Genomic DNA, 51,025 nt, shown 5'->3' with positions numbered 1-51,025 from the left:
AACTGCTGACCTGAAGGTTGGCGGTTCAAATCCGTGAGACAGGGTGAGCTCCTGTCTGTTAGCCCCAGCTTCCCATAAGGGGACATGAGAGAAGCCTCCCACAGGATGGTAACACATCCAGGTGTCCTCTGGGCAACGTCTCTGCAGACAGCCAATCCTCTCACACCAGAAGCAACTTGCAGTTATCTCAAGTTGCTTCTGATCTGATTTAAAAATAGCCCCATAGAGTTTTCATGACTGAACATGGATTTGAACCTGGTCTTTAGAGTCATTGCCTAATGTTCAAATCACTGTCCTATGCCAACTCTAGTGGAAAGCTATGTCTGTTTATGTGCATATTTAATTAAGTAAATTAAAACCTTAGCAGGTTTGAGGTGAAAAGGCCTGATATTTCCAACAGAGTGGATTTTAAAATGCAAAATTGACTGTCTTATTCCTGAAATTTGTCCTCAAAACTCAGACAGGAGCAGGATCATATTAATCCCACTTTTATTAGGACTAGTCAATCATTGAAAACTATTCACCAGCTTTCAAACTTTGCAAAACTTACCATCTTGGGTGTGAATGATCTGAGGCCTCATCTACAATGCCATAAAATCCAGTTCCTAAATCCAGATTATCTGCTTTGAACTCAATTATATGGCAGTATAGACTCATATAATCCAGTTCCAAGAAGATAATCTGGACTCAGAAACTGGATGATATGGCAGTGTATATCCAAGTCCTCACCATTTGACAGATTGACTTGTGCTAATGGAACCTGGGAAGTCAATCATCTCCTAGGCCTGCTCTGTTTTAATCTGTAGGAGCTATATGTAACCTCTATATTTATAGTTAACTCATGTCTGGTTAACATGTGTGCATGCACAGATAGGATTCAAATGGGAAAAGTCATCTAAAATGATATGGAGGGATGAGATTTTTGTTATAATACTATGCTGACTCAACTAAACCATGCTACGTATAGGTTACAATGCTATGTTATCCAGTAGGGGGCAGTATCATTCACTATGTTGTCAAAGGTTTTCATGGCCAGAATCACTGGGTTGCTGTGAGTTTTCCAGGCTGTATGGTCATGTTCCCGAATAGGCCTGGGTAACAACGGAAAAATTTGTTTCTAAAATCGATTTGTATTTGGGGGGTTTTTTTTGTTTCGATATTTAAAATAATTACAAAATTTTCCTTTTAAAAAGTTCGACATTTACGAAATTTCGTAAATGGTAAAAAATTAACGAATCGATTTCCGAAACAATAACGAATCGATTCGTTAATGGCGGACGTGACCGCGAAATACGCTAAAAAACCTCCAAAACCTTCTGAAGCTTCCCTCTCCCTCTGTTGTTGACTGTTGGTGTGATATTATAATTTTTTTTCACTAATTAAACCATAAAACTGGCCCAGACATGCGGAAATAATAATGAAACGACCTCAAAACAATAACGAAACGAATACAATATCGAAATACGAAGCATTTACAAAACGTTTTTGAAAATTCGTTTTTTTTTAATAATTGCTCCAGAATGGTTCGTTATCGTTTTGTAATTGAAAAAATTAACGAATTATTAACGAATTACGAATTAACGAAACGAAACCGCCCAGCCCTATTCCCGAAGCATTCTTTCCTGACATTTCACCCACATCTATGGCAGGCATCCTCAGAGGTTGGGAGGTCTGTTGGAAAACTAGGCATGGGAGAAAGAACTCTTGTTTGCTTGAGACAAGCGTGAATGTTGCAATTGGCCAGCTTGATTAGCATTTAATTACTTTGAAGTGGCAAGGTCTCAAGGTGGCCAAATCAAGGTGTCCAAATGCAACATTCACACTTGCCTCAAGTAAACAAGAGTTCTTTCTCTCACCCTGGACATCCCACAGATATATAAACCCCACTTGCCTAGTTTTCCAATAGACCTCACAACCTCTGAGGATGCCTGCCATAGATGTGGGCGAAACATCAGGATAGAATGCTTCTGGAACGTGGCCATACAGCCCGGAAAACTCACAGCAACTCAATATCATCCACATTTTATGTGTTTTATAAATGGGCATATATTCTAAAATTTGTGTTGGGACTCTGGAGAAAATGAAACAAAACAAAGGGATTGAGCGAGTGATGCAACAACCTACCAGCTTAAGTTTATTAATTAGTACTTAGAGTCCGCTTCCTACTAGCCAGATGTTTCTCCAGACTGAAATGTCACAGCCATGGATTGCCAGAAGAACCAAAGGGATCCGGAAGAAATGAATTAAAGCAAGGAATGACAAATTGGTTGCATTTACTTTCCAAAGCCTTTACTGTGTACTGACATATGTTGCTATACAGAAATTATCTCAAGTATAGTTTGAAAGAAAAACATCCAAACATACTAGAGCAAAATATGGAACAGATTATATTATATCTTAGGCCAGTGTTTCTCAACCTGGGAATCGGGACCCCGGGGGGGGGGGGTTGAGAGGGGGTTTCAGAGGGGTCATGAAAGACCATCAGGTACATATATTTCTGATGGTCTTAGGAAAACCTTTGGTAGAGATGGCTTGAGATCTCTCCACTTGTCCTTCTCTTCCTTTTTGGAAACATATGACAAATCCTCCCACCAAAAGCCCACCTCCACTGTGATTGGCCAGCCTCTCAGCTGGCCTCTCAGGCAAGGGGAAGGCTGTTTCTGTCTGAGACTCCAAGCAGGGAGGGGAGAGCAGGCGTGCTTGGCGCATGGCAGCGTGGTGCACATGTGCAGGTGAGGGAAAATGTGCGAGGCTGGAGGGAGGTTCGCACTAGCAGGGCATGAGGGTTCTCTGTGAGAAGTTTGGCCCAATTCCATCAATGGTGGGGTTCAGAATGCTCTTTGATTGTGGGTGAACTATAAATCCCAGCAACTACAACTCCCAAATGTCAAGGTCTATTTTTCCCAAACTCCACCAGTGTTCACATTTGGCCATATTGAGTTTGGTCCAGATATATCATTGTCGGAGTCCACAGTGCTCTCTGGATGTAAGTGAACTACAGCTCCAAAACTCAAGGTCAGTGAGCACCAAACCCTTCCAGTATTTTCTGTTGGTCATGGGAGTTCTGTGTGCCAAGTTTGGTTCAAATCCATTGTTGGTGGAGTTCAGAATGCTCCTTGGTTGTAGGTGACCTACAAATCCCAGCAACTGCAACTCCCAAATGACAAAATCCATTCCTCCCCCCTCCCCCCAAACCCCACCAGTATTTAAATTTGGGCATATTGGGTATTTGTGCCAAATTTGGTCCAGTGAATGAAAATACATCCTGCATATCAAATGCTTACATTATGATTCATAACAGTAGCAAAATTACAGTTATGAAGTAGCAACGAAAATAATTTTATGATTGGGTATTAAGGGGTCGTCGCATTAGGAAGGTTGAGAAACACTGCTTTACCATACAACGACATACATTGTTATACAGGTATAGTTTGAAAATAAACTTCCATACATACTACAGCAGGATATGGAACAGATTATATTATATCATAGATCTAAATCCTACTGTTAGTCCAAACTATAGTAAACCCACTGAATCTGTGGGATTTTTAATTCAAAGGGTGTTCTTGTTGTGAAACAATATATATATAGGTTTCTGGCCCCACTTTCTGTAATTCAAAGCTATGTTGCATTACAGCTGTATAGGCATGCAGTGCTAACTGGGAGTGTTACTTTCATACCGACAGTGGAGTGAGTCTCTCTCCTATCAGCTGGAGGCCAAGACAGGATTGTCAGCTCTTCTCTTGATGTGCCGGTTCTTATCACCGTCATCAGAAGCTGGCCACAGACACGAAAAATGCTGGAGGCAGACAAGATGACCCCATGACTTCCTCAACGGACCACAAATAACCAGTGTGCATTACTACTTGTTCCTTTCATCTAAACAAGTTGTTTTCTGGCTTAAGAACTTGTGGAGCCGCTATAGACATTTATAGTTCTGATTTTTGATGTCGCAGATCACTAGCCAGCCATTCATTGTAAGGCAAGAGATGGGTTGAGAGGAGAAAAGAGAGATTTAAAGAAGATGAGTGCTTCTTTAAATGGGCCCAAGGCCAAACAACTACATAACTGCTGGGGATTATAGCCCTAGAGAGCTTTGAACTTAGGCTGGATCTACACACCCCTATATCCCAGGATCTGATCCCAGATTATCTGCTTATCCCAGATTGTCTGGCAGCGTAGATTCATGTAATCCACTTGAAAACAGGTAATCTAGGATCAAATCCTGGGATATATGGCAATGAGGATCCAGCCTTGTGGTTCTGAGAAATAGCAACCTTCTACAAGCCTTTTATACTAGTTACTATATTGTTATGTATATTTTGATATGCAGTTTCCCCTTAACTCTATGTTGTTTGAGGTTGTGGGAGGGACTGCAGACCATGTGACCAGATCTGGGACTATTCAGACTGAGACTCTAGTTTAGATATCGGAGTTTGCATCAGAAACAGTACAGTACAGTTTAGAAATTGGTAATGTCGGTATACTGCAGTGTGTATTCAGTCTTCATTCAGCCAGTGTTCAGTAATTAGATGAAAGAGAATGTTAGTCTGTATGCAACAAAGAAGAAACTGCAACAGAATGTTTTAGAGAACGTACTATTTAAACTCTCAGCCAATAAGAAATGTACCTGTACACTTAATACATGAAGTTTGTAAGTAGAACAACAATGTTACTTTTAACAAAGATTACCCATTTTTGGTCTTTTGAGATCATGATTTAAAAGCAATATATTTTATGGGAGAGTGGATGTTTTTGGGAAACTAAAATAACACTTCTGAAGATCTGCTATATATTTTGTGCATTGGCATACTTTTGTTCCTAACAGTTCAGAGAGAAAACCAGGTGTATCAGTCTAACAACTGAGAAATCTAATTTGCCTTGCATGAATACTAGTGAATATTTACCGCTAAGGAGAAGATTAACTCAAATGAGTATTTAACTCTTCTCAGGAAAATCAGATAAGAGCAATAATAATAATAATAATAATAATAATAATAATACACTTTATTTATATTCTGCCCTTCTTCCCTTGGGGACTCAAGAGTAGATTATAGCATTTACAAACTTAGGCAAACATTCAATGCCTTTACAATCATATGCAACGACACACAAATACAAACAGAGGCAGAGGCTTCTCCTTTCATTTTCGGCTTCTGGGGGTGGTCCTCCTCTCTGGCTCTGGGGAAGTGCTTTTCCTGTTTTCAAGCTGAGGAGCCTGCATTGTCACCTCCTGGTTGTGTGGCCAGCAAGATTGCTTGTAGCATCTCTTTGCCTTTTTCCACTGAAGCAGTACCTATTTATCTATTCATATTTGCATGTTTTCGAACTGCTAGATTGACAGGAACTGAAGCTTACAGACGGGAGCTCATCCTGTCTCATGGATTCAAACTGCCAACCTTCAGTTCAGCAGCCTAAGACCCATTGCGCCACCACTGTTCGTATAAAGAAACGTGACTATTCACGTGGCATATACACAACCAAAGTTTTACTTTCTTGATATCACGAAGTGTGGCTGGTCAGTTTGTGACTTGTGGAAATTGCAATTGAGCACTGTCTGTGGGGCAGAGATTGTCCACTGTTGCGTTAGGTAGGAGAATCCTCTCTACGCAGATGACACTCAACTCCACTACTCATTTCCACCAGATTCCAAGGAAGCCCCTCAGATACTGGACCAGTGCTTGGCCGCTGTGACGATCTGGATGAGGATGAACAAGCTGAGGATTAATCCTAACAAGACAGAAGTCCTCCAGGTTGGTCGCTCGTCTGACCAGGGTATTGGGTGGCAACCTGTACTGGACAGGGTTGCACTCCCCCTGAAGTCACAGGTCTGCAGTTTGGGAGTCCTCCTGGACTCAGTACTGATGCTTGATGCGCAGGTGTCAGTGGTGGCCGGGAGGGTCTTCGCACAATTACAACTCGTGCTCCAACTGCGACCATACCTCATGAAGTCTGACTTGACCATGGTGGTCCATGCCTTAGTTACCTCTTAACGGGACTACTGCAATGCACTCTACATAGGGCTACCCTTGAAGACGGTCTGGAAATTACAACTCGTCCAACGCTTGGCAGCCAGATTAATAACCAGGGTGAGTTACAGGGAGATGTCAACCCCCCTGTTTCAGGAGCTTCACCAGCTTCCATTTATTTTTCGGTCCCAATTCAAGGTGCAAGTTATCGCCTATAAAGCCCTAAACAGTTAGGGACCCACCTATCTTCGTGACAGTATTTCTCTCCATGAACCAGCCCGAGCTCTTCGATCTTCAGGGGCGGCCCTCCTTTCGGCCCTGCCAGTATCACAGGCCCATCTTGTGGGCACAAGGGAGAGAGCCTTCTCCTCTGTGGGCCCCCGACTCTGGAACCCATTGCCTGGAGAGATTAGGAAAGCCCTCACCTTAGAAACCTTCAAGAAGGATCTCAAAACCTGGCTTTTCCATTGCGCCTTCGGAGAGTAGCCACACAACCATACACTATTGCTCCCCTCAATGTTTTTGTTCCTGGAGTACACCTCCCCCACTTGTATGAAAGCCTGTATTATTATTTTTTTTACAACCCCGTTTCTTTATTAGCTCTCCCTCACAAATATTCTGCTCCTCTTTGATCTCACCCTGAGTTTTAGCATTTTATCGTGCACATGCGGCCCGCTCATTGTCATTGTGATTGCAGATATTGTATTTTTTATATTGATTATTGTATTCATATGTTTTGTGTTTTTCACTGTGTTGTCGTTTGTGTCTTTTATTTTATTGTAATTTGTAGTTTGGGCTTGGCCTTATGTAAGCCACCCTGAGTCCCCATTGGGGGAGATGGTGGCGGGATATAAATAAAGATTATTATTATTATTATTATTATTATTATTATTATTTTATAGATATACTTTGTCAGTATTATTGTGGTTTTCATTTACAGTTGATACATTTTACATTGACTATAGAATATAGAATAACAGAGTTGGAAGAGACTGCATGGGGCATGTAGTCCAATCTCTTTCTGCCATGTAGGAAAGGCACAATCAAAGCACCCCTGACAGATGGCCATCCAGCCTCTGTTTAAAAGCCTCCAAAGAAGAAGCTTCTATCAGATTCCGAAGCAGACAGCTCCACTGTTATACAGCTCTCATAGTCAGGAATGTCTTCCAAATATGGTTTGAATGGAGAGATGATTCAGAAATATTTTAAATTAAATATTTTCCTTAGAGGTAGTTCCGCAAGGATTTATATAAATGTGTGAAATTAGTTTTTATATTTGCTCTAATCGCTGTCCTAGTATATTTTGGTCACAGTTATGCAATAAAGTATTCCCCCCCCCCCCCCCCACTAATGTTCTAATCGGAATACAAGCTGTTGTGGATTTTCCTTGTTAAAACAAACTTCCAAAATGTCTGGTTAAACAAAATGCTGACTGGTGACTCCTGGTTAATCTCTGCCAATATCTCAAGGGAATGAAGAAATTGAGATAATGTTGACGCTAGGCTCCAAGATCCCTTCAGGCTATCAGAATCTCTTAGCAGACAACTAACTGCCTTTTGGAGACACAAATCATAAAATAGGCAACGGACTAATCAATGGTGGAGAATCAACTTTATTCTTCCAATATCTCAATGGAAAGACAGCTTGAAACAAGGCCTTGAATGTTTCTAAAAGACATCATTTGCTTTTGACTGCACTGTAAGGAGAATTGGTAGCTGTGTGGGGAAAGATTTGGATACATAAGACAGCTTACAAGGTGAGAGCATTATATACACATACACACCAATTTTGCAACAGCATTTTTCCAGCTGAGCATATCTTCTGAAATTCAGCAGGGACAAATGCAAGATACTCCACTTAGGGAGAAAAATTGCAAAGATACAGAATGAGGGACACCTGGCTTGAGAGCAGTATGTGTGAAAAAGATCTTGGAGTCCTTGTGGACAACAAGTTAAACATGAACCAACAATGGGACACAGCAGCTTAAAAAGCCAATGGGATTTTGACCTGCATAAATATGTCTAGATCCAGAGAAGTCATTCTACCTCTCTATTCTGCTTTGGTCAGACCACACCTGGAAGACTGTGTCTAATTCTGGGCACTGCAAATGAAGGGCGATGCTGACAAGCTGGAAGCTGTCCAGAGGAGGGCAACTAAAATGATCAAGTGTCTGGAGAACAAGCCCTATGACGGGCGGCTTAAAGAGCTGGGCATGTTTAGTCTGTAGAAGAGAAGGCTGAGAGGAGACATGATGAGGGCCATGTATAAATATGTGCGGGGAGGTCATAGGGCGGAAGGAGCAGGCTTGTTTTCTGCTTCCCTGGAGACTAGAACGAGGAACAATGGCTTCAAACTATAGGAAATGAGATTCTACCTGAACATGAGGAAGAACTTCCTAACTGTGAGAGCTGTTCAGCAGTGGAACTCTCTGCATTGGAGTGTGGTGGAGGCTCCTTCTATGAGGGTTTTAAACAGTGGCTGGATGGCCATCTGTTGGCGGTTCTTTGAATGCAATTTTCCTACTTCTTGGCAGGGGGTTGGACTGGATAGCCCACAAGGCCTTTTCCAACTCTATGATTCAAGGGAGCAGAAGTTTTGCAAAATAAATTGCTATAATGTTAGGTTGATTTATGTATTACTCATAGAGTCAAAGATATGGGTCTTTGTACAGCTTCTAAAGGAGGCTAGATTTGCTCTTCCGGGCTGTCCTCCTGCTGGCATGTAAAGACTTTTATTTTATTTCATTTTGTTCTCAGGCAGGGCACCAAATAACCAAGTGTGCACCTTGTCTCTTTTTTAAATGGATCTCTGCTTCTAGTGCTGCTCTTTTTGACATTTCAGTTCCTGCACATATCATCGCAGTGAAGGGTTTTGCAATAGCAGCTTGTCATACATGGGTGACACCTGGGGCAGTCCCCTTCTAGACAGCGACAAAAGGCCTCCTTTTCATCTGCTGTCTGACAGCCTCCCCGTAATGAGATGGCGGGCCCCAGGCCTCCTGAGATAATTCCATTTTTCATGCAGTTACATCTGCCCTGTCATGCATTGAAAAGGATAGCTGAATACCTTGCCTCGGCCGACCTAACTGAATCTAGGTATCATTAAACATAAAACAAGACTTTTAACGCGTGGCTATCATCATTATCATCACATGTATTTATTTATATCACACATGGGCATATTGATTATAATTGTGTGCCTTCAAGTGATTCTAAGGACTTTATCATACAGGGAGCTGCAAATGTCAGAGGATGCTTGTGCCCCAGTTGATCAATGGAGCCCCACACCACCCATCACACAACGCACACTGACTTCTGGAGAGACTCCGTCAATCAGCGTGGGGTTGCCTTTGAAGACTGTTCGGAAGCTCCAATTGGTGCATCGGGCTTCAGCCAAATTGCTCACTGGAGTGGGGTACAGGGAGCACACAACTCCCGTTACACCAGCTCTATTGGCTGCCAGTCCGCTACTGAGCATAATTCAAAGTGCAGGCTTTAGCCTGTTGTTGTTGTTCATTCGTTCAGTCGTCTCCGACTCTTCGTGACCTCATGGACCAGCCTACGCCAGAGCTCCCTGTCAGCCGTTACCACCCCCAGCTCCCTCAAGGTCAGTCCAGTCACTTCAAGGATGCCATCCATCCATCTTGCCTTTGGTCGGCCCCTCTTCCTTTTGCCTTCCACTTCCTTTTGCCTTCCACTATAGGCTTTAGCCTATAAAGTCCTAAATGGTTCTGGCCCAGTTTACCTTTCCAAACGTATCTCCCTCTATGAACCATCTAGGAGGTTAAGATCGTCCGAGAAGGCCCTGCTCTCAGTCCCATCTCCTTCACAAGTGCGGTTGGTGAGGACGAGAGATGGGGCCTTCTCAGTGGTGGCCCCTTGCCTATGGAACTCCCTCCCTACCAACATTAGATCAGCACCCCCTCTTATACTAGGTTTTTATATATGTTGTAAGGCATTGAATTTTTGCCGTGACTTTGTTGGAAACCGCTTTGAGTTTCCCTGGTAGTTTCTAATCCAGAGAGTGGGGTGAGCTCCTGCTGTTAGCCCCAACTTCTGCCAATCTAGCAGTTCGAAAACATGCACATGTGAATAGATCAATAGGTACCGCTTTGGCAGGAAGGTAACAGCGCTCCATGCAGTCATGCCAGCCACATGACCTTGGGGGTGTCTATGGACGATGTCAGCTTCCACTTAGAAATGGAGATGAACCACCACCAGAGTCAACGGTCTCCCTGTAATGAGATGGTGGGCACCATTTACCTTTTAAAATGAAGTAAATAAAATAAAATAAAATAAAATAAATAAATAAATAAATAAACTGAGGATCCCTACAATGCTGCATCCAGAACATGGGAGGAGTCCCTTGTTCTATAGGGAACAACGGGGCCAGCACAGGGGGAAGCAGAGTGGCAATACTTCTCCATGTGTGATAAGGAAGCATTGCTGCAGGAAAGGCAGGGCACCCAGATTGCCCTAATGCCCCACCGATTCACCTTGGAAGCTGATGAATCGCCCCATACCATCTCATCAATGTAATGAGTTTATATGGCAAACCTATAGCAGGGAATTCTTGGTAAGATTTCTTCAGGGGGTGCTTGCCTTTCTTCTGGGGCTGAGAGAGAGTGACTTGCCTAATGACACCCATTGAGTTCACTTGGCTGAGCAGGGTTTCAAATGCTGATCACCAGAGGCATAGCCCAACACTGAACCTACTCCATCATACTGCCTGTCAGACAGATTGACCAGTTATAAACACATAACATCAATAAGAATTATATAATAATAATTAATAACAACAACAACAACAATGCAAAGGCTCTGGCACAAGCCAGTAAAGGTGGTTCCAGTGGTGATCAGCACACTGGATGGAGCCCCCGGTGGCGCAGTGGGTTAAACCCCTGTGCCAACAGGACTGAAGACCGAAAGGTCACAGGTTCGAATCCGGGGAGAGGCAGATGAGCACCCTCTATCAACTCCAGCTCCTCATGCAGGGACATGAGAGAAGCCTCCCACAAGGATGATAAAAACATCAAATCATCTGGGCGTCCCCTGGACAACATCCTTGCAGATGGCCAATTCTCTCACACCAGAAGCAACTTGCAGTTTCTCAAGTCACTCCTGACACGACAAAAAAAAGCACACTGGGTGCAGTGCCTAAAGACCTTGGCCTGCACTTAAACACAATCGGTGCTGATAAAATTACCACCTGTCAGCTGCAAAAGGTCACCCTACTGGGATTGGCACGCATTATTCGCCGATACATCACACAGTCCTAGACACTGTGTCTGAAATGTGATCCAATACAACAGCCAGCAGCGTGACCTTATTTGCTGTGTACTAATCTTTTTGTGTTTCAAATAATAACATCAACAACTTTATTCTTGCATCCCACCACCATCTCCCTGAAGGGACTCAGGGCGGCTTACACACAACATATCAGTTCCAGTCATCTCTTTGTACACACCAAGTTACCAATGCCTTTGTTAAAAGACATCTTACAAATACTAGTCTCTTTATGGTAGATGCAATCTCCATTCTAGCCCTTGAACCCATCAGGAAACATTCTCCCAGTCTTTCTAAGTCAAGCAAGAGACATGGGTCAATTAGTGAAGCATTTCCTCTTGATAATCCACCTTGTCTGTACTGTCAGCCAAACCAGTCAGGCCTGAAATCAAGGAGACAACCCTAAACACCAGAAGATTGTCTGCCTTCATGCCCCCTCCCCAAAAAAGGCCTGTTTCTGCTAAGTTTTCTCAGCCATTTAGCCAAAGAGTTTTCAAATGAATGCAGGATTCTGAAGTTTCACATATAGCAACCACAATGATGATGACTTAATGATTACAACAAACCACCTCCAAACTTTTCAAAAATAAATATGCATCCCCCACAGGGATTACCACACCAGTCTCCGAAACTGGTAGTAAGACCATCTTGCTTGTGTGTTTTGATAAGCAGCTGATAACAATCAGAGTTCTGCCAGTACATAAAGCACAATCTGCCACAGTCTGGCAGCCCTGCAAGGAACTCTTTGCATCTTCTCTCTAAATTCTGGAAATACCTCAAGATGCTTCCTGCAGCATTCATCCTCATCTTTGCTCTCCACCCAGCAGCGGGTTTTGACATAAGCTTGTCCACCAAGTGTGTAGCTATCCCCAAGGAACTCTCCCAGTGCTACGACGTCAGCTCCTCAGAAATGAGGTTGCCCAATTTAATGGGACACACCAGTTTGGAAGAAGTTGTGGTGAAATTTACTGGATGGGAGACTCTTGTGCGAACTGGCTGCCATCCTCACGCAAGGACATTTTTCTGCTCCCTCTTTGCTCCTATCTGTATGGACATGTAAGTACTAGCTGTAGCTTAGCTATACAAGTAATTTCTGTTTAACCCTTGTGTCTTGAGAAGAGAGGAAGAAGAGCAACGGGTAGCAAGGTGAAAACATTATTGGCAGGGGTTTTTTTGTCATGTCAGGATCGACTTGAGAAACTGCAAGTCGCTTCTGGTGTGAGAGAATTGGCCGTCTGCAAGGACATTGCCCAGGGGACGCCCGAATGATTTGATATTTTTATCATCCTTGGGAGGCTTCTCTCGTGTCCCCGCATGAGGAGCTGGAGCTGATAGAGGGAGCTCATCCGCCTCTCCCTGGATTCGAATCTGCGATCTGTCGGTCTTCAGTCCTGTCGGCACAGGGGTTTAACCCACTGCGCCACCAGGGGCTCCAGATTATTGGAGTTAAAATGCCACTAATGCCAAGTAAAGCTGAATAGGGAAGGGGCTATGATCACAATTATAGTATCATAATCATGACTGAGTAGGAATTAGGAATATGAAACAAAGAATTTTAACTTCAATAATGTTTCCACATTGCTACCCATCTAAATATATTTCACAAAGTGACATGACCTAGAACTATATCACACTAGAGAATGAATCCATTTTAAATCCGGTTTCTGCCTCCTGCAGAATTCTGGGGTTTGTAGTTTAGTGAGGTTGTTAAAGACTCCTCTCTAAACTACAAAGCCCAGAATTCTGCAGGAGGCAGAAACCGGATTTAAAGTGGATTCATTTTCTAATGTGATGAGGTCTTAAGTCTTTCTCCCAAAACCTGATGAAAACATTATAATTGGAGATAAAATTCTTTGTTTGTCAATCAGATAATATGTATGTCTATAATTATGTATATCATTTCAAAAGTTGATGGTTGGTATTCTGTATCAGCTACTTAGTGTATACTGAACAGTTACCTGTATTTCTTCACCTGTTTCATATTCATGATCCCTATTCAGTCATTACTATGATACTATAGTTGTGATCATAACCCTTTCCCTATTCAAATTTACTTAGTGGCATGGTGGAAAGGATCAATTCTGCCAGCAATAGGACATAAGTAAATAATGTTTTCATCAAGTTTTGGGAGACCAGATGATGTCACTTTGTGAAATATACTTAGAAAAGTAAATAAAAGGATGTCATAGAGACTAACTGAAATAATGAAGTTGGCAGCATAAGCTTTCATAGATTAAATACTTCCTCAGATGCTTCCTAATACAGGAATACTGGCACCCTCTGAAGAATTTAGATCTGGCTAGAAATGCAATAGATGAGCATCTTTGGAAAGGTTTTCTTTTTCATTTTTTGGATTATAGCTCCCTGACTCTGCTAGCCAACATGACATCCAAAGAATAAGGAAACTTTCTCCAAGTTTTATAGTCTAAGCCAGTGTTTCTCAACCTGGTGATCGGGACCCCTGGGGGGGGGGGTCGTAAGGGGGTCGTTTCTATCATAAGGGGGTCGTTGGCTATCTCTCTGAAAACATGTATTTCTGATGGTCTTAGGAGCCTCTTTAGCAGAGAAGGCTAAAGATCTCTTCTCTTTCTTTTTGGAGTTGGTGAACTACAACTCCCAGAATTCAAAAACAGTCATCCGCCAACCCCACCAGTATTCAGTGTTGGCCATGTAGGTAGTCTGACAAGTTTGGTTAAGATCCATTGTGGGCTGGGTTCAGAGTGCTATTTGATTGTAGGTGAACTATACATCCCAGCAACTACAACCTCCAAATATCAAGGTCAATTTTCCCCAAACTTAGCCAGTGTTCATATTTTGGCATATTGAGTATTTGTGCCAAGTTTGGTCCAGATCCATCATTGTTTGAGTCCACAGTGCTCTCTAGAGGTAGGTGAACTACAACTCCAAAACTCAAGGTCAATGTCCACCAAACCCTTCCAGTATTTTCTGTTGGTCGTAGGAGTTCTGGTTTGGTGGAGTTCAGAATGCTCTTTGATTGTAGGTTAACTATAAATCCCAGTAACTACAACTCCCAAATGACAAAATCAATCTCTCCCAACCTCACCAGTATTCAAATTTGGGTGTATTGGGTATTTGTGCCAAATTTGGTCCAGTGAATGAAAGTCCATCCTACATATCAAATATTTACATTACGATTCATAACAGTACCAAAATTACAGTTATGAAGTGCAACAAAAATAATTTTATGTTTGGAGATCACCACAACTTGAGGAAATGTATTAAGAGGTCGCGACATTCGGAAGGTTGAGAACCACTGGTTTAAGCTCTACTGTTAAGCATCCCAATTCAACAAAGACGGAATGCAGAGTCAATCCCAGTTCAATTTTCAGCTAAAATAATGTTGTTTATTACGCAAACAATATTAAAAACGAGATCTGGCATATTTTGAACCAATCTAATTGATAGTTTATTTTATATTAGGAAACGAGGAAATATGAGGTGTGGATTTACTGTATGACATAAAGTCCAGATAATGGTTGTATAAAAATTTCAATGGCCTTCCAGACTAGCTCTGCAAACAACATTATGTGTGTGTTTTTTCCCCACCAGATTCATCCTCCCTTGCCGAAGCATGTGCCTTGCCATTCGGGAAAGCTGTACTCCTGTCTTGAACTGCCAAGGGCACTTCTGGCCCAGCAATTTGAATTGTGACCGGTTTCCAACAGATGAGGACAGTTGCCTTCCATCCCTCACCAAAGAAGCTAAACCTTTTCCCAGAGGTACATTAAGCAGTGTTTATAGATGGTAGATATGAAATCATTTATTTAAAACATACATAAACAGAGAACTCAGATGAATCATTGTTTTTGGTCCACAGTTCACAGAATTCCCCAGCTAAAAGCCACTGGGAAATTCTGAGAAAACATAAACAAGTTTCCACTGTACTTCCACACATATGTAAAACACTTCGATTTGTTCTGATCTTGTCCTCTCTGTTCTGGGTAGCGATCTATATGCAGATTGAATAGCCACTCTGTTGGGACAGTGAGCTTATTCTAATAAGTAAAAAAGTAATATAAATACATTATTTTCCATCTTCCCTTTCACTGGGTACAATACAGGAAAGAGGCTACCATATCACTTTACTGAATGTGTTGCTTAGTTCTCCGAAGTTAACAATGTGATATATGCAAGCATGCTTTTTAATGTCTGACAGCTCTCATTTTTCCAGTAGAAAAGCAGCTCTGGGGAAATGTGATTGAGAACTGGAGGGGACACACAGGACATATTTTGTCATTTATCTGTTCCAAAAGCTCCTGAAGCAGCTTCCTGCCCACATATGGGCTGGCAAGCTGTTCGGTATTTACGATGCCATCAGCCAGACTTACAACATCATAAAAATTGCAATTCACATTTACGGTTGTTGAACCATTGCGATGACTGCAAATGTCCACCTTAGAAGCCAGGCTGCCATACCAACAAGTGGGTCTTTCTTGCACTTTCCACACTATAATCCTACTGGACTCTTCAGCACTCCACTTTCGAGCACCTCAGATGCTCTTCAGTTGAAGCTGCCTGGCTTCTAATGTAGTTTTAGAAGGCCAAATCAGGAGGCATAGCTACAATGATGGATTTACAATGGCATGCCTAAATCTGACAATGCAGGATCTCTGCTACGGGTTAATTACATGCTACTAGTCAGGTTGCTATATATATAGTCAGAATAGGCCACAGTGGTTCATGCTCTCATTACATCTAGGATAGACTACTGGAACGCACTCTACATGGGGCTGTCTTTGAAGACTGTTTGGAAGCTTCAAACAGTCCAACAAGAGGCAGACAGGTTAATAAATGGGGCGGCATACAGGGAGCATGCAACTCCCATGTTGCATCAGCTCCACTGGCTGCTAGTTTGCTACCAGGCACAATTCAAAGTACTGGCTTTGGCCTATAAAACCCTATATGGCCCCAGCCCAATTTACCTGTCCAAACATATCTCCTTCTATGAACCACCACAGAGACTGAGATCTTCTGGGGAGGCCCTGCTCTCGGTCCCACCACCGTCACAGGCGCAATTGGCAGGGACAAGAGAGAGGGCCTTCTCAGTGATTGCCCCTTGGCTATGGCACTCCTTCCCTGGTGAAATTAGATCAGCCCCCCTCCCTCTTGTCCTTCAGAAAGATGGTAAAAACTTGGCTGTGTGATCAAGCCATTGGGAAAGTACAATAAGGTAACAATAAGAATTTTACTCTGCTGATCTGAGATGACTTAACCAATTGATTTTAATTTATTGTCAAAGCCTTTCGTGGGCAGAATCACAGGGTTGTTGTAGGTTTCTCGGGCTGTATGGCCATGTTCTAGAAGCATTCCCTCCTGACAAGAGTTCTTTCTCCCACCCTGGACATCCCACAGATATATAAACCCCACTTGCCTAGTTTTCCAATAGACCTCACAACCTCTGAGGATGCCCACCATAGATGCAGGAGAAAGGTCAGGAGAGAATGTTTTTAGAACATGGCCATACAGCCTGAAAACCCCAATAGATTTTAAAAGCGGAGATGACTAGTTTTAATGTTTATATATGTTTATAGTTTATTGTATGTTCCACCGTTGAATATATGTTGTGCTCCACCCTGAGTCCCATTCGGGACTAATAATAATAATAATAATAATAATAATAATAATAAAGCATTTTAACATTTTAACATGCCTACTGATAGTATCCCTTTTTGTGTTGGCTGTTCTCAAATTTTGCTGAAGGATTTAAAGTCAAGATTCAAACCTAACCAAAAAAATGTGACTGAGATGGAATATAACTTTTGTTTATAGAGTTACATGATCTTTGCACACTGGAGAACTGCAACAGTATGCAAGTGGATGTGCAGATAAGGGGGAAATGCATGATTTGCAATCAACAACAGCACCACATTTGCAATGGCACCACATGCTTTCCTTATCCATCTTTCAGTTAAATATGGTTGTTATGCCATATTCAAAAGTATACAAATGTGTAGGGTATTAGATTAATTCAATAAAATGTACATTTGGGACTCTTCTCCTGTACTGTAGCATTACAAATAATTTGAGAAATAAGTGTTGACATTCGTATGCCAGAGTGATGTAGTAAGCCGGGTTTGAAGAGCCATAGCTATGAATCTCACTGCCCACTGGCCTGCCGCTTTTTCCAAGGATGGTGTAGCTCACAGTCACAGGGTCCTTGTGAAAAGAAAGACAGGGTATAAATGTAACCTTTAAACAAATTTCGTAATTCCATGGAAACATTACAAATCAATAGACTAACAACAGACTTCATCATATGAAGCTGGCAAACTTACCCTTGCCCTGCCATAAGGTGCTTGCTTTGCATTTATTATACACACATATTTTTTAAGAATCCTAGAATCGCCCAATCGTGCTGAAATAATAATAATAAATCTTAATAGTAGGCTGGGTAGGTAGTAATGCAAGAAGGTGGCTTTATGAGGGTGTGCCAAAGTTTAAGCATGGGACTTTAGATTAGTGAACTGGTGCAATTGTGCTAGTGAAGTGAGATGGATATTGAAGATATTCAACTCAGTATGCATCTATTTGCGGGGGGGGGGGGGGGCTGCGGTGGTTCAGCTGGTTAAGCTGCAGAAATTGCTAAGTTGGCATTTCAAATCCGCAGGATGGGATGAGCTCCCATTGTTAGCCTTACCTAGCAGTTCAAAAACATGCAATTGTGAGTATATCAATAGCTACTGTTTTGGTGGGAAGGTAACGGCGCTCCATGCAATCATGCTGGCCACATGACCTAGGAGATGTCTACAGACAACGCTGGCTCTTTGGCTTAGAAATGGAGATGAGCACCATTCCTCAAAGTCGGACTTGACTAGACATAATGTCAAGAAGAAACCTTTACCTTTACTATGTATCTATTATGTAAACTAACGCACAGTAGTTTGGTGTGATGTGACCTTCCCTGGAGAAATAAAGCACAAGTTAGGGCTAGGGAACTATGTAATTTAAAGTATATGATGTTTTATTTTTATATGTATTCAAGGCATTGTGCCTTTGTTGTGAGCTGCCCTGTGTCCCCTTCGGGGTGAGAAGGGTAGATATAAATGTAGTAAATAAATAAATAGGGAATTATGGCCCTCCAGATATTGTTGACTGCAGTTCCCACCGATTCCCATCAGCCTGACAGGTGGCAAAGGGCCATGGGAGGCATAAGTGATCAACATCTGGAGACCCACGACTTCTTTGCACTTAAATGAGACATTGAGGATGAAAGCCTGACAGCCGCTCTGAGTCCCTGTGTTAGTCTTATCTTTTTTTGTTATTGGAAATACCCAGCGTTGCTTTTGTACATCTTACATAACAGCTTTATTTTCTCTGGAATAAAATCCAACCTCAAGACAAAACATATTTTTTCTTTTCTCATTACCAGTTTTTCCAACAGCTACTTGCCAAGATTGCCCTGAAATTGAAGAATTCAGTGCAAACAAAAGAGCGATAAACAGTATTTGTGCCAATAGTTTTGGTAAGTCTTTATTGAATGAAAAAATAAGTGAAGCATTAATACCTTTCTTCATTTGAATTCCTCCTCATCCAGACTTGATCCTTGGATACCGTATGGATTAATAAAATGGCTATTGGTTTACTGCACAATAAATAAAGTTTGACACCACTTGAACTGCTATGGCGCAATGCGATGGAATCACGGAAGTTGTGGTTTTACAAGATCTAAGGCCACAATCTAAGATCTAAGGGGCCACAATAGCGCAGCAGGTGAAACCACTGAGCTGCAGAACTTGCTGACCGAAAGGTCAGCACTTTGAATTGGCAGAACAGAGTGAGCTCCCGTCGTTAGCCCCAGCTTCTGCCAATCTAGCAGTCCAAAAACATGCAAATGTGAGTAGATCAATAGGTACCACTCTGGTGGGAAGGTAATGGCACTCCATGCAGTCATGCTGGCCACATGACCTTGGAGGTGTCTACGGACAACTCCAGCTCTTAGCTCTCATCTCCAGGCTTAGAAATTGAGATGAGCACCACCCTCCAGAGTCGGACTCAAGTAGACTTAATGTCAAGGGGAAACTTTTATCTTTAGGCTTTTCTGCCAAAGAGCGATGGTGCCTTACCACACTACAAATCTGAGGATTCCATAATTTGAGCTATAACAGTTAAAATAGTGTGAAAGTGCTTTAATTCTGCAGTGTAGAGATGGACCCTAATATGATTAGTGCTGATGTTATCTAAAAATAGCCACTTCAGGTGAGTAATTTGTGATTTGCTTTGGATAAATGCCAAGCCCTCACTATGTTCAAAGTGTACCAAATACTTTTAATTATTTGAGGATTACGCCAAACAGATGATCATGATATTAAATTCTGATATTACACCTACAGCTATACTGTTGATAGGATCATAGATTTCAAAATAACATGACAATTATGTTAAAGAGCAAACTCAACAATATACAACACTAGTTCTGGTGAATGAGGGGAAGTAAATTTATCTGTAACCGAGTGAAATTACCATGTTTTCCAACCTGATATTTATTTATTTATTTCATTTATATACCACTTTTCTCACCCCAGGGGTGACTCAAAGTGGTTTCCAACATATTCACAGAAAATGACAATGCTTTACAAAACATGAAAACCTGACATAAAACAACAGTAACATAAAACTATCAATTACCGTATATACTCGACTATAAACCGAGTTTTTCAGCCTTTTTTTCAGGCTTATATTCGGGTCAGGGTCCTGGCAGGAGTGTGTGGGGCTGAAAGAAGAGCCCATTCCCCATGTCTTCCCACCAGGCCAAGGCCACAATAAAATAACAATATAACAATTACATATAAACTAAAAACAAATCAAAAACATTAAAGCAATAACAGTAAACAGTAAAACAGCACACCGTGATACAATAAAAACTAGGCCGGGCAAATGTTATGCCTGCAGTGACACATTTAGCATTCCATAGATTGCGACCATAGCTTCTCTGGATTAAGACCATTTTTTTTTTCAAATTGCAGAAAGGTGTTGAACAAAAGAAATGACACATCTGTTTTCTTTTTCTGCCCTCACAGCAGTCAAGGTGAAACTGTCTAGGAAACCACCACTCTTCGAAGTTCAAGAACACAATATTGACTGCCAAGTCAAGTTTCTTAACCAGGAGTTGCTCTTGTCTTCTGAAACTTGCAGTGCAATGCAGCAGTGGTTACTGATCAATGAAAACTGTACTCGACAAATGAGCCGGGCTTGCCACCCCATGGCATATCTCATTGTGGGAACCATGCAACAAAGCAGCGTCTTAGTCAAGCAGGTGTATTGTTGGCCGAGGCAGGATTCTCAGTTGAGTTTGGCAACTTGGAAATGGAGGCATCATAAGTGTGTATAGTTCACTATTGTGCCATTTTATCATCTGTATATGTCAGGCTGAGAATGTGTGAGCAAAAAGTTGTTATCCAACCTTGCAAAAGTGGAACAGGTAAACTATAATGTGGAAAATGGCTTCTTTTGGCCTCGTTTATGTTTATATTAGAGTTTTAATTGAGCCACACACAAAATCCCTACAGATTGTGAGCATCCACATTCCAGAACTAATCTGGAACAATTAAGATTCAATCTGACAGTCATACTGAAATGGGGTATGTTATGTCCATAGTGGATGTGCCATGACCAAAACACTTTAGAGGCAGCCTCTCCATAATTTTAGAAGTACAGTGTTCCCTTGCTACTTCACGGTTCGCTTTTCGTGGACTTGCTGTTTTGTGGGTTTATGCCTCCTGGCAACGATGGGGATTTCACCCTCCCCCTCTGGAGAGAGGCAGCCAATCACTTAAAAAAGCAGTATGTAAATCACGGCCTTATAGCCCCTTCCTTATAGCTAGCAAAAAAAAAGGTGTGCTGTGCCGTTAAATTTCTCCTCGCTTCTGTCTCACCCTCGGAATGTCCCTACTTTGCGGATTTTCACTTTTCACGGGTGGTCCTGGAACATAACACCCGCGGTAAGTGAGGCAACACTGTATCTTGTAAATATACATACATTTACGAAATACAATGTAAATTCTTCTAGGATCATCTTTATCAGGTATAATGGAATCAATAACAATTTGGTTCTGTATTTTACCTGTTATGAGTGTAAATATTTTTTCCTCCTTAGATCATCTTATCATTAAGACATTGATGGCATAATATGACTTCTTTTAAATGTTTATAAATATAAATTGTTTAGTACTGTGTACATTTTGATTATCATCTCATTAAAATTGCTTACAAAGTGCATTGAATCTCAGTGCGCCTTCTTTAGATATGGATGTTTCCTCTTTAAAATGTTGTCTTGACATTTGTGCTTATGGCTCTCCTAGGGTGCCAGGTATCTCTTATTACAACAGATATTCCTTATTTGAAGTCCAGAAATATTCAACCTTACATACAACTAACGGGTGTTCCTTTTTATAAGGGCTACCTCCTGCTTGAAGACTAGAAAGCCTTAGACTGAACATGATGCCAAAATTATATTTTGGGGTGACAACCATTCTGAAAGACATACATGTGTACATCGTATTATTTAAAGATAACTAGCCAACCCCTGCCACATGTTGCTGTGGCCCAGTCTGGTGATTCGGAAAATAAAGTAATGAGAAAGTGTTGGGTTTCTAATATATATAATTTCTTTATGTTTGTGGGTAAACAGTATTTCTTGCTGCTTCTTTGTCAGTGTTTATGTAAAGATTGTCTGGTTTGCCTACTCTGGAACATGCAACATTTCAAATCTATGATATTGTATCTGTCATATACATATATATCTGGATGGCTCTTTGTCAGGAGGGCTTAGATTATGTTTTCTTGCCCTGCTTAAGGGCAAGAAAACAGTATTTTCTGTTGGTCATGGGAGTTCTGTGTGGGAAGTTTGGCCCAATTCTATCATTGGTGGGGTTCAGAATGCTCTTTGATTGTAAGTGAACTATAAATCCCAGTAACTATGACTCCCAAATGTCAAGGTCTATTTCCCCCAAACTCCATTTGTGTTCATATTTGGGCATATGGAATATTCGTGTCAAGTTTGGTCTAGATTCCTCATTGTTTGAGTCCACAGTGCTCTCTGGATGTAGGAGAATTACAACTCCCAAACTCATGGTCAATGCCCACCAAACCCTTCTAGAGTTTTTTGTTGGTCATGGGAGTTCTGAGTGTCAAGTTTGGTTCAATTCCATCATTGGTGGAGTTCAGAATGCTCTTTGATTGTAAGTGAACTATAAATCCCAGCAACTACAACTCCCAAATGACAAAATCAAATTTTCTGAGTGATGGTCACACCTTGCATTAGTAGGTGTCTTGTGGCCATATTTGGGTGCAATTCATCCAGTAGATTTTCAGTTATGATGTCACTCAAAACGAACAGCAGTATCCCCACTTTCACAGGGGTTACAGCAGTATCCCCACTTTCACAGGGGTCATGGGTGCAGGATGCTCAAAAAAGTGGGGGGAAACAAATTAAAAACAATTTTTAACTTAAAGAAACACTTCTATAGGAATCCCTATGCCATTTGTGGTCAACTTCCACTAGATGGCGACTATGGGATTGTGCTGGAGGACCTAGGGACCTAAAGATTTGTTCTCTATAAGAATCTCTAGGTCCTTCAGTATGATTCTATGGCCAACGTCTGCCATAAGTTTGCCATAGAATCATGCTGGAGGACTTAGATATCATTAGAGAGAACATGACAATCAACTCTTCAAAAGGTAAGCCTGCAAATGTGGAGGACCAATGCTAAGTTTACAGAAAAATATGGAGCTGACTTTACTGTACTTTCAATTCGTATTTTAGTAGAATGCAAACTTCTTATTAGCTACCTCCTGATTGCCAATTCAGCATGTCATAAATTTCAAATATCCCTTATTATTAGTGTGAGAACCTGGCAATACTAGAGTCTCATTTAGTTTTGCCGAAGGCTTTCATGACCAGAATCACTGGGTTACTGTGAGTTTTCCAGACTGTATGGCCTTTTTCTGGAAGCATTCTCTCCTGACATTTTGCCCACATCTATGGCAGGCATCTTCAGAGGTTGTGAGAAAGCTTTCGACTGGACATGATGCACAACCCTCTGAGGATGCCTGCCATAGATGTGGGTTTAACGTCAGGAGAGAATGCTCCTGGAACATGGCCATACAGCCCGGAAAACTCACAGCAACTTAATATTGTATTATAGTTACCAACAGTCAAGTAGTATAGTCAATAATGGTGGCTGATGGGAGTTGTTATCCAAAAGCTTCTGATAGGACACTAAACATTTGGAAAATATTTCTAAATCTGTTTGGAATCTATCACTTCAAGCAATAAAATGTATGGGCCATACCTGTTTAGTATATATATTACTATAGTACCAACAAAACAAACACTTCAGTCCTCTTTAAAGAATACAAGTGTTACAATGTGATCATACGCTGTGTATATGTATTGGGAAGAAAGGCCCCAAATTTGACATCTGAGATAAGCAAAAAAAAAAAAAAAATCATATGTAGGAAATTAATGGCAGTTAAAAATCTACACAGAACATAGGTAGCTGAGTAAAAGTTTTTCCTAGAGAATTTCCAGTAGGAATTCATAGCACTTCCCGCTCTAGCATCATGCCAAATAAACCCTGGAAACAAGAAACATCTGCAAATGCTTGCATAGCAGGACACTCCTTGAGCTAAGTCATCATGTAAGCATCTTCTTTGTGCCTCCCGGCAACAGAACCAAACTGTGTTCTAACAATCGAGATCCACTGCCTGCCTACAGTTAGGTTGTTGCTTCAATTTGTTGGGTTTAGGAAGCCAGATTTACTGTGGAAGGCTACCAGCTGTGCAATGGGCAGGCATTCAAGAGGTATAGCCAGTCACAGAGTGATAACGTTTGATTGATCATGGCCATATTTCCAAGGATCATCCTCCTCCCCAAATCAGACAATGGATTATCCAATTTTCTTTATGCCAGCCAGTCACAACAACTGTTAATGTTTGAAAGCCTTATTATCACCTTGCCAAAGCGAAGAGATTCAGTTAATTAACTTCCTCCTGTTTTGGAGCCTCACTTTTCTGCGTTGTCCTTCCAGACAGCACAGTGAACAATGAACAATCCTTTGCCTCTAGAACATGGCCATACAGCCCGAAAAACCTACAACAAACCAGTGATTCCGGCCATGAAAGCCTTCGACAATACATTGAACAACCCTTTGCTTCTCCATCCTGCTCCCAAAGGGCTTCTGATCCTTTAGGACTTAAATTTCAGGGATCGGAGGCCCCTTCCACACAGCTGTATATATATATTTTTTATTTATTTACGACATTAATAGCCTGCCTTATTTAACCATACAGCAACTCAAGGCGGGTTACAGATTGGCATGATTTGATGCCATACATTCATAAGAGTGCAATTAAAACAATCAACATAACAATATAAAAACATATATAAAAACCATTAAAACATGTACTCACCAGTGTCATCTTGTTAAAATCATTTTCCAGTAACATTATCTGACCATCCCATGCTCAAAATCCCACATTATCTGCTTTGAACTGGGTTACATGGCAGTGTGGACTCAGATAACCCAGTTCAAAGCACATATTGTGGATTATCTGCCTCAATATTCTGGGTTGTATGGCTATGTGGAAGGGCCCTGAGAAGGATATGCAGCTGCCCAATCCAGATATAATCCTGGCAAGTTCTTCCCTGTAGCAATATGGAAATCATTTTTTCTATTATCTCTAGGATAGAAGCTGGATGGAAGCTGTGGGGAGAGATCCGGAATTACAACTGGGTTTAAAGGCAAGAGTAGATAGAAAAAGAGACAAGTAAGCCAACAAGAAGAAAAGCAGTCAGGAGTACAAGGATACCAAAATTCCATACAATGGACCAATAAAATGATGTTCCTTATATAAAATGGCAACATTGAGATTTGTTTTTTGTATATTTTTGGGAGTAATATTTTCAAGTTGTGGGTGGTTCAATTCAAGGATGCAGAATATGTGGATATGGAGAACCAACTATATAATCCTATTGCTCAGTAGAACTCACAATTAACTGAAACAGAATTTTTTAAAAAAAAAACTTCTTAGAACCTAATTGTTTTGTTGCTGATGATCTTGATGTTCTTGTTTATTAGATTAATATGTCTTTTTATTGCTGTGGTTTAATTTGTTGCTCACTAGGGTTGTGCGCAGATCCATTTTCCTTCATTACATTCATCCTTTCATTACTTTAGTTACCTTCAGTACGAAAATCAGCTCGACATAAAAGCAAGCCAATCCCAGATCCTAGCCTACGTGAGCAGCCCCCTTGCCTTGAAAAAAGTGTGCGTGTGGCATGCAGGCCTAGAAAGCGCGCATGCCTACCTGTAGCCGAGCACCTCCTCTAGAGTAAGAAACAGAACTTGCCCCCTTGCCTTGGAAAGAGTTCATGTGTGGCATGTTAGCTGCCCCGAGTCCCCTTTGGGGAGATGGTGGCAGGTTAGAAATAAAGATGATGATGATGATGATGATGATTATTATTATTATTATGCAGGCCCAGAAAGTGTGCATGCCTGCCTGCAGCCGAGCGCTTCCTCTAGAGTAGAAAAACAGGTCAGAAGCCGTCTTAAAGCACATGCCAGCCTGCAGCTGAGCACCTCTCCTCTAGAATAGAAACAGCTTAAATACCTAAAATGGTGTGTAGGGGAGCCTACAAAGCTCCCCACCCCCATAATGGGCCAATAGAAAACTGATCTTTTGGGATCCCAGAGCAAAAACAGATTTTTGCTCTCTCGATTTTGGGAGGCTCCTAAAAGTTGGATCACGGCCCCAAACGAAAACCAGGACACTAAACAGGTCAAGGTTTACCCCTATTGCACAAGCCTATTGTCCACTCCATGCCTAAAATCTCACCATGCTACTAATAAGGAAGTGACTAAAAAGTTTAGGGCTGCATTGGTAGAAATACGCTAATAAATAACGACATCCAGCAAAAGAGGGAATACATGTGCTGCTGCAAAAGGACTGCTTGTACTCTTTAAGCCAACTCGTACTCGATTGCAAGACAAAGCTAGGTCCATCTGCGACAACAGTATGTTAGCTTTCAAAGCTCACTAACTTGTTTATCATTAAAAGAAATTGATGGTATAGGGTCTTTGGCATGCATCACAGGCCCCAAAGGCCATCCAGTCTAACCCTCTGTCATACAGAAACACATAATCAAAACACTCCCGATAGATGGTCATCCAGCCTCTGTTTAAAAGCATCAGGAGTAGAAGACTTTTGGCTCCCTTCACACAGCGGAATAAAATCCCATATCTTCTGCTTTGAACTGGAATAAATGGCAGTGTGGGCTCAGATAACCCACTTCAAAGTAGATATTGTGGGATTTTCTGCCTTTGTATTCTGGGTTATTTGACTGTGTGGAAGGGCCCTTGTCACACTTTAAAGCAGCATATTTCACTGTTGACAGGTCTTTTTTCAAAATGTTTTTCCTAATGTTCGGGTGGAATCTCTTTTCCTGCAGTTTGAATCCTTTGCTCTGTGTCCTAGACTGTCTGTAGTGGTTCTAAAGTTCATGTTTGTATGTGCGTGCACCAACAAAGATGGAAGCACCAGACAAGAGCTTGAAGCACTACCAGCTAAATAAAAGAAGTAGGCTAACAAAAAGCAGTTACTGGCTGATTCATCTGAAAAGGTTATGAAACGAGCCACAGACAAGTAAACAGAAGGAGATCTTCAAATGTATTTTCCTATTCAAAATAATGTGGAGCTGCAGATAGAGAGAAACTGCTTTGACAGCACTGAAATGAGGTCTAATCAACATAAAGCAAACAAAGATAGAAAACCAAACATTAGCAAAAAAATCAGTTGGAGTCCTCCTGCAAAGACTGGGAACTGAATTAATGGAAGAGTGAATGAACGCCTTAACTCTACTGGAAACACACAGGGAAGAAAAAAATAGTAAGAAGAGAGCAAGAAGCACCCCAATTTATTTATTATTTTATTTATTTGCGATATTTGTATACCACCCTTCTCAACCTCGAAGGGAACTCAGGGCAGTTCACAGTGTTGGCAACAATTCAACGTCATCAATAAAAACAGTATAAAACATTAAAATTGACCCTCCTCTAATAAAACATTAAACATTATTAAACATATCACATAAAATAACATCACCTATCACACAGAGACATAGTCGTTGTTGTAAACAGTCCTGGGTCATTACACTTTCAACTTTCATTTTAACTTTAAATATTCCTATGATGGGCCGAATGCTTGGTTCCACAGCCAGGTCTGTAGCTGTCTCCTAAAGGTCAGGAGGGAGGGGGACGACCTCCGACCTCCATGGGGCCACCACCGAGAAGACCCTGTCCCTCCTCCCCACCAGTTGCACCTGTGAAGCTGTTGGGGCCGAGAGCAGGACCTCCCCAGAAGATCTTAATCTTCAAAGCATTTGATATGGCCACAAAGTGTAGCTATCACATCAAGTAGGGAATAAGTAAGGTCATCTTGTGGGAGGGCTGATAGAGATGAAGGCCGCCTCTATTAACCACAAGAGGACTGAATTCAAAGGCAGTAAAATACATTCACTCTTTTAATGCAGAGGATCACCAACTTAAAAGACTGGTATTTGGGTTAAGGTAGCTTCTCTTGACCAAGCAGAGCTCTGCCATCTCTGTTAAGAATGAAAAGTGTTTGAAGAGGGAGAGGCTATGGGGGAAGATTTCCTGTTGAGTAGAAAGGCGGAATGGAGGAGGCAGAATTTGGGAAGTCCAATGCTTATGTATCAGTACTTGTCCTGTGGGTTTTGAAGGAAGCGAGTGGGGTGACTCACTGGTTTTTACACCCAGAGTGGCATGCACAGCTTAAGAAGATTATCTATGTAATGCCAGTGTAAAGTCCACATACTTTGGATAATTATACACCAGAGGTTTCCAAGCCTGGTGTCCAGATATTGTTTGACAACAATATCCCTTGTCCAATAGCCATGGAGCTTCTGGAAATTGTGGTGCAATACATCTTGGTACCCCAGACTGGGAACAAGAGAAATTTATGAGTCAAACTTCAGGTAACAGGAAGCTGTGTTACACTTTTGAAAATAATCACAGGAATGAATCTAGGTGTGCTTCAAGCTTTCACTTTTCCCTATTCCTTTCTGCCTTCACCTCCATAGCTATGAAGAGTTTTAGGTTGTTTTCAAACCATGATGTAAGAGGCTGACTTATTCCAAAAGATAATGATTCCATATTAGCAAAACTTAGGATTTGGATGTTATAGTAAACTGACATTAGTACACAATGAAACACAAGCTTCCAGTCTCTTCCATATGGGATGCAGTCAGAGGAGCTTGCAAGTCTAAGACTTACTAAGGTGTGTTCCTTAACCATAGGCCACCTTTTACATTGTACCCAGATTTAGCTATTATTTTCTGATGCTACTGGGTTTTATTAGCTTCAGTGTCCCTGTTAGTGAATTTATGAGAAACAATCTCTGTAGTTTTTATTCCTGGCACAATTTACTGTTTGGTGAGGCAATTACCTTAATAACTACAGGACCCATATCTGCAGTTTCACTCTAAGAAATTGCTTGGTCCTTCTCCCAGAAGTTGCCATAGAGTCACACTGGGAGACCTAGCAATTTCCTAGAGAGGATACTATTGAAGTCACTCTAAGTACGAGGATTATCTGGTAAGTAAGGTTACAAGATTTTTTTAATATGCAAAGAATGAATATATTTTAATAAAACTTACATGGATTATACCATACGTATTGCATTATTTTTCCACATAATCACCATTCAGTTCAATACATTTTGTCAACCGTGAGTTGGGTTTTTGATGCTTGTGTAATAGAAGTTTCCCTCCACCTTTTTCAGGCAGTTTGTCACTTAGATTTTCACCTCGTCATCGTCAGAAAAGTGTTTTCCACCAAGGTGTTCCTCCAATTTAGTGAACAGATGATAATCACTGGGTCCGAGATTGGGGATGTGAGAGGGGTAGCTTAAAACATCCCAACCAAATGAAGTCAACAACTCTTATGTTGCATGAGTGGTATGCAGTTGCATATTGTCATGAAGGAGAAAGACTCCCATTGTCAACATCCCACGATATTTGTTTTGGATGGCTCTGCAAAGTTTCTTCATAGTCTCACAATATATTCCGTACCCATTTTGTCACATGCTGTCTTGACATTAGGTCCTCTCCATAAACTGAAACGATTTCGCAATGAATCGCAGTGGCATTCATGTCCTTAGCATTTTACAGCACGAACTTTGCACTTGGAGGGAAACAGAATGAGGATTCTCATCTCTAATCTTCACCACAATGCCAGTCTATGAGCTACTGACAACTGGCACTGCTCGTTCGCTTCCGCTGGCTTCCTGCTACATGGCGGTAATACCAACTTCCCCTGCAAAAATTCCCCACAAAAGCTACATGCCTTGTAACCTTACTTTCCAGATAACCCTCATAACTTTGGGCCCACCAGCACTACCGGTATGTTGGGACTGGGAGTCAGGTAATTTAATTAACTCAGTGGCATCCAATCATATCCTTAAGGCCCTTCCATGCTGCCCTTTATCCCAGTATATGATCCCGGATTATCTGCTTTAAACTGGAATATATATCTGGGATGAGTTTATCCCAGATAACCTGGGATAAACTGAGGGATCAGATCCTGAGATATAGGAGCAGTGTGGAAGACCCCTTAGTTGCAGGTTACCATGATCTAGCCAGTATTGTATTCTCTGGATACCAGGGTCTTACTGTCATCTATTATTGATGGTAGCCTAAACTTTAAGAGGCTATCCATAGTGCTGAATCTGTTTCTGCAGATAGGTTTCAATGGGTTTGATTACATTGTAGAAATAATGTAGTTCAACACCACTTAAACTGCTATGACTCAATGCTATGGAATTCTGGTAGTTGTAGTTGGTTGAGGCACCAGAACTCTTCAGCAGAGAAAGCTGTAAAACTGCATCTCTCAGGATTCCATCGCATTGAGACATTGTAGTCAAACTGCATGAATTCTACTGTGTAAATGCACCCAATGTCTTGAGTGGGTCTTTGAAAGATTAGACTAATTTCCTGAGCAGATCCACCATGTCACCAACATTGAAGCCAGTCTCTGCTATGGAATTTGGCTGTGTTGTTCTAAAATTCCTCTTGGGCTATGAAACTCACTGGATGACAAGTCGCCATCACTGTCTTTCACCTTAAGCTACCTTACATCAATGTTGTGTGATTAAAATGGGCAGGTATATGTTCGACCTCTGGGTTATTTAATTTTTTTAGTCAAGTAGAATGTACTAAAAAAGGAAGCCTTCGTTGCACAACTTCCTTTACAGATATATGGCTATGGGGAGGAATGATGCCTTGGAACACTCCTCCCTCATTTGCAATAATTGTGTGTATGGCTATAATTTGCAGCAGAGGAAGTTGGTCACATCAGATGCTAACCCAATTCTCACCAAGCCATGATGTCGGCTTCCCTTGGCCTTGGTGTCCTCTTAGCATTTCTAGCCAGAGGTGAGTATCTCCTTCTGTGGTGGTGGCAATCTATATGGAATCGGCAAAAGGGTGTCCTATATGTATACCTTCATGGTAAGTGTGTGTGTGTGTGTAAATGGCTGCACTTACTTAAGAAGCGTAAAATTAATTACATAGCAGTCATTCACATGCTTCCTCATAAAGATCTCCCTTTCCTTCCAAAACATCTTAGTCCCCGGTACAAACTTCTTTCAAGAAAGGAGAAGTATTTCAGAATATTATAGCTATGTGGTTCCTAATCATGGAACTCTTCAACCGGAAAGGTTTGGCTGGTCCTCTTTGAAAGGCATTTCACCAAAGGGCAATACCCATCCTGTGCAGAAAGGTGTTTATGTTATCAGAGATAAATATATGTTTTCATGCAATGCCTCTCTTCTATCTGCTGCACCTTTCGCTGTTCTTTTATTTTATGTCTGATTGTTGTTCAGAATTATATTGCATTTTGTGTTTGGTTTAAATTGTTATTAATCAGTCTGACAAGTATGTACAGTATGACCTCTGTATTCATGGGGGCTATGTTCCCAGCTTTTATATCAGTGGTTCTCAATCTTCCTAATGCCTCAACCCCTTAATACAGTTCCTCATGTTGTGGGGACCCCCCAAACATAAAATTATTTTTGTTGCAACTTCATAACTGTAATTTTTCTACTGTTATGAATTGTAATGTACATATCTAATATGCAGGATGTATGTTCATTCACTGGACCGAATTCGCCACAAATACCTGATACGCCAAAATTTGAATATTGGTGGGCTTGGGGAGGGGTGTGTGATTCTGTCATTTGGGAGTTGTAGTTGCTGGGATATGTAGGTCATCTGCAATCAAAGAGCATTGTGAACTTCACCAACAATGGATTTGAACCAAATTTGGCACACAGAACTCCCACGACCAACAGACAACACTGGAAGGGTTTGGTGGGCATTGACCTTGAGTTTTGAAATTGTAGTTCACCTACATCCAGACAGCACTGTGGACTCAAACAATGATGGATCTGGACCGTGGCACAAATACGCAATATGCCCAAATGTGAACACTGGTGGAGTTTGGGGAAAATAGACCTTGACATTTGGGAGTTGTAGTTGCTGGGATTTATAGTTTACCTACAATCAAAGAGCATTCTGGACCCCACCAATGAGAGAATTGGGCCAAATTTCCCACACATAACCCCCATAATCAAAAGAAAATACTATGTTTTCTGATTGTCTTTGGCAACCCCTCTGACACCCCCCTCATTACTCCCCCCCAGGGGTCCCGATCCTCAGGTTAAGAAACGCTGCTTTAGATGAATACACAAATGGATATTAATACCTTCTATTGAAATGAAGGGCTTTCAGTCCAAGAATATTATAGACCTAGAAAAGGCTTAGACAGGATATATTTTGTCAGATGTGGATAAATAAATGTGTCGATACTGGTTTCGCGAATACAGGTGTTATAGAATAAACACCAGATAGGACACTGCATTTCCATGTGTGTATGCGTATGAGAGAGAGAATAAACGAATGAATGTAATCTCATCATTTCTGAAAGTGAATGCTCTCCATTTCTGAAGTGTTCTTCCTGCTAGCGATTATAATAGCTATACAAATTTGTGAGAGACACATGTTTTATTGTTCCTATTAGGAAAGGAAACCAAACCCCTCACCCCATTAAAATGTTTCTGAAACAATGTCTTCTGGGAACTGAAATTCTTCTAAGGGCCTTTTAACCCAAAGTTTGTTGCCGGGAAGATGTGATATCACCTCCTCTGCCCACTCTCTCTAATGGTATTTGGACTGCTGTGTAATCCAAATATCCTATGAAAGCATCGCCTACACACTTCACCGTAAAAATGTAGCCAGGCAGGTATAAGCAGACCTAACAGATAGATATTTTGTGATTAAAGTAGCCATAAGAGGCATTTTTTCCTGCCTGTCTGCACTTCTAAGAACTCCACCCCGCACTTAAAATTGCTTTTCTTTTTATTTTATATTTATTGTTTTCTGTTTTGAGATCTAGGTCTAGTTGCATAGTTCCAGGAAAAGAGCTCTTGTTCCATCTTATATTATTTCAAAAAGTGGTGACGAGAAAGCAGGTTAATGTATTTCTTTCTGCTCTCCTCTCACCCATCTGGATTTAGCAGTACTTCTTGCAATTTTTGTAAACTTTTCCATTTATCTTAACTTTATTTGGTGTATACAGAAATTTCAGCCATTCCTGGATAAAAGGAATGTCCATATCCAGAGGCAGTGTGACACTAAATAGTACCTATTTGTGGGAGTTGGCAAGAATTGGAGAGATTTATCATCTCCAACTTCCTAAAGACTTATGGTTAGCCATTACTGGAAACCAGATAATGGACTGGATGGAACACTTTTCTTGTATTAAAACATCCAGATTCCGATTTTAAAGCAAGCCAGATTTACACAAAACAGGCCATTTGGAAGCAAAAGAGAGAAAGGTTAACAAAAAAGAAGGGAAAACAGAGGAGATATGGAAGAGTGGAGCTCCTCTCCAAACTAGCTACATACAGGGGGAAAGATCCAGAGTGTTTGGAAGTGGATGCAAGAATAAAATTGTCATAAACAGGCACAAAATAGCTTGCAAATATATGCTAACCCAGATATCTAGTAAAGCAGAGCAACAAATCATGTCCTCATCTTATACTCCCCAAATGAAGTTGCACAAGGTCATGGCCAATTCCATTATTTTGGCACCCAATGTCGAAGATGCCATAAACATCTCACTCCATCCGTAGCAATCAAATGCAAGGGTTTCAAAATTCAGATTAGTGGCCAAAGGCAGCTGATCACATTCTATTCATCAGCAAGGTCAACTGTATAGATCAGGTATGGGCAAAACCAGGCCCGGAGGCCAGATGTGGCCCCTTGGACTCTTTCCTTAGGCCCTCCTCTCTTTCACCATTCTAGCCTTCCTTCTTTTTCTGTTTCTTTCCCTCCCTCCCTCTCTCCTTTCCTTACCTCCCTCTTTCTCCCTCCCCCCTTCCTTTCGTTCCACCCTTTCATTCTTCTTTCCTTCTCTCTTTCTTCTCTTTCTCCTTCCTTCCTTCCTTCCTTCCTTCCTTCCTTCCTTCCTTCCTTCCTTCCTTCCTTCCCCTTTGTTTTTCCTTCCTTCCTTCTCTCTTTCCTTCCTCCCTCTCTCACTTCCATCACTCCATTCCCTTCCACCCTTCCTTCCATCCTTATCTTCCTCCCTTTCTTCCAACCTTCCTGCTCTTTTTCCTTCCTCCTTATGTCTTGGGGGATGTTTAGCTGGGAGAAGAGAAGGTAGAGAGGGAACATGAGAATCACGTTTCAAGATTTTAAAAGGTGTCTCATTGAGAAGGAGATGTAAGGGGAAAACTGACTTTTTGCTGCTCTAGAGAACAGGGCACAAGGGAGTAATGGGTTCAAATATTAAGAAAGAGATTTGACTGAAAAGATTGAGAAGAACTTCCTGACAGTAAGAGCTGTTGGAGAGTGGCATAGACTGCCTGGGAGTGTGGTGGAGCCTCCTTCTCTGGAGGCCTTTCCACAGAGTCTGTCTATTGGGAGTGCTTTGATTGTGCCTTCTTGCTTGGCAGGGGGTTGGACTGGATGGCCCTTGGGGCTCTCTTCCAGCTCTAGGAGCCTATATCAGGAGTAGGCAATGTAGGGTCGAATGGATACACTTTTTCTCTCCCGTCTACCATCTAATTCTGACCAAGGCTAACACTTTTGGGATCCAAACATTTCCTGTCTTTTCTTCATTTTCTGCATCCAAAGAAGAAGAGGAAGGGGAGGAAAGGGCAGGGAGGGGGTTTGGAGAGAACCCTTTCCTTCCTGGCCCAGCCACCCCACTCCAGCCCGCCATGCAGCCCCCAAGTTAGAAAGTTTGCCCACGCCTGGTATAGATCCAGCAGGACTTTCTTTTGGGAATATTCTTCATTACTAAGTAGCTAAAAAATTCCAGCTCTTCGGCACAGAAACAGATGCCAGAGAAAAGTAAAACCTAAAGGGATGAGGACCATTATATTTATTGCTATGTCTCCCAGAATATAGTCATTCTCTTCCAAATAAGAATTCCATCCCCTCCAGTGAAAATTTCCTTCATCTCCACATTTCAATAATTGAGCATTTATAAATATAGTTTAGCATCTAAAGAAAAGGGGCAAACAAAGTTATCAAAGGAATGGCAATAGATTTATGAATGACAACGTCTTAATCTCTGTACTGCTAGAAATTTGGGGACTGAAGGAAAATGTCATTGAGGGGACAGAATTCGTATTGGGGGAGGAAATGTCTTAATATCACTCCCTAGAAATTGATAGGTCATCATGTTTGTGATCTTACAATCAAGGACATTGCACTAAAGATAATATGTAGCTATTTACGGCTCCTAGGGTATGGGGATGAATTTTAAGCTCAAGACTGTGGGCTTTCTACTAATCAATTTCATTTTGTTTCAATGCAAAGCCCTGCTGTTTTTAGATATTAGTAACTGTTCAGATGTTATTTGTTAAATAATTGGCAACTATTTCGTAATAAATTAACAGTTAATCATTATCAATCATGTGGCTATTTCTATCTATCAGGATCAATATAATTTTCAATATGATCATAAACTGGTTTAGTCCAGAGCAGTAGCTCTCCAGATGAAATGGATTTGATCTTCCAGAATCTCTGATCATAGATCATCTTCGAGGGGCCTTTTGTGTGTTGAAATCCCAACATCTGGTGGATTAAGGCTGAAAACCACTGATCTAGAGGATACTTTAAAACAGGGATGGGGGGCATTTTGGCATCCGGCAGTGGCAAACCGAATGAGATGGTGAATCTATTTGATATTTTATAATAATAATAATAAATGATAAAAAAAACTTTATTTATATTCCGTCCTATATCCCCTGGGGGACTCAGGGTGGAGTCCAACAAACAAAAAGACAAACATTAAATGCCTCAATAACAGTAAATTCGAATATAAAAACCCAAGATAGCCCCACATAAAGAGCAACTTAAGCATAACAACTAGAATTTAAATAAAACATAATCAATTAAAATTATAACTAACATAGAACTTAAACATAAAACATCAGAATTAATATATTAAATGGGTTAATAAAAAAGAATCGTCTAAGGTGTTGAGCCCTGTACAGGCAGTCCCCGAGTTACAAACATCCGATTTACAAATGACTCATAATTAAGAACGGGGGTGAGACAACAGGAAGTGAGAGAAATCAACCACTTGGAAGGGAAATGTACTTCTGAAAGAGTTATCCACTGTGGCTTTATCTCCAATCCTTCTTTCCCCAAGAAGATAAATTATTTAAAATCCAATTATCATGGGGACAGAAAGTGATTTTTTTTCCCAAGTCAGGAACGACTTGAGAAACTGCAAGTCGCTTCTGGTGTGAGAGAATTGGCTGTCTGCAAGGACGTTGCCCGGGGGACGCCCAGATGTTTTACAATCCTGTTGGAGGCTTCAATCATGTCCCTGCATGAGAAGCTGGAGCTGACAGATGGGAGCTTACCCCACTCCCTGGTTTCAAACTTCTGACCTTCTGCTGGCACAAGAATTTAACTTATTGCACCACTCGGGGATTCTAGAAAGTGAGGTGAAATCTTCTGAACAGGAGCACAGACAGCAAAACCCTTCCCTATGCTATCCAAAACATGCTCTGTGTGTGTGTGTGTGTGTACATGCCTGTCTGGAGTACATTTAACAAATGTACCTGTTCCAATTTACAAATAAATTCAACTTAAGAACAAGCCTACAGAACCTATATTGTTTGTACCTTGGGGACTGCCTGTACTTGAAATACTGGCATCAGTGTTCAATGACCTCCATATGGCACAGGACCGAAATTCCCATTGTCCCTAACCATTGGCTGATGGGAGTTGACATTCTAAAACACCCTGAAGGGACACTACCTTTATTTTACTCATAAATAATCTGGATTTATTATTTTGGGGTTACTTTGAGGTTATTTTGCAGATTGTCTGTCTGCCACAACATCCTAGGAGGAGGATGTCGTCAGCCTGAGAATTCGGAGTCTTGGAGTCTCAGGTTTGCCTGCCTTTCTGTCTAGATGTATTTCTGTAGTTTATATCTGCAAAGATAAAGTTGACACTTGTATGAAGATGATGTCTGGCATTGTAGAAGTCAAAAAAGGGGGGTAGGGGTAGGGTTCAAATGGCATGGTTCTGCATAGCTTTTTAGTGTTGTTTCTGTTGAGAAAAAAAAGAATTAATTGATAAGATTTTTACATTTTTTCTAATTTACATAATAATATTAATGGTCTCAGGGTTCCATTTGCCCTGCAAAAGTATTATGCTATTTTTAAGGTTTAGAGAAAAGTCTTTGAGCAATCATATGAAGTAATTTAGACTTTAAAAGAATGACTCATCCATCCCTGTCAGATTTTTTTCTTAGCCGATGATGAGTAGGTATATGAACCAGATCAACAGGTTATGCCATTTGGTCATGTTTGCTTCACACAAGTTAATTTAGAACACGGTCAATCAGACAGGTGTTAGGATTGATGAAAATCAAAAGTCGTGCCTCAAGATGATTTCCTTTCACTGGAATTCCCTCTCAGTGGTATTCACAAGATCCCTCACTAGAATCCTACTACCTGAAATGAATACTTGTAAGCACATAAACTGGTTACTAATTAGAACAGAAACCATAATTTTTCTATTCAAAAAATCTACTGGATGTTATCCCAAGCATTCTTTATGACAGTCGTGTAAGAACGGGAAGCGTTCTGCTTATTGCTAAACAAAAGAAAGTCAGACATTCTTGCAAATGTGCTGGAAATCAACTGAAATCTGTTAATAAGTCCAGGTTTAGCAATTTTCCATTTATTTCAGTATGTATTTTTGGGATTTTGGCCTGCATAGAAGTATAGTGTCTAGATCCAGGGAAGCCATGCTACCCCTCTATTCTGCCTTGGTTAGACCACATCTGGAATCCTGTGTCCAATTCTGGGCACCACAATTGAAGGGAGACATTGACAAGCTGGAATGTGTCCAGAGGAGGGTGACTAAAATGATAAAGAGTCTGGAGAACAAGCCCTATGAGGAGCGGCTTAAAGAGGTGGACATGTTTAGCCTGAAGAAGAGAAGGCTGAGAGGAGACATGATGGCCATGTATAAATATGTGAGGGGAATTCATAGGGAGGAGGGAGCAAGCTTGTTTTCTGCTGCCCTGGAGACTAGGGCACGGAACAATGGTTTCAAACTACAGGAAAGGAAATTCCACCTGAACATTAGGAAGAACTTCCTAACTGTGAGAGCTGTGGAACTCTCTGCCCCAGAGTGTGGTGGAGGCTCCTTCTTTGAAGGCTTTTAGCAGAAGCTGGATGGCCATCTGTCGGGGGTGCTTTGAATGCTATTTTCCTGCTTCTTGGCAGCTGGTTGGACTGGATGGCCCACAAGGTCTCTTCCAACTCTATGATTCTATGCTTCCATTTACTTAGAGCCTAAATGTAAGTTATGGTTAGAATCCTTTAGCAATAAAGATTCTAAGCTTGGCTTACATTTAGGGCACTATCACATTACATTGTTATAGCCCTATATGGCAGCATCCTATGGGATCTTGGGGTTTGTAGTTTGGGGAAGTGCACTAAGAATTTTCAGCAAACGAACTCTTTGTTCCCATTAAACTCAAAACCCCAGAAAATTGGAATACAGTAGGGTCACCTATTGTGCAAATTAATGTTACATGGTTTCAGTTATACCCAAAGACCCCTTTCATGGATGAAGGTAAGGTCAGTGGGGAGAGTAGGCTGCCTGCAGTGATTTCTTGAAAATAATAATAATAATAATAATAATAATAATAATAATAATACTTTATTTATACCCCGCTACCATCTCCCCAAGGGACTCAGTGTGGCTTACATGAGGCCGAGCACACAATACATCAATACAAGCAATAACAGACACAATACAAAGCAATCAAAATAAATCTCATACACAAATAGCATAAACATTAAACAAGGTACAGTGCACATTTAAAATCTATGGTTGGGCCAAATGTAATTGAAGTTTAAAAAGTAGTGCCATCCCCGGATGCCAAATCCAGTGGGAAGCCCAGTTGCCTGAGAGAAGCGATGGAAGTTCAGCTGGATATCTGTCTGCTGAGAAAAGAGTCAGTCTCCTTTCTTGGTGGAGAGAAGCAATCAAAGCTCAGTTGTGTTTCTGTTCATCAAGACAGGGGACAGACTCTTTTCTCTGGGGAGAGAAATGTAACCAGACTTTGGTCACTTCTCCCAACAGAGGACAGCAATGGACTTCTTTCTTGCTATGGCTCCACACAACTGGGTTGCCCACCAGTTTTGGCACCCTGGAAGAAAAAATGCTCATGGAAGCTTCTTGAGTAGATTGAATCCCACCATGCCGCTGTGACACCAGAGGTAATCCAAGTGGCCAGCTTCTGGTCAAAGGACATTTAGTATTTTTTTTAACTTTGTTTGTGTTTTTAAATACATTTTAACTGTACCCTAAACTTGCTTCTAACATGATAGATAGATACATAAATAAATAAATCCCATCATCCAAACCTTCCTTTCAGTTACTCTCCCCTTTGTGGGACAGCAGGTAAACAGAGGAAAGTATTTGACTATGTACTATATAGATTACTGCAACACACTCTACGTGGGGTTGCCTTTGAAGACTGTTCGGGAGCTCCAACTGGTACAGCGAGGGGTGCTCAGAAGGCATACAAATCCCCTGTTGCATCAGCTCCACTGGCTGCCAGTCTGCTACCGAGCACAATTCAAAGTGCTAGCTTTAGCCTATAAAGCCCTAAATAGTTCTGGCCCAGGCTACCTGTCTGAACATATCTTCCCCTATGAACCAGCTCGGAGACTAAGTTCATCTGGGGAGGCCCTGCTCTCAGTCCCACCTGCCTCACAAGTACAGCTGGCAGGGACGAGAGACAGGGCCTTCTGAGTGGTGGCCTTTTGGTTGTGGAACTCCCTCCCTAGCGACATCAGATCAGCCCCCTCCCTACTGGCCTTCAGGAAGAGTCAAAACCTGGCTCTGGGAGCAGGCTTACGAAAATTAGAGCAATGTTGAATATAGAATTATGTGCAATTTGACTTTGGAATGGCCTTAGACCTTGAACTCTGGATGGCGTGTTTAACTTTGGATGTATTTTTACCGTTTTAAATATGTTGTAATTTTAAACTATTTAAAGGTGAATTTGTTGTTTTGAGGCACTGTGTAGGTGCCATTGTAAGCCGCCTTGAGTCCCCCTGCTTGGCTAGAGAAAGGCAGGGTATACATGTGGCAAATAAATAATAAAATACTGTATGGTATGTTCAGCTTTCAATGGTGTGTTAACTGGGAGGCTGAGGAAAGGAAAGGGAGTTAACTATATTAAACATAAATCATACCACTAAGACCCAGGCACAATTGATCTGTTACTAGTTGTTCTCCTTCTTAATCAGAGGCCACAGCAATGGCAGATGGATGGTTGTGGATCTTTCATGAGACTATGTGCCTCAAGCATGATATAGCCGTGCCTGGATGCTCTTCTCTTCCTCAGAGACTACCTTGAGCAGTATGAGGGAAGTTCTGGTGCGTGTTAAGCAAGTCAAAACACTAAGACTTGGCATGATTGGGCATCTGTTAGGAGCTGAGTGCCAAGATTCCTGTGAACCTGTTCCTTCACTCAATCTTTTGCAACCTGTTTGTTTACCTGCTTCTCGTTGAGGCCCAGGCAACAATAGAGATATGGAGACAAAGCTGTCAATGTAATTTTCTAGCTGTCTGTTCTAAATGCAATCAAATGATCGAGGAAAAATGGAAAAGATGGATCAGGAGTATCAGCTGGTAAAAAAATTGGTAAAAAGACACATTGAATGAGAGAAAGGGGCACATCAATTGTTCTTACCTGAGTGCCTTTCAAATTAAGCACTGTTGCTTAATTTGATGTCAGGAATATAAAGCTGCTCTATCTTCCCTCCCATATCCTGTAAACATATAACAATATACACACCCACAATGCTTTACAGTTAACCATGGGTATAATTTTTGATCCTGTCAGGCAAGTTTCTAGTTCAGTAAAATAGATGTAATGCTTCAGAAGGAACTTTGGTCCCCAGTTATTTACAGTCAGACTTTCTCTCCCCCAAAGCACTTGAGTAGATTTCTTTTTCATGTCAGGAGTGACTTGAGAAACTGCAAGTCGCTTCTGGTGTGAGAGATTTGGCCATCTGCAAAAATGTTGCCCAGGGGACACCCGGATGTTTTTGATATTTGCCATCCTTGTGGGAGGCTTCTCTCATGACCTTGCATGGAGAGCTTGAGCTACAGAGGGAGCTCATCTGTGCTCTCCCTGGATTCGAACCTGTGACCTGTCAATCTTCAGTCCTGCCAGCACAAGGGTTTAACCCATTGCACCACCAGGGCGCCCTACTTGAGTAGATAGAAATTGGGAACTTGGTTATGATACTCTTTGTCTCCTTCTTTTTTTTCATCTTCAGGAACTGCTCTGCAATGTGAGGTCTGCACAGGTCTTGGCCAGAACTGTACTGGGGAGCTGGAAACATGTCCTCCAGATCATGATTTTTGTGCCACCACTATGTTTGAAACTGAAAGGGGTAAGCATCATGGGGAAATGTGTTTTCCTTTATAGTTACTGTCTAGTTTTTTAGAATCCAGAATATGGTGCTCATGTTTTGTAGTTGCAGAATGCAGGAAGTTTTGGAAAATGGAAATCTCCATAACCTTTTGAAGATTTTATGATCTTTGGAAAAGCATGACCTTGACATTAAGTCCAATCATGTCAGACTCTGGGGGTTGGTGCTCACCTCCATTTCTAAGCTGATGTTTTCCGTAGACACCGCCAAGGTCATATGGCCGGCATGACTGCATGGAGCCCCGTTACCTTTCCGCCAGGGCGGTACCTATTGATCAACTCACATTTGTCAGTGTATGATTTATGTATGATGTATGTTTAAATGCAATTTTATGTGATAGGATTGTGATTGTAATAGACTGTAATAGAATTGTATTGCCAGGATGTATGTTTACACAAAAGAGCTGTGAGAATGTGACCCTGAATTTCTTGCTATGTGAAGAATTAGGGAGTGTCAGAGATAACTCCTTTCCAGCTGCAGTTTGTCTTTAGTGCCTATCTCTTTCAGTTTGGGTTCTTCGTGTCTACTCCCTAATGGTGTGTTTTTGATTTATGAACTGCTCAAGTAAAGCTGAAACCTGCTTTTTACCAGTGACTCCAGAGTCCATTATTCAGTGCTTCCGTGATTCTTCTGCTAGCGCTAACAACATTTGCATGTTTTTGAACTGCTAGGTTGGCAGAAGCAGGGGCTGACAGCGGAAGCTTATGCTGCTCCCCAAAATCAAACCTGTGACTTTTCAGTAAACAAGCTCAGCAGCTCAGTGATTTAACCCACTGCGCCATGGCGGGTCATAACCTCTTGAAAAATGATGCCATAACCTCTTGGGAAAATGGCATTCATGCAAGGCAATTAGGTTTCTCAGCTGTTAAATTAGTGTACCTAGAAATGTCTTTGAACTGTTAGGGACAAAGATATGCCAATGCACAAACAGATATATATATTTAGCAGAGTTTCAGAAGTGTCCTTTTTAGGGCCCTTCCACACAGCCCTATATCCCAGAATATCAAGGCAGAAAATTCCGCAATATCTGCTTTGAACTGGGTCCACACTCAGATAATGTGGGATTTTCTACCTTGATATCCTGGGATATAGGGTTGTGTTGAAGGGTCTCTAGTTTCCCAAAAACATCTACTCTCCCTTAAAATATATTTGCCTTTACATTATGCTCTCAAGAGACAAAAATAAGCAGACTTCTTTAAAAGTAACATAGCTGGTTTACTCACAAACTTCATGTATTCAGCATACAGGTTTTTTCCATATGACTCCAGTTAGAAATATGATTTAAAGTAATTTCTCTGTGTAGGTAACACACGGCATCTTTCTTACCCTTGCAGAAGAAATAAAGGTCCATGGACTCGTTAAGAACTGTGTTCCCTCCACTGTCTGTAAAACTGGTTCTGCTGATATTAACCTGGGCAAAAAAGGAAGATCGAGGACAAATGTTTTCTGCTGTCAAGGCGATGCTTGCAATACAGCCTCTTCAGCCAAATGTAGGTGATGATCAATCTCTGCTTTAACCTTTTGGTCTTTTTGCACATTCTGCACAGCTTTCTAAACCATCTCGCAACACGTTCGTATGCTGGCTGCATTGCGTAGGTGTGTTGTGTGACATAATGAGAAATGACAAAAATCTTAGAAATTTATATTATTATCTTTCAAATCGTATATTTTAAAAAATATAAACAAAATGTTTTCATGAGATACATTGTGGAGCCGCAGTGACACAATGGGTTAAACCCTTGTGCCAGCTGAACTGCTGACCCAAAGGTTGGTGGTTTGAATCAGCGAGACAGGGTGAGCTCCCGTCTCTCAGCTCCAGCTTCCTATGTGGGGACATGAGAGAAGCCTCCCACAGGATGGTAAAACATCCAGGTGTCTCCAGGGCAACGTCCTTGCAGATGGCCAATTCTCTCACACCAAAAGCGACTTGCAGTTTCTCAAGTCGCTTCTGACATGAAAAAAATGAGATATGTTGTGGCCATATACATTTATTTATCACAAGTTATGTATGTGTCCATAACTCTTATAAGGGGGTTGCTAGTAGAACTGAATTACTGTGTTGTTAAATGATTCATGTCTAAAATGTGTGTCACCAGCACGAAATGTTTGGATAGGTCTATCCTACCAAATCAAACTTTGAGGGAGTTGTGGTTTTTTAAATCACAGTTTACAATACACACATCAAACGCAAGGCCCACAGGCCAAATGTGGCCCACGAGGTTCTCAATGCCAGGGCAACATAGTTACATTTATACAGTCTTACAATTACAAATGGCCTTTTGAAAGGCAAGCATAAGATTCATATGGTCCTCTGTGAAAATGTGTTTTGATACCCCTGGTTTACAAGATCTCCAGCTGGCATAATCACAAAAGCAACTTTTCCAAGCTCTCCTTTACACTATACTTGCATGTACAAATGTGTATGTATAAAAATACACATACACATATCTGCTTCCTAGAGCATGTGCAATGGATTTGAGTTAAAGGAAAAGAGATTATACCTAAACATTAGAAAAAAATATTGATGGTAAGAGATTAATGTTTTTAAGCAGAGCTAGATGGCCATCTATCAGGAGTGGTTTGATTGTTTATTCCTGCATAGCAGAATAGGGGAAGACTAGATGACCATTGTGGTCTTTTCCAACTCCATTATTCTGATTCTATGTATGGTTAGGTCAGTCTCAACATTATGCTATTCCATACAACAGGATTTCATGATTTGAGATACACGCTACAGTCAGTTCTCATAGGATGCTGGGACTCTGTGATTATGTGAAGCTTCATTGGTACTTCAAAAAAAACACACACGAGCACACCACGGCTCTCTTAAAAAGATTACTTGAAATGACAGTACAATCAAGCAAGCCATCATTGACATCCACATTGAGTGTTGCATTGGCTATAAGGATGTGATCTCACAAGTTGTCAGTTACTGACCCCTCTAGCTTCCAGGAAATAAACAAACGACTGTAACCAAAGGGCATAACTACGGTATAAACTTACCCAGCTGTGTGTATGTGTGAGTTGCTTAAGAAATATGTACTAGACAGATTTCCCTACCACTGTTGCCGAAATGGTTGGACAGTCCTCTTCACAAATTACAGCTATTGTCTGCCACCCCAATACATTTTTTAATGATCTAATCTTCAGAATAAAGGTACATGCCCACACATACATAAATACTCAGCCCACATGCATTCCAACATGTGGACATCAGGAAATGCTTACTGTACATGTGAAGGAGAACTCTGACATGTGAGAAAATAGGCAGTGTCCTGATGCTGTGAGTTTGGACCACACCGCTGACCTGTGGCAGCCATTGACCACTCCTTTATCCTGTGGTCAGTATTTTTTAGAGATTCCAGCTTCAAGGTTAATATGTATGCATCTACACTATAGACTCCTTGGTTTCCTCTTCTTTTTCTCTTATCCTTCCTTTTTAATCATACTCTCAAAAATCAAATAAAGGATATATTTTAAAATATACTTAACACACAATATCATTCCAAGAGGCTGACTTTCCCTTTGTGTTTGTTTAGTGCCACTTGTAGATACCAAACTCAATGGTCTGCGATGTCCAGCCTGCTATGCTTCCTTTTCTGAGTCATGCGGTGATGATACGGTTGACTGTGTTGGATCAGAGTCTCATTGCATTGATTTGGCTGGATATGTATATACAGGTAATGCATTTTGCACATATGCAAGCCAATGGTTTTTGTTCTTACTAGCTTCAGTAATTACACCTATAACAGATTTGTAGTTTAGATTTATGACTATTATGCAAAGGAAGAAATAAAGAACCACCTGTTGCATCTTGTGAAACTCATTTTAATAACCTTGCTACAGGAATCTGAGACAAAATTATTCAGCTTTTCGTTTGTGGTTCTGCAATAACATTTAATATTGTGTCATATATCATAACATGTATTGCAATATCATATCTCAAAGCGGTTATCATGCAGCACCAAGGAATGGTGGACTGAACTTCACAAAATGGAAAGGAAAACAATGTTTTCATTAAAGTAGAAGGGAAAAGAGCCAGCGTGGTGTCATAGTTTAAGCACTGGACTAATAAAAATAATAATAAACTTTATTTATATTCTGTTCTATCTCCTCGAGGGGACTCAGGGCAGATTACAGAATGCATATACAGCAAACATTCAATGTCATTATACAATTAACAAGGACAGACAATACATAAACAGAGGTAAAGGCTTTCCCAACATTTTCCATTTCCGGCATCTGGAGTCTGTGCTTGACTCCAGCCTCGGGGAGGTGCTGTTGCTCTTCCATGCCGAGGAGCCTTCTTATCCGTAGATGTTCTTCCGATTGAGTCACAGCATGTCCTTATGGGCGCCTTTTATTACCTTCCCACTTAAAGTGGTACCTATTTATCTACTCACATTGCTGTTTTCAGTCTGCTAGGTGAGCAGAAGCTGACACCAACCTGGGCTTGAACTGCCAAGCTTTTCATTGGCAAGATTTTCTGCAGTTTAGCAGTTTAACCCGCTGTGCTAAGACTAGTCCAGGGTCAAATTCCTGTTTGGCCATGGAAACTCATTGGGTAACCTTGGATAAGTCGCATTCAGCCCCAGAGGAAGAGAAAAGCAAATCCTCTTTGAACAAATTGTGCCAAGAGAACCCCATGACAGGTTCATCTTAGAGTTGCCATAAGTCAGTAATGACTTATAGGTAGACATCATTATCAATGATGCATCAGATATCTGCAGTAATGCATCAAGGAGATGGCGGCTGTGCACCCCTGCTAGGTATCTGCATCTGGAAGTAAGTTCTATTGAACTCACTGGGATCTATTTTAAGTAGACATGATAGGATTACAACTTCATAATTACCATCTAGTTTATAGAATCCAGAATATGGTGCTCAGGTTTTGTAGTTGAGGAATAGAGGAACATACTACAGTGGGTGGCTATCCATTGAGGTTCAGTTCCAGCCCCTCAACCTCATGGACGCCAAAATCCTTGCATGCTCAAATCTCTTTGCATACGATGACATAGTAAAACAAGCTCAGAAACTTATATAAAATGGTGAACAGCAAACACAGCTACCATAGAGAGCTTGTTTGAGGATCTGTGAGATCATGGGAGCCTTCAGCAGAATATGCTTGACACATGGCAAAATCAAGATTTGCTTTCTGAATGTTTTTAGCCATGGCTGGTTGAATGGATGCAGAACCTGTGGATACAAGGAGCTGACTGTACTAGGGAATCAACCAACTGCCATGCTGTCCACATGGAAGTGTTTCACCAATGACTTCCATTCCGAGAATGAAATCAACACCTGATATGCAGTATTCTCCTTTAGAGAAACCATCTGAATAACTGACATTTTGATTTTCTACCATATTCCAGATTGATCATATCTTGGAAGCATTATGAGAAATCAAAATGGCAGCTGTATATAGAGAAACTATTTATTTATTTATTTATTATTTAAAACTTGTATATCCTGACCTTCTCACCTCCATAGAGGGGCTCAGACCGGCTTACAGCAAGGATTCGATGCTACTAATACAAGTTAAAACATCATACAATAATACAAGATTAAAATACATATAGATAAAATACATATATACCAAATCACCAAGTCAGCAGATAGCAATCTCTTTTGTGTCGCAATGAAGATGAATGTAGACACTCACAGATGCAGAAGCCTTTTGCCTTTGACCAAGGAGCAACCTCAGTTGCTTGTCTTTTGCAGAGTTTATAGAAAAGAACATATATACATACAGAGTCCAATTGTTCTCTTTGAGCCACAAACCTTGTAGAACTCCAAACTCCTCCAACAACCCACAGCAAAGTGTAGTACTTTTGCTCCTTTATTCCCCTAGCATCTGCCCCACCCTGGCTGTAACCACACAATGTTAGCCAGGTGGTTTGGCTCTCACTCCCTGCTGCCTTGATCCTTGCACCACTTACTGCTTTTTGCTTAAGAAATGAACTCTAACATGCTGCCCACCATCAATGCCAGCAGGCTATTCCATCAAAAAAGACAGAAGCGGATCTGAGTTTCATTTTCTTAGGGTTCTCTCAAATTATGGCTCAAGAACTGGCAAGAGCAAAGGAGTGGTCAAGTCCTCTTCACCCTAATGATGAATACATTAATGTCTGGCATCATTCTACATGAATTTATGTCCAAAGCAATGTTGCAATTTCGTTACTTTTCTGAATAAACTTTTAACATTAGATACCATATGGGTTTAGCCAAGACAACAAAATTAACTTGATCCTTAATGTATTGTCGAAGGCTTTCATGGCTGGAATCACTAGGTTCTTGTGGGGTTTTTTCGGGCTATAGGGCCATGTTCTAGAGGCATTTCTCCCGACGTTTCGCCTGCATCTATGGCAAGCATCCTCAGAGGTAGTGAGGACCTCACTACCTCTGAGGATGCTTGCCATAGATGCAGGCGAAACGTCAGGAGAAATGCCTCTAGAACATGGCCCTATAGCCCGAAAAAACCCACAAGAACCTAACTTGATCCTTGTTGTTTTGTCTTATTGAGCCTACGCTCTATTGCTTGTTTGCTTTCAAATCTCTGGAAGGAACTGGGAAAACACCTTGGAGTTTTTCTTGCCTAAGAAAACCCTATTCAATTCATGTGATTGCCTTAAGTCAACAGCCAACCTGAAGGCACCCACACTTTGAACTGTTAGCCACTTTGAAGCTTTTTGTTGAAAGGAATATTGACTCATCAAAATTAGAAAGAAAACCATTTAAACACAGAAAACGTGTCACAGGGCAGGGGAATCTTTATCTATAGCTGTTATACAAATAAATGTAGTCTTTGTCCAAATCTGTAGCCATAAAGAAATGGATAGATGGCTAACGATTGCCCCCTTGTGGCTACTCAGATCTCCTTGTTCATTTTTTGTTTTGTTTTGTTTTTGTATCATCAGGTGAAACATCTGAAAAAGTTGCCATGAAGGGCTGTGCTACTCTAGCCGTCTGTGATGCCACCACAGGCGGTGCAGCAACTTTTACTGGGGTCAGTTCAGCCATCACAAAGCTTGAATGCAGAGCGGCCACCAACGCTGCCAGCCAAACTCCCGAAGCAACTGGACTCTTCCTTTCAGTCATTGTTGGACTTGTGATGATTCAGCTTTCATCCTAACTAATCATCTGCATTCATGAACAAGTGCACGGAGAAAATAAACTGAGGATTGGATTAAATCTGGTTCAGTTCTCATATCACAGCTGAGCATACGGGATATCTGAGATCAGGACTCAGGCATAATACAGAAAGCCCCCAAGTTAGGTTCTGTAGGTTTGTTCTTAAATTGAATTTGTAAGTCAGAACACATACATGTTTAAAGTTTAACTCCAGCTGTAGTAATTGGAATTTGAAAAAAAAAACCTGGCTTGTTGTGGAAACAAGAATTGGTGACAAACTTTCAGCAAAGAAACCTTTATTCCCATGATAATTCTTTCAGGTGTGGATTTCCTTTCCTACGGGTAGATTTCTCCCACTTCCTGTTGTCTCACCCCGTTCTTAACTAAGTTTGATGTTTGTAACTAAAGAACTGCTTGTAACTATGGTTGCACAAAACCCTCGGCACAAATTAAAGATTTTTTTTGTATAAGTTAACCAAAATCCAGCAGTATTATAATATTACAAGCAGGGGGAGACCTATTGGGGTCATTTCAATATATGGGTTGAGTATCCTTTGAAACTAGAAGGGTTTCAGATTACGGGGGGATTTTGTTATACCTGTACTTGTGTAGTTGCACGTAATTTGATATCTTGGAAATTGGACACAAATCTAAACACACAATTAGTTTATGATTCCTATACAGCTTATACATATAGACTGGATGTCATTTTATACAATCTATTTAATAATTTTGTGTATGAAAGAAAGTTTGTATACATTGAACTATCCAAAAGGAACCATGTTATTATCTCAGCCATCCACGTCAACATTTTTTTTATTCTGGAGCATTTTAGATTTTGGAATTCCAGATAAAGGATCTCAACCTTTACTAGTATAGTAATGCACTGAGTATCCTGCTCTAAAAAGAAGAATTCACGGATTGCTTCTCTAGTGGGGTGACAGATGTCTTATTAATGCTTTTATCTGGCCTTTGTGTTTCTTTGTAGGTATCCTTCTGTTTGCTAAGAGAGATCTCAGTGCTCAAGGCTATGTAAAAGCCCTACTTTCTGACATGAAAGATTGTTTTAAGTAGTCTCTAAACAGCCAAAACTCTGTTTACTCGGTGTTAGGCTTTGGTGGTGACTAAGGTTTCCATATCAAGGGGAAATTAATTCAAACTAAGGTTTAAAGAGCTATCCAAGGTGCTGAACAGTACACCATAAAATATGTTCAGCACCTTGGATAACTTTGTGATTCATATTAGAAAATGAGTGGATTCTTTGCCCTACTGAAAATGGAAGTCGACAGGTCCCTCTATGGCGGAGTGTGTGAATATTTTTCCCGAAAACCCCACTTCTGCCCTGCACATAGGAACAAATAGTAAGTGCATTTACCCATGTGCAGAGTGGCTTTCCCTTCACATTCAGGGCTAGTTCACACAATGCTTTTAATTCACAAAAAAATTGGATTTTGGCTGAACTGTGTTACTAAAGGCTGAGTGGTGTTGTAAGCATAGTAACACTAAGCAATGAAGTCAATATACAACTTTCTCCTGCACCTTCTTCATCCAGTTTTTTTTAACAACACACCCATCATCTAGTTGACATTAAACTAAGATAACAAACTGATTAAATGTTTGATTGAAAAACAGTTAGGTGTTTGACCTGTTCTTTTTAGACAACCAGTTCCTCAAATAGGAAAATCAATGATAGAAACAAGGCCTACGATATTGATTTGTGTGTTATTTACTGAAGCTTCAGGCAGGTTATATTTCTTTGGTGTGTACTTTACAGTCTCTTTTTGAATTACTAATCAATGCGCTGTCAGACAGCAACAATTACAGCTTTCCATTCTACTCCCCACCTCAGCGATTATTTGGATATGCAGGTGAGCTCATTCACATTAGCAGTATGGGTGTTTAAAATGTTGTATCTCCGATAACTTTCTATTTAGGAAAGATGATTAATTAATCTAATTATAAGTTTGTTTTTTTTAAAATAGAGTCCTCCCTTTAAATTCCCAGCTTGGCATAAAGCTTGTGGTTGTTTCCATCCATTCACAGCTCTAGTGAAATCTGCTTTTCAGACTGGATCATTTCACCATCACATGTTCCTTTTTATGGTCTGGTAATGTGGTATTAAACATCGGGGAGTATTTGACACTAATAATACTGCTGAAGCTAAGCAAGGGATAATCTCTGCTTGGATGTGAGACTGAAAAAAAATCCCAGTTAAGGAGCTCTGGGATCTACAAAACGTACAGTAGTATTTGCTGGAATTTGATTCCAGAGGTCTATGTGGATTTATTTATTTATTTATTTACACCATTTCTACCCCGCCCTTCTTAACCCCCGAGGGGGGACTCAGGGCAGCTAACACAGGCAGCAATTCGATGCCACAATATCAGTAACACAATATAAAATCATAATACATAGCAGGTTAAAAACAGTAACATTAATTATAATCTCATAGTCATATAATCATATAGTCACATAGTCACAAAGTCACATAGCCGTTTCCAATTACCGTAACAGTCCTGTGGTCCGGGTTTAGTGTCTAGA

The 51,025-nt window shown here is 41.0% G+C and overlaps 2 protein-coding genes across 2 annotated transcripts; both read left to right on the top strand.

The window, feature by feature from the left end:
* Positions 1-12,035: 12,035 nt before the first annotated feature.
* Positions 12,036-20,603, top strand: LOC132777181 (secreted frizzled-related protein 2-like). The gene is made up of 4 exons (XM_060779546.2): positions 12,036-12,310; positions 14,825-14,994; positions 18,645-18,737; positions 20,293-20,603. The coding sequence occupies exons 1-4, from the start codon at positions 12,036-12,038 to the stop codon at positions 20,601-20,603; spliced, it is 849 nt and encodes a 282-aa protein (XP_060635529.2).
* Positions 20,604-30,643: 10,040 nt separating this feature from the next.
* LOC132777183 (phospholipase A2 inhibitor and Ly6/PLAUR domain-containing protein-like) lies at positions 30,644-50,352 on the top strand. Its single transcript, XM_060779547.2, has 5 exons — positions 30,644-30,725; positions 41,198-41,314; positions 42,688-42,843; positions 44,893-45,033; positions 48,271-50,352. The coding sequence occupies exons 1-5, from the start codon at positions 30,674-30,676 to the stop codon at positions 48,483-48,485; spliced, it is 681 nt and encodes a 226-aa protein (XP_060635530.2). The 5' UTR covers positions 30,644-30,673; the 3' UTR covers positions 48,486-50,352.
* Positions 50,353-51,025: the final 673 nt, after the last annotated feature.

Source organism: Anolis sagrei, chromosome 5 (assembly GCF_037176765.1).
Source record: "Anolis sagrei isolate rAnoSag1 chromosome 5, rAnoSag1.mat, whole genome shotgun sequence".
Lineage (NCBI taxonomy): Eukaryota > Metazoa > Chordata > Lepidosauria > Squamata > Dactyloidae > Anolis > Anolis sagrei.
Note: the sequence above shows the minus strand (reverse complement) of the source record. Positions and strands in the feature narration are given on the sequence as shown.

What these genes read in the sequence shown, in the direction of transcription:
- LOC132777183 (XM_060779547.2), top strand. Translation starts at nt 30,674, where the DNA reads ATGATGTCGGCTTCCCTTGGCCTTGGTGTCCTCTTAGCATTTCTAGCC. An exon ending in CTTAGCATTTCTAGCCAGAG is followed by an intron (nt 30,726 to 41,197) that starts GTGAGTATCTCC and finishes TTTCATCTTCAG; the next exon opens with GAACTGCTCTGCAATGTGAG. An exon ending in TATGTTTGAAACTGAAAGGG is followed by an intron (nt 41,315 to 42,687) that starts GTAAGCATCATG and finishes TTACCCTTGCAG; the next exon opens with AAGAAATAAAGGTCCATGGA.
- LOC132777181 (XM_060779546.2), top strand. Translation starts at nt 12,036, where the DNA reads ATGCTTCCTGCAGCATTCATCCTCATCTTTGCTCTCCACCCAGCAGCG. An exon ending in GCTCCTATCTGTATGGACAT is followed by an intron (nt 12,311 to 14,824) that starts GTAAGTACTAGC and finishes TTTCCCCACCAG; the next exon opens with ATTCATCCTCCCTTGCCGAA. An exon ending in AGCTAAACCTTTTCCCAGAG is followed by an intron (nt 14,995 to 18,644) that starts GTACATTAAGCA and finishes TCTCATTACCAG; the next exon opens with TTTTTCCAACAGCTACTTGC.